General features: G+C 32.9%; 1 protein-coding gene across 1 annotated transcript; it reads right to left on the bottom strand.

Moving 5' to 3' along the window:
- Window positions 1-34750: 34750 nt before the first annotated feature.
- On the bottom strand, window positions 34751-36925 carry LOC145039308 (uncharacterized). Its single transcript, XM_078987375.1, has 4 exons — window positions 36910-36925; window positions 36267-36817; window positions 35115-36182; window positions 34751-35017 (listed from the first exon to the last, which is right to left on the bottom strand). The coding sequence occupies exons 1-4, from the start codon at window positions 36923-36925 to the stop codon at window positions 34751-34753; spliced, it is 1902 nt and encodes a 633-aa protein (XP_078843501.1).
- Between the last annotated feature and the right edge of the window lie 35164 nt (window positions 36926-72089).

Here is a 72089-nt window from a genome sequence, read left to right on the forward strand (position 1 = left end):
AGTATTTGCAAGTGGATTGCGGGATATGTTCCTTACATCTTAAGTCTTCCTTTGCTAATCTTGTGTAGTAGAAACATTTTTTTAATAAAATCCCACCAATCAGTATCAGTGTCATCTTGGAAGCTTGGTTATAATATTTGATTATTTAGATAACCTTGGTTGTTGGAAAATATGGATGCCTTTATTTTTGATAAAAATAAGGTCATACATATATTCCATGACAACTTTGTAATTTTTATTTTTGTGACAAGAGTTTACATGTATTTATTATCATTTAAAGTTGTCTTAGAAAAACAAAAAGGTTGTTTTGTAAGTTAGATGTATTTTAGAATGCATAAACAAACCATGAACCATTTGTGTTGTTATTTTGTGTTGACCTTTGAAATTTTTTGTAATATTCTTTTATTAATATGAGATGTAATAATTAATAACTTGTTTTTCATCTTTGTTATTTTGTAAGTAATAAATTATTTTAGAGTAGTTTACTTTTCATAAAATGTAACAATATGAAGAAGATATCCATTTCGGAGTAAGCAAAAGGACCCCACATTTTAATAATATTTCTATAAAATTTTATAAAAATATTGTAAAATTGCTACAAAGAAGATTGTCGAAGCAGGTGAGAGCATGAAGGAAACAAGAAGATTATTTGGTCTATTTGTCCCTTTAGGAAATGACTTGGCACTTTTGTGTTGGATTACAAAAGTGTCATTAGATCATGATTTGTTTTCAGTATCGGCCCAATACATGGGCGAGTGGGGAATAACAGAGATTGCTATAATTAGATTTCTGGAGGTATTTTTTGTAGTTCTGATTGCTATATGTTTGGTGTTCTTATTTTCAATCGAAGTATGTTTTTTGGAGGTATAATGCTTAATTAGATTTGTTATTTGCAGCCATTCAAGATGTATAATTTCCAGCCATTCAACCATTTATGAGGTATAATTTATATCCATTATGTCATTTGGGAGGTTATATTGTTCAATCTAAGTTCTTATTTCCAACTTGATGTTTGTTCTGGTTCATCTAGAAGCTAAATATTCAACAATTCAATAAGGAGGTAAAACATAAACAACATTGATTATAGTGATATGTAAACAACATTGAATATAGTGTAGCATCAATGTATGAACCATTTAATGTTTTTTGTTAGAAATTTCAATGCTGAAACTGTAATGTTGTTTCAAAAAGAGTATATATAGAAATGACTCTTGGTTTTGCAAGATGGCTATTAATTTTCTTTGAGAAAAATGTTACCTTTTTAACATGAGGGTATGTTTCAGTTGATTCAGGGATAATTTGATTTTACTTTCTCTTCAATAAAAGATGATACCAAATTTGACTAGGACTTGAAGTTAAAGATAATTAGATTTCAACTCAAAATAAATGTGTCTTTGGGCTTTCCAATTTCATCATAATCTTTAATTTCATCTATTTGTAACTTAATGTTTACTATTTATCTTCGTCATTATGTTACAGCAAGGATTTCATCAAAAAGAGAGATTTCAAGGTTGAAGAGGAGATGGCTTTAAAAGAACATATATTTATTTATCATGAGTTGTGTAGAATATGAGATGGTTTTATATTATGTAATTGTATTTTTTCTTAATATAGATTGTCATATTAGATGTGGCTTGTAGAATGCTAGTAAATGCTACTTGTTATTGTTTATTTTTTTTGTATTTACATATGTATTTTGAATAAAATTATGGATGCTTTACTTTAGCAGTTAGTATCATTACATGGTATATATTTGTATTTTCCATGGTTGTAATGTACATATATGATTTCATTGAGGTTTTATAGTACTATAATATGGCATCCATATAAACTTTCTCCTGAGGCATCAAATACCTTTGGACCCACCCTGGTTGTTTTATTTCTTGATGCACTCGTATGTTGTTTATTCAAACTATTGATTATTTTGTGTAGTTGATAATTAGTTTTTACATGCTCAAATAATATTTTGGACAAAATAAACGTCACAAGGAGTTTGAGTATTAATGTAAAACTTGGAAACATAAGATGTATATGTTGAGTTTTTATTCAAAATTGTTTCAAAAGCATAAACATAGCAACGAAAGACTTACGATTTGAACTAAATAAAACAAGTTTTATTCCCACTAAAAGATCATTTTGCAAGACTTAGAAGGATTAAAACAACCATAGAAGGAAAGTATTACAACCTTTTGAGACTTTGATCTTTGTGGGAGGTTGGAAGTTGATGAAATGTGACAATAAGCTCTAAATTAAGCTCTCTAGAAGTATCGACAATTGCAAGAAAGAAACCACCAAAACACAACAGTATTTCACTTATAATTTGTTATTCATAAGCCATAGAAATATATACCAAATATATGTTCAAAGGTGAACCAACAAATGAAATTTTATCTAGCACCAAATACAAGAGAAAGGGGGAGAGGGAGAGACATTATTTTTGAGATTTTGGCAGCCCTTTAAGTGCACACTTGCTCTTGGTTTCGAGGCTCAAAATAAAGAAGAAAATGCTTAAATGAACTAGCACCAAATGCTTGCAAGTCCCTTCCTTTTTTATATCATAAAATGTAAAAAAGGTGTAACCATAAAGCAAAAGAAAAAAAATGTCTCTAACATGCATGGAACATATAATAAACAAAGGTAAAGCATGTCTCTTACAAGCATGGTGTAACATATTAAATAATTTAAAAGCAACCCATTCTTTATCCCAACTTCTGGTTTATATAACTAGTTAAGTGTGTGTGTGTGTGTATATATATATATATATGATTGATTGATTTCTAAAATATATGTATAACACATATAACTAGTTACGTATGTATAATTATCTCTTTTATGTATGTATAATTATCTCTTTTATGTAATTCACATTTATATACAAATAAAATCTAACTAGTTTAACAAGATGATATATCTTATAAATAATCATATTTTATGGTGTATTTCATAAGTTTTTATTTCTCCAATAAATATTATTTCCCTAAATAATAAATTCTCAATTAGTAAAAATATCATTTTCATTAAATAATAATATTCTAATCAAATACAAGTGTTGTATATATATTAATAATCAAATTATACTAATAAATTATCAATTGATGGTAACTTGCTATAAGGTGTGACCCTATATGATCATATGTTATAGTAATATCATTCTATAATGACTCTTGGGCATACAAGATCTTTCAATCTCCCACTTGCTATAGAATCATCATAGATTGATATCGACAGTGGTGAACGTCTAGAAACATCCCCCAGTGACACATGAAGAAGAATGCCCTTTATCAACATCCAATTACTGAAAGACCAAAGCTTTCGTTGATGTTTACGGTAAGTTTATCAGTTATCCCTTTATTATAGAATTCTTGTTGAACGTGAGACTTTGATCGCAATCAATTTCATTGGTGTTTAACTTTGGGTGATGTGTGTTAGATGTCTAACTCTCAACACAGAAGAGGAACAAATCCCATGTTGACTACATAAGCCTCTTGTATAGCTCACACCATACCTAAAAATGGATTTTATAACTGTCCGATTAAGGATCGATCACACATAACTGCGATCTATGAGTTGATCTTAATGCAGCTCCGTTCAATACTAGTTCCCTAATAAGTACCTATGAAACTTTGTTACAACCACTTGCCTACTTTCATCTAGTGAGACTCAACCAATCCAAATCATATTAGTCATACTTCATAATTGCTCCCACAATTATAACCGACTATGATCCTTTATAATAATAAGATTATTCATGGATTAAACATGTTAATATAGAACATACCAAGTATTGATGTGATGATCATATCCCGATATATCAAACCAATATATAATAGTTGTTGTCTTAATTTTCCAATATCTAAATACTAAATTCAAATCAAAATTCCATTTCTAGAATAATAAAGTCTTACAACTGAAGTGTGAACATTCATACTTAGCTCAAAAGAAGGACTTGATTAATGGGTCTGACTAAATTTAATTTGTGTGAATTCTACGAATACTTTCATCTCAATAATAAACTTTACTCTAAGTATAATTAAATATCTCAGATAATATGATTGGTGCTCTTTAGTGACATAGATTCTCTTAGCTTGATTAAGTATACTCTCGAAGTCACAAAGATTTTTATGTGATTCTTGAATGACATAAATCAACATAGTTTTTCAATGAACTCATTTATCCAATCAAATTTTATTTCAACTTTTGAATTAGTAGTGTATTCTTATTTAGAAGATTATGCAATTATGTTTTCCTTGAACCTCATCCCTACAAAAAAAGTACTCTTCATTCCATAATGAAGTCATAATCCATTTGTAATTCATAATTATATATATTCATTTTGAAGTTAGCATCTTATGTAGCTCTTTGCATAATGAATTCTTCTAAACTGATTATCTCATCAACATTCTATTAGTTCTTTGAATGTACTCTTAGAATGTTCAAATAGTCATCTAATTACTTAACCATCTATTTAATTTGTAAAGTATTCTCAAGAACGAGTCCAAGAGGCTTATGAGAACTAATTGAATGAATCCATGAATGGAAGTACCTCTTATCAAGATTTAGTGACAAAAGTGTCAAAATGGAAAGTAGTTAAAACTACGAAAGTTATGTGAGAACAAGAAACGATCTGTGTGGACAAGGTTTGAAAACTCAAACCTTGAATTAACTTAAGATCAATGTCTGCAGCTATTAACAATCCAGTCAAGCCTGGTAAACCAGTGTTGTCTCGAAATAGAGATAATCGACAAAGTGTTCAAGAGAGAATGATTTGAATGAATGATTCTTGGTATTGATATGAAAGAGAATGTTGCACTCATGCATGTAAAAACATTCAACCTTACATCTCCTTAAATAGGAAAGAAGTTAGATAAATAAGACAAATCACATAAAGTGCATGGACTAGAAGACAAATGAAGATCAACAAACTGTCAAAGCCGCATCTGTTGATCTTGTCCTATGTACTATACAATAAAACAACTACTAAATGACAAGATGGTACTAGGAACAATTAATGCACTATACAGACTCAGATAGGAAGTAATAAAAGGAGGTGTCTCAGATAGATCTTCTTTTCAGAATAGGCATCATCTTGGTATTCTTCTACCTTAGAAAAGGCTTCACTTCAGATTGCTAAGGAACACTTTATGAACAATCTCCCCCTAAGTTACCTAAGAAATCATATGACTCAGTCACTTAATTTCATAAAACACAAATAGATAAGGCTTTTAAAGCCAACTTCGGACCTCGATGTACCATCTGAGATGCTCAATAAATTTCTTGTTCACATGCTCGGAAAAATCACTCTTGGCCACATTAGTGACGAACTTTTGGAGAATATTGGTGGGAACAAGATGTTTGTCTAGCACTCAGAAAAATTCCTTTTGATTGGTATTCTTCTTGAGATAGATGTAAGCATGTTTAGGTTCTTTGATTGGTCCTTCATCTAAAATCTGAGTTTCATGAAGTCTGATAGTGATTTTTGCCAAGAATTTTTCTGTTCCAAAAAAATGAGCAAAATCTACATTTGATCAATAACAGTGTAGTCCTTAAGGAATCTGTTAGCTGAGTTGTAGGCTCCAATGCTTGAATCATTTGACTGATGATCTTAGAGGTGAGCAGCAATGCCAAGAATGTCATTGGTATTTAACGAAGGAATATCAGCATCCGGGATTGTGATGGTTGATTCTTTGTTCTGAGAAATGAAATATTTGTAGAAGAGACAATCAAGATCAAACTTGCTCCGGACTTTTATACCATGACCAACTATCTTGGTGATACTTTTTTTGGGACCACACTTCCTTTTGGGGTTGTGCATTGGTAGTATAAAAGGTGCCTAATCTCTCAGAATTAGTTTGGATGATAGTTTGAGGATCATCATTTGGATGAAGAGGTGCGAACTTGATGTAGAAGCGTCCATATGGAGAGATTGGCAAGTCTGGTTAATCAGCATATTGAGTTGGATGATCAAAATACCTAAAGGGCATGAAATGTATGTGATGAATGGTTCCTTATTAGAAAAGAGGAAAATTTCTCAGCATCGGATTTGGGTTTTCTTTGAGCACTTGAATCCGAATGCTTTCTTCCAATGCTTGATTAATTTGTTCATGAGACCAGCCCTCAGACTTTCTAAATGTCTTCACTAGGCTGTCCAAATCTATAGCAATATTTTTGCCTTTATCTTGGGGATTGTCACATTTTCCAGAAATGCAGATGATGATTTGGCGACTAGATTAATGATGAATATTTTGGATGGAGAAGGAATCAGTGGCTCTTCAGGGATATCATCATGTTTTCGAGTGGGAGAACCTTCATCAATTTGAATGATCCTTGGAGTAGGAATAGGAGGAAGCATGGACTGAGTGGCTCGAAATGCATCAATTGTCAGTTTGGTTTTGAGCTTGGCCATGTCTTGACTCCTTTTGAACACTTCTGATAATGATGATGGCCACGAAATCGAGTACCATTTCATTTTTTTTGCTTCCAAAAGAGCTTTCACTGGTTGTTTCCTGATGGCTTGAAGTCCTAAGATCACGTTTTCAACTAATTCTTCATCTTCTTCATCGTCTGTTTCAAGAGGTTCAACCTCTAAAATTTCATCACCGGTTAATTCATTTTTTAGCACAAAATTCGAGATAGGTTTCCATTAAATTGTTCTTCTTTCTCTTTCCCCCCCTCTTGCACGGGATGGCCCTGCCTCCAATGCAAGTACATACTCTGACTTGAGTTCCTCTAATCATTCAAAAACTCATTGCAAACTTGTATTGAGCTGCTTGGTGAGAGAGTCGTATGCCTCGACTGTAGGAGCTTGGGCTTTGAGGCGGGCAAATGTTTCATCAAGAATGACAAGCATCTCATCGAATTTGTTGTTCAGAACATACACAATATTCCAAGTTGATCGAATGAGTTTGATGATCACCTCTTGCATGACCATGTTCATGGCATCTTTTTGATGAATCTTTTCTCAAGGCATTGAATTTGTTTCTCATGACGAACATCAGTCTGCTTGATGAACTCATTGGTAGCATTAATCGTATCATCATAGATTTTAAGCATGATGGTGGTGGTGGAGATGTGATGATCGAGACTGTCATTTTACTTTTGCTCAAATTCTTCGATAGTGCACTTGAGACAAAGGAAAATGAGCCGGTCGACCTAATTTCCTCGGTCAAGTTCCAAGGGAGCAACAACTTGTATCTTGAAAATAGATTTGGGATGAGATCGATCTAAGAATCAAGGTGTGTAACATTTTGATCAAGTTTTGAATCAAGGAATGCGACCTTCTAATCAAGTGAATCGACTTTAGAGTTAGGTAAGGAAATATTATCTCGAGTTTCCAACAGGGAAAAAGGATATGCAATGTTCTCATCTAAGGATTTTGTTTCCAAGGTGGAACTTTTAGTTTTCTTATCATCTTCATTTTCATCACTATTTGGTTCGCAAGGCTTGGAATCGTCAACAGGAGTATCTTGAGCTTCCTTATCTTGAATATGATTCATGGTGCCTTCATGGGGAGGAGACGAAAGCTTGTTCCCATCAAGATTTTCTTCTTTAGATTCTTCAGATGAGGAGAGGCCAAATTCAAAATGGTGTTTCGAGGAAAAAGTTTTTTTGTAGAAGCTTGAGGGCAGCGGGAATAAGAACAGCACAAACGGAAGAGTTAATATCTTCAAATATGATCTCCTCAGAAAGATCTTCTTCAACATTTGGCTCAGGACCTGATGCACTAGAAAATGTTGGTGGAGCATATTCAATGTTGTGAGGAATGGGAGCCTCGACACTTAGAGGCTTCTCCAAGGCATTGATGAATAGTTGAAGCTCCTGATCTGTTTCTTCATTTGATGGGAAAGTGAAAGGAAGACGAATTCGGAGAGTACGTTGATGCATAGAAATGAGGGTGTATTCAACTTGTTCTCTAGTAAGCTTTGTATGCCGCGAATGAGCCCTGTCTACAAAATCGGACCAACTATCGTCGAAAACACCCAATCGTCCTATACCTGAACAAGGTATCACACCGATTGTGGCTTTCGAAGTAGGAGGGACCGCTCCTACTTTGGAAAGCTTAGAATCATAGGTAGGGGCCCCTAATTGTGCTTGTGAAGAAAAAAGAGGGATTTCCGAAATGACTCATGAGTGTGTCCAGGAGATTCAAGGGACCTTGTTCAGTAAAAACACCATCTTTTTTAGGAGATGGCGGTAGATTATGAGTAGACTTCCCGTGAGTGTGTGTAAGTGATTTTGAAGCTTCGAATGGTACTTCGAAAGAGTGACCAGGTTGGGTAGACGGATATCCAGAGACATATAGAATGCCAATTTTTGAATCCTTTTGAGAGGATTCACTGGCTTTGGTTCTCTTTTTGGCTCGAACTTAAGAAGGAGATGCATTTAGCTTGGCAAGATGTTTCATGCATCCTCCGTAGGTTGTGGATTTGTTATCATCCGTGGGGGTTTCATCCGAGATCAAGGTAGGTTATGTTGGGATAAACACAACCGATATCTAAAGATGATGTTTGAGATGTGATGAGTCGAATGGAACCATGGACAAAATATGCTCGAGTAGACTTCTAATAGGTCCAAAGGCAGATTAACTCAGTAACCTATAAATCTCAATAGTTTTGAAAGTATATTATACCTCTTCGATGTCTGAATTGAGAGGGATGACTTCATGTCTCTCGTCAGCGCCCAAAATCTCAGACTCTAAATCTCGTTAGGCTTCCTCTTGACTGCGAACATCCAAAAATCTTGCCATAGCACCTCAGGTAGGCCGATTATGTTAGTTCTTTTGGTGAACATGTTGTAGAAAACGTAGAGTCAGTCTTTGCTCATGGTGTCTGTATCACCATGTTTTCCTAATAAACTTCGAAGAATCAAGTGCATTAAGATGGTCCAAAGACCAAGAACAACTGATTTCTTAAATTCCTTTACCTTGAACTCCCTATTTTAACCGATTTGGCTAAAAAATGACTAAAATTCTTCAGACGTTGGTTCTCGCACTCAAAAACCTTTGGGGTTTTCTGCAATTCCAATGGCCTTAAGGAAGGTAGCTTTGTGAACCGTTACAATTATGTCGTCTTTGATTTTTGTTTCAAGAGCATATTTGTCGATCTTCACTCGTTCAAAATCTTTGTGCAGAAAGTCACGAAGGAAAACTTGGGTTAGGGATTTTGGTGAGAGTAAAAACAATATGATAGTGGGAGATGAACTCGGTCATGATGTATATAAATTCATCATAATCTATGGAATGTAAAGAAAACAATCGGGTTGTTTCTCTGAGTATGAACTCTATGGATGAGGATGAAGCGGTTCCCTTGGATGATTTCTTCTTAGTTACACGTTGGAAGCTTTGGATGCCATTTGAGTGGATTAAAAATCCTTATATAGGTTGGATATTTCGGGTCTAGTCGAAGAATGAAATGATGACACTTGGAAAACCAAAATGGGTTACATTTATTGCATAGCCCAGAAGGGCTTCCTAAGTGAGAATTACAAACAAAAGATGGGACGTTTGTTTGTTCAAAAGGGGTAACCATCGATTCAGTTCAGAAAAATACTCAGTACTTTGTTGGAACGTGTGCCAAAGCATGTTTATTGAGAATTAAGAGGACAATCATAAAGAAAATTACTGTTCATAAATCTATGAAAATAATTCGGAATATAACTTTAATGATAACCTTAAAATTTATTTATTGTAGAGAATCTTAGAATAATCTAATTCCGATATGGGATGTCATAAGATACTTCTGAAATAATTTGAACACATCATTAGTACCTAAAATAGAATTCGAGATACCAAAATATCAAATTGAATATTAGAGGTAAAAATGCATGAAGATCTTAGAGGACAAGTTTTGAAACAGAGTGGAAATTCCAATAAATGAAGGAACAGAGCTCGGAGGGAGGTAGGTGACAAAATTACATTACCATCTCAGATTTGAATTCTGAGGTGTACTTTAGAGATATCATTCTAAGGTGAGATATTCAAGGATTTTCTATGTAACTATATCAGACCAAACTTCAAATGATTAGGATGGCTGAAAAGCATAAGACTAGAGGAAATGTTAGACAAAAAAGACATATAACGATTCTTTATTTTTCGAGAAGAAACAATTATGGGGTGAAAATGTTTTAGTTTGGAATTATTGAACTTTCTAATGTTTCCGTTAGAGAGCGCATATTTGCTTGATTCCTTTGCAATATCGAAAGATTTGCTTGATGTCTAGAAGATGAGACATCTTTAGATTAACCTGGAATCTAGCACACATACATATAGAGAACATAATGTCCAGATGACTTGCAGTGAGGTAAAATAGCGATCCAATGATTACCTTATATTTCATCTGATCAATAGCAACACCTGATGTGTCCGAGAAGATCTTGTGTCCGAAACACATTGGAACCTTTGCAGATGCACATGCTTCCATTAAATATTTCTTCATAAGTTCATAAATATATTTCTCTTGATGAATGAAGATTCCTCTGTTGGTATATTTAGTTGGCAGTCCGAGGAAGATGCTTAATTCACGATTCATACTCATATGGAATCGACTAACTATTACGTTTACAAAATTACCAACTATCGTTAGATCTGTTGATCTAAAAATGATGTCGTCGACATATATTTGAAGTAACATGAGATGGTTTCCATTCGATCCTTGGAATAATGTATGATCAAGAATTCTTCTTTGAAAACTGGAACACTTCATAATATTAGTGTGTGTCTCGTACCAGGCACGTGGAGCTTGATTGAGGCCATAAACAACTTTTTGAAGTTAGTAACAGCAGTATGGATACGAAAGATTTACAAACCCATGAGGTTGTTGAAGATACACTTCAGAGTCAAGTTCACCATTAAGAAATGCAATCTAACCATCCATTTGGTAAACTTTGAATCCTTTGTGAGCGGCGTAAGCAAGAAAGATTATAATAGCTTTAAGATGAGCTACAGGGGAAAAATGTTTCATCATACTCGATTCATTCAATTTAAGTAAATCTTTCGGCTACCAATATCACTTTGTTTCTGATGATTACTTCAGCATCGTCGAGTTTGTTTCAGAATATATATCTTGTACCAACAATAGGGTGATCCTGAGGAGGAGGAGGAGGAGGGATAAGAGTACACACTTGATTTATGTCAAATTCTGCTAGCTCTTCTTGCATAAATGTAATGTAGTCGGAATGTTCAAAGGATTATGGATTTTAGTTCAACCATTGATATGAATGCTGAGAAGTGACACTCATTTTGAATGTTGGCAGCAGAAAGAGTTTAAACTCTAGCGTTAATATTTTCAATAACTTGATTCATAGGATGATCCTTTGTCCAGATATGCAGTCGTGGAAGTTCTTGTGTAGTGGATGATCTGATATCAAAATGGGGTTATGTTGCTCCCCCTGAATAATTTGCATTTTAGGATGATGCTCCCCTTGAACTTTATGAACTAGATACGTCAACGTCATCATCGTATGAAAAGTCAAAAAAAGTTGGCATCGTCTTCATTATTGTTCAGAATTGGATCAAATTCAGTGAATTGATCGGCTGCATCATGAAATCCATCGACATTTGATTTAGGGGTTGGATCACTATTCACCCTCTGAACCTGAGAAGGTTGAAATGGATCAGAATCAAATGGAGGAAAGGTTGGGGTCGGACCATATACATTTTGAGAAACCCCAGTGTCAACAGAGGAAGGTCTTACTTGAGATTATAAATCAAGAGCAGTCTATATTTCTTTGAACATAATTTCAAAATCAACTTCATAGATAATTTAAGGACTCGGAGACCCAAGAGTTGGTGCATTGGACTCCATGATGTGTGTTGTAACATGAGTAGGATTTGATTTCCGAATAAAATTATTATCAAAAGTGATATGAAAACATTCTTCAATTTCACAAGTTCTAAGATTTAGAACTCTATAAGCTTTAGACTTAGCTGAGTATCCCATAAAAACGGCTTCATTAGATTTTTGTTGAAACTTGGTGAGTTGTTCACGGTTGTGTTTTATAAGGTATCTACATACAAAAATGTGTAAGGACAAGATAATAAGCTTTCATCCATTCATTACTTCATATGGGGTTATGTTGAGATGAAGATTGATGATGCTTCGCTTTTAAGTGAAGTGGGCAGTAAAGACGGCTTCGACCCAAAGATAGAGATGAAGGTTTACGAAGTTCAACATCGATCGAGTGGATTCAACGTGTGTTTTATTTCTTCTTTTAACCACACCGTTTTTCTAAGTAATATAGGGAAAAAAGAAATTGTGATCAATGCCTTTGTCGAGAAGAAACTTCTCAATGTTGGCATTTGTGAATTCTGATCCATTTTTACTTCAGATTCTTCGAATGGGAAGTTTGACAAGCACTTTAATTCCTTTGATGAAATTTATGAGCTTAGAGGTTGTTTTACACTTTAGCCTAAGAAAAACCAAGTAAACCTTGTTTAGGCATCAACAATCACAAGAATATACTTTTTGTTATGTAGACTTTCTACTATAGATGGTCCATATAGATCGATATGAAGAAGTTCCACTGGTTCCGAAATGGACTTTTCAATGATCACATGATGACCTTTCTTTGATTGCTTCCTATATTCACACACATTGCAAATATGATCATTATCTAATTTGAGGAGTGGCAGACCTCGAACCATCTCACCAGAAACCAGATCATTCAGGTAGTGAAAATTGAGATAAGCGAGCCTTCGATGCTATAGCCAACTTACGTCAGGAACAAACTTTGAAAGAAGACAAAGTTTTGACTTTTTGATGATCATATTGATTTTTAAATGATACATATTTTTGATGCGATGTGATTTGATAATTCATTGTTTATAGTCTTCTGTCATAACGTAGATATCCTTCTTGCAGAATTCAACTCTTTGGTTAGCATTAGTGAGTTGAGACACTAATCAGATTGTACTTGAGATTAGCAACATACGCCACATTAGAGACAAAAGAATTTCCATTGGTCAAGATGTCGTAACCTCAAATTTGAGAATTCGAATTGTTGCCATAAGTAACATAACCAACATTAGGAGCTAGCTTTAGATCATGCAAAAAGTCTTTCTACCCAGTCATGTGCATGGAACAAGCACTATCACTATACCATGTCATATCTTGTTCTGAAGCACAAAATCCTAGCAAAATCAGTGAGTTTTGGAGTTTTAGGCTCTAGGTCAGATTTAGGGACTTTAACATGGGCATTGGACTTAGTTTGTGATTTTTATGCAGCTAGTACCTCAGAAGGCTTTTTCTGATAATCTTTTGGAAAGATGTAGAATGTCAAGGCCTTTTCATTTATCTAAACGTCATATTCAACTAATTGTTGTTTAGACACTTCTTTCCACTGAAGGATAGTTTTCTAAGATGTTGCTGGAGGAATCATTTTCACAGGTGTTTTAGATGCATTTTTAGACTTTTTCACTTTTTATTCAAACTTTTAGAAGGTTTCCGAGCAACATTATTCTGAGAATCTTTTCCTTTGTTTGTTTCATTTGAAGGAACATTAGGTTTTGAAAGTTGTTTAGGTTTAAAAATCATGCCATCTGAGGTAGCAATAAACACAGAAGAAGAAACTGTCCGAGGAGAGCTGGTTTTCTTTGATGGGGTCTCAACTATTACATTTTTAACATAAGTGACAGATGTGTTCTGACCATCCGAGCTAACAGGATCAGACGGACTGTTAAGGATCCTAACAGGCATGAAAATATTGTGATTCCTTGTAGTTGAACTAACTGTTTGAGACACTTTCTTTTTGGATATCTCAAGAAACTTAGAACATTTCCTAGACCTAGTTACTTTTCCAAGAGCATTTCTAGCTTTGGTGTTTGGATGACCAAGGTTTTTCTTGTTTAGCCAAGGTTTCTTCAAATAGTTAGATGATGACTTGGAGGTTTTTCCAATCGATGGATTGTTGAAACGAGGCTTAATTGGCACTAGAGTCAATTTTCAGACCACCTTGTAATTAGAGACATAGGTGTCAAATGAGATGTCATCATCACTCTTAAGTTCTACATCACTATCAAGAGACACCCAAAATGAATTGGATTGGACTGAGTCATGTCCATTTGTCTCGTGAATGATTTTCTCAATAACACAATTTTTAGGAGGACCAAAGTTTGGAAAATAAACTCCACTACAACCTGTGATAGGTAAGGATTCCGAAGACTGGTTCAAGTTTAGGGATATCAAAGGCGGAAGAGGCATGGAATCAGTACATTTAACAATGATAGATTTGAAATCAAGAATAAGATATTGATATTTGTTAGAAGTCTCAGGAAGTGACGACAATGGTGAGATAGGGGTATCCGAATAAGTATGGTCCAGAATGTCTCCCATAAACGTTAGGTTTTAAAGTTCCTTCAATGGACAAACAACGGGTTTCGGAAACTCGCTTTAGATACCCAGTGCTTTGGAGCAAGGGTGACGAAAATTATGTGTCATATGTTCGTTAGTTTCAAGGACACCAACAGAGTAATGTAAAACATCAATTTTGGCATTAAGACGTTGATTATCAGTAACTAAGATGTTTGTTTCACTAAAAGTAGTTTCATACTTGTCTTTCAAAGTAATAAATTCATCTTTCACCATTACAAGTTCTCTTTCTAATTATTCAATCTTAAGTTTGTGGTCTTCAAAACGTGGTCTTCAAAAATAATAAATTCATCTTTCAAAACTTCTTACTAGCTTCAAGGGCAGACTCAAATGCTCTATGAATAACTGTCATATATGAGTGAATTTGAGTTAGATAAGGTTCACAAATAGTCAAATCAAAATTATTATTAGTGATCATGGATTTTACTTGATGGATGATGCTTCAGCCAAGTGGATCATTTGTTGCCATATAGCAGTAGTTTGACTCAATATCATCATCGTTATCTTCAGAACTAGAAGACCAATAATCTTCATCACATTCAAACGATTGTCTAGCCATTAGACACACATTCCTTGCATATTTTTCTTCACCCTCATCTCCAGACAACCAATACTCATCAACATTCCTTGTAGAATAGTAACAAAAGATTTTTCACTTTCAACAAGTTCTTGATTTTTGAGGAATATCAGCCAAATAGTATTTTGCAAAGTAGTTTCTGAGACCATATTTGTCACACGAAATCTTGGGTTTGACTGATGTCAGAACTTCCTGAGGTTCTGGGAAGTGAGTTGGAATGTTAGGTTGATAAGCAAGTGGATTTTCATCGGGTTTGGGGTAAGGTTGTGGATTGATGTGATGAGGAGCTTGAAATCGATTATGAGTATGTTTTTTATTGGGATTCCACAAACGTTTTTAATTCATAGACAGAAGTGAAAATTCTTGCTAGAAACGAAGTTCGGAATCACCAGCTTCTGGATCAAGTACTACGTCATACAGATAGTTCGGAATCGGAGGAATAGGTGAAATTAGTTGAGTAGGTCGAATAGGTTGAATAGGTGGAACATGTGGAATGACTACAAAAGGATCCGAAATACATGGGTTCGGAATCAGTGGATTGATAGAACTTACTAAAGCGAGAGGACCTCCTGATAGTTCTCTCAACGTTTGAGCAATGTTGGATTCATGTCCTTCCAGTTCGTCAAAAAATTGATAGAGCTTCAGTTTGTTAAGAGATCCATTACTCTGAAGACAAAACTTAATGGTTCCCCATACTTTTCCAAGGCTATTGATGAACTTGAAAATGTATTCAACTGGATTTCGGACTACTCCATGTGTTGTCATTATCTTCACAATAATCTTGTACCAATTTGATGCAGAGGATAAAGATTCACCAACAGTTGTTGTGAAGGTGTCAAAGTCATTTACAACTTATGTCAAACACCTATCTTTCATGTTCTCAGATCCTTTGAACAAGTCTTAAAGTGTATCCAAAATATCTTTGGCAGATTTTCACAATTTTATGTGCTCAAAGAGAGAAGGAGGAACACCAAACACTATTTCTGAGAAAGCAATTTGATCTGCATGAATCTTCTCAAGGTCTATTGTAGTTAGAGGTGTTGGATGCAGCTATAAAACTTTGGTGATGATACTTATGTTTTAAATCCCATTTAGCATGCGTAAAACATACTATCACCATATTGCGTAATGTTTAAAATATCAATATCATATATTAAGTGTCGACCCAAAAAATAATCACTAGTTTTATTATTTGCTGTTATAACGCTATAACCGATTTTATTCTATTTAATAAAAACTCCTTATTTATTATAAAGACATGGAGTTTATATAACGTTTAAACATATTTAAAACCATTTCAAATATTTTAAAGTTGGGTATTATTTATTAATAATCACATTAATAATAATACAAAATTGCAAGAATGGTCCATGTGGTATGTCCAAAAATGCTACTTTGGGCAAACAGGTTTTGACTAGCGCAAATAGTCCAAAAGTTTTCATTTTGCTGCGTTTTTAGTCCAAAACCGTTCAAAATTTATAAAAATGATGAATTTCCCTTTTCCATTTGTTTTTTCTTTTCTTTTTGTTATTTAATCATTTTCGAACTAAAAAAATATAAAAAAAATAAAAGAAAATCTCTCTCTCTCTCTCTCTCTCTCTCTCTCTCTCTCTCTCTCTCTTTTCTCCTAATCACTGAAAAAACCCAGCAACCATCGAATTTGTTGCCTTCTTCAGCCCAACCTATCGTCTTCCTTCCATTTTAATGGCAGACCGACCCAATAACCACCAAACCGCCGCCATGGCCAGCTGAAGCAAGCTTCCTTTCAATCGCAAACAGGACCGTCGACACTACTCAGCGGAGAAGAAGAACCGGCGACAACCACAATTTTCCCTTTTGTATTCATCTCTTTTCGACCCTCAAGCAGCTTCCATTCATTCTTCCTTATTCCTCCATCGATCTCAGTAACCGTTTTTCTTTTCTGTTCAAAACATACCATTTTCTTCTTCTTTGAATGTGATCCCGAGTTCCTTTTCAGTGTGTATATTTAACCCAGATCTCAAATTTTGATTATGGAGCAGGTTCTGTAGGTGCCACCTCTGATACAAGTGATGGTTATGAATCAGTTGTAGCGGCAAGATTAGTTTCAACTTAGGTTCTTCCAAGATCAGTTTGCAACCCAATTTAACTCCTAATCGAACATATCTATCCTCGTTTACCCCCAATTTCCTTTAATTCATGCTCAAGCAAAGTCGATTCCTCAACAATACAAGGTATCTCATCAGATTCAAGCCTTAATCCTTATGTTCAAGTTTCGATTTTGGTTGGTGCTAGGGCTTTCTTTAACAAGAAGCTCCAGCAAGGGTTAGATCGAAAAAACCGAACCTTGAAACACCAACAAGGTTAGATCGACGAAAAGGATTTCACACCAGAAATCGGAACCCCCCTTCACTTCTCAAAATCCAATCGACAAACACAGTCACCCAAAGTTGCACCCTCCTTCTCCTTCTTTTAAACTCGATTATAGTTCTCCTTTTTCTCCTTTCTGAATCGATCGTAGCTCCTTCTTTTATCTCTTTTTTTTTTACATTTGCAACTGTTAGGAATGGTGATAATTGAGGAATAAGGGAGGTCTTGGGTGATTGAAGGTGGCGTTGGGCGGTGGTGTTTGTGTGGGTGGTATAGGGTGATGAACATGAGAGAGAGAGGGGGGGAGGGAGAGAGAGATAGATGGAGGGAGGGAAGGAGTGAGAGAGAGAGAAAGAGAGAGAGAGAGAGAGAGAGAGAGAGATTTTCTTTTATTTTTTATATTTTTTAATTAGAAAATAATTAAATAATAAAAAGAAAATAAAAAAAATGGAAAAGGGAAACTTTGTCATTTTTAGAAATTTTAAACGGTTTTGGACCAAAAACGCAACAAAATGAAAACCTTTGGACTATTTGTGCTAGTCCAAACTTGTTTGGCCAAAGTGGCATTTTTGGACATACCAAAGGGACCATTCTTGCAATTTTGTGTAATAATAAATATAAACAATGTACCAACTTGATAAAGGTGCGACCTTATACGATCATATATTATTAACAATATCGCTGCATAACAATTCTTGGGCACATAGATTCAACACTTAAATCTCTCTAACTGATCGCATGTAGTATGTGACCAGAAATATGTAAAAAGAAACTAATATATTGATAATGGTTGCTCGCTTCAGATGACTGGAAGGAAGGGGAATATTAGAGTCTTTCGCAAGTTAGAGAATGTTGATGTAGTAAAGTTTGGGAACTACCAAAAGTGCAAGGTCAAGGGATATGGTAAATTTACAAATGGAAAGCTCACAATTAAAAGAGTAGCTTATGTCGGAGGGTTAAAGCACAACCTGATATGTGTTTCTCAACTTGTAGTCAGAACTGGGAACCGAGTGATTTTTGATGAGGAAGGAAGCATAATTTAGAAACAAAGACACAAATGAATTTTTGTTGAAGTTGAAGAGGAAGGGTAATATGTTCACTTTGGACATAAAACCTATAGTGGGCATTATTTCAGTTTTCTTACTATCGAAAGCCTCATCTGACCTTAGCTGGATTTGGCATCGAAGACTTTCTCATCTAAACTTCAAAAATCTAAATAAACTTGTTCTAAATGATCTTGTTTGTAGTTTGACTGTTTTCAAATTTGACAATGATTCATTATGTGCAGCTGGTAAACAAAATAAACAACATCGTCAAGGTCATCTAATCACAATTGATTCAAAGATCGTTGAATCATTGGAACTTCTTCACGTTGACTTGTGTGGTCCTTCGAATCTTGAGTCTCTCAATAAGAAGAAGTGCATACTGTTTATTGTTGATGATTTTTCATGATTTACTTGGGTTTTCTTTCTCATAAAAAAGTCTAAAATAGCTCAAGTGATGATCGATTTTATAAAAACCATTGAACTATGTTTGAAGAAGAATGTTTGCAAGATCAAGAGTGATAATAGTTCTGAGTTCAAGAATCAAATTCTAGATTCGTTTTTTACTGATCTTGGAATTTCTCATAACTTTTTGTCTCCTTACACACCACACCAAAATAGTTTTGTCGATAAGAAGAATCGTTCTTTATGCAAAGCGATTAGGACGATGCTCACATATGCGAATTTGCCTCAATATTTTTGGGCAGAAGCAGTTTCGACCTCCTTCTTTTCAAAAAATTATTCATTTATTTATCGTCATTTCAACGTCACTCCTGAAATCACTAACAAAAGCAAACCTAATGTGAAAATGTTCCATGTTTTTGGTTGCAGATGCTTCATAATGAATCTCAAAGATAATATTTCCAAATTTCAAACGAAAGCTGACGAGGGAATCTTATTGGGATAATCACACAACTCTGTTGCATATATGGTTTTGAACAAGAGAACACAAAAAAGTTGAAGAAACATTCAATCTCACATTTGATGATTACTATGTAAAGAGAGTTGAACAAATTTTTTTTTAAGTAACCTATAATTTACGAAACAAATGAAGTATCTGAGAAAATGCTTACTCTCTTTTGGGTCTAAATATTGGTTTATACTTCGCTTTCTTTTTTGAAAGGGCTGGTTTATACTTTGCTTTTCTAAGAATTTATTGTTTTAGTCTTGGACCAAAAATATTATTGGTTTATTTGTAGTTTGGACCAAAAACGCATGTGTTTTCGGTCTAGCCTTTGTTTTTTGTGCTTAGGTGTAGTCCATAGGTATATATAGATGTAAGGATGAGGAGTTAATAAGAGCATTAGACAAGGGAGGGGTTTTGGCCAAGGGAGTGGAGCATGGAAGCCATTGTTGTGTGAAGCAAGTGCTAGAGAGAGAAAATTAGAGAGAGAACTGGTGTGTGTGAATCTTGTATAAGGATTATCATTCATATGATCAATACATCATAGACTCATCCAGTTCTTTTTCTTCTTCTACTCCATTCTATCTTGTATCATCCACTTGATTGGGATTCCGCACCATCAAGTGGATCAGATTGATACATCAAGCGAATTTTTGGGACTTACACTTGGTATCAGAGCTTGGATTATCTCAATCTCTTTGGCAATATTTGGAGTGTTTTTGCACTTTTTCTTGAAGGATTTTATGTTTTTGGATAGTTTTTGACAAAATATTGGGGGGTTGTTCTTCATGTTTTTCATAAAAATGGCCTTTTGATCGAGTTTTGGAGCTAAAAAGTGAGAAAAACACTACTTTTGGTCGTAATCTGTGAGGGGTGGCGGCGGTGCTTTACGGTCAGCAGCTAGGGCATCTGGAGCATTTTCAGTCGAAATCACATTTGCTGTTCAGTAGTTCACAGCCGAAAATGAGGGTTCGTAGTCGGTTTGCGTTCCGAAGCATTTACAGTCGAAAAGAGTTTGCGGTCCGAAGTCGCAGACGTGTTCGACCTTGGAAGGTTTTCGGTCCATAGGTTTTCGTCTCGCACGTGTTCGGTTGTCCTCGTTTGTGGTCCTCGCATGTGGTCTAGTTCTCGGTCAGCAACATATTTATAAAAATTCTAGGGTAGAGCAAGGATCGAACCCGAGTCTCTTACACATACAACCCACGCCCTTACCAATCCGTCTAGCATGCCGCATGTTATATGTCATCCCTGATTTAGTTCAAATAGCTTCGCTTTTTTGGTTCTATTTTTAGATTTTTGACAATTTTAGCCCAAAAATTAATTTTCAAATTTTAAAGTTTCATTTTCAACCCAAAGCTTTGACTTTTAAATTTTCACTTCCTAATTAACTTTTGACCCTAAAAATTGACTTTGACTTTCAAGTTTGACCTTTGACTTTCTCGTTTAACCTTCAAATTTTCACTTTTAACTATTCGATTTGACTTTTTAGTTTGACTTTTTAAACTTGACTTTTAAGGTTGACTTTTGAGGTTTATAGTCAAAAGGCATTTTGGTAAACAATGAGTTCCGCAAACATCCTAGCCATTGAAGTTTCATGCTCTCAATCTTGTGAAACTACGATTAAGTTTCTTCGTGATCAAATCCATATATTAAAAAGAGAAAATAAGGACCTTAAATATAAAGGATATACACTTAGGAAGGCCCAAAAACCTTTAAAATCACAACTAGAGGCCAAAACCAAGGACTTTAGGAAGCTTCAGGAAGAATACAATAATAAATGTGTGAATTATGATTATGTTAAGGAAGGTCAACTACGACAAAAACGTAGTTATTCCCCCTTTAATTTAAGAGATAGGGCAATCATCCTAAGAAATCTGTGGTTATGCTTTTCCCATGGCCAGGAGAGCAATGACTTGAGTTTCGTTCTGGAGTTCGAGCATTGAAAGTTAGTTTGAGCGGGGGTCTAACAACTTGCTAACATGACTATCGAACTTGATGCATTAAAAGCTAAATATAAAGACGTTGAATTCAACTTTAAGAAAATTGTCCTGTCAAGTGAGGTAGTTGCATTCATGATGGAAAAATAATGAACATTTAAAGATAACCAAACTAAGGGTCTAAGGTATCACAGTGTGCCACCTCCTTTCAATGACAACTATAACCCACCCCTTGAGACCAACGATGAAGAGACACCTACTTAGTTTGACCAAACCCTTGTACCAGCTTCAGTTAAGACTGAACAATCTGGGCCAAATGAGAATGTTGAGGTGAACGTTTTTTATGATTCTACTTCGTGTGCTGGTAAAATGGTAGAAGATGAGAAAAAGGAGAACGCTATTGAACAAACCAATGACTCCTTAAACTCTGAATCTGTTGCTTCAAACTCAGTTACTTCTAATCAACCAGCTGTTGGTAAATACAGGCCTCCAAATCAAGCAAAACAGACGTCTTGTTGTATGTGTGCATGTGGCAAGCAGAAACAATTCCTACATGAAAATGACATGTTTTCACTATGGAACACCTGGACACATTGCCAGAAATTGTCAAAATCGCGCATATGTTCCCTACTATGCACAAGGAAGGCAGAATGCATCAACAAGAAGATTCTCCAAAGGAAATCATTCAAGGCCATGTTCAAACAATGGCGACTGGAATGCAAAAATGGGCAAGAATCAAACTCCTAAGGTCAAGAAAGAAATGTCTCCCAAGGTCAGTGAAACCAAGACCGGTTAGGTCAAAGTTATCTCGGCGATCGACTTCAAGTTCAAAACCATGTGATAAGGCACCCAATCGCTCGAACGAGAAATGGGTTAAACCCGACTACAGATGGGTACCAAAGGTTCAATCTCCCAAATCTTCTAATGATTCTAATTTTTCTTCATCTTCTGTTTGTGATAAGCAGGATATGTCTTGGAAGAGAGTACCTTGCATAGATGATAAAGGTCAACCCAATTTCAAAATGGATTGGGTTCCAAAGACCAATTAATCCCACACTCTGTGCTGGAGCAGCTATGGAGGCATATCATCAGACTTCGGTTTGTTGGCAGTGGCAGTTTCAGGCACATGATAAGGGACATCTCTCAACTGTACAACGTTTAGAATTTTGTTTGAGAGTATCTGTCCTTTGCGGGAAAGGAAGGCAGAAGAGGATCACACATGGGATTTGTGCTTAACGATGTGAAGAATTTTCGTATCTATTCTGAGATTGAAATATGTGTGCTATTCTCAGACGATCTGGATGAAAATTCAATGGTGATTTACGATTTGAGTTTTCTTCTCGATATTCCTGAGTTTTCTCTTACAATGATTTGAAGATAATCTTTTATTTTCTTATAGTTTTTCGTTAGTAGGTATTATTAGGAAGTGATATGAAGTATAGTGCTAAAGGAAAATTTATGATGCGTGTAATGCACTAAAGCCGAATTGTCTAGACTCTGTGTTCAATGTGCTGGTAGGCACAAAGGATAAAAAAGGACTAGACATTGATTGACAAATGAAAGGACTTGACAATATAAACTTAGATAGTTTTATTTGGATTAACAATACGACGCTCGGGTAGATTGAGCAGTGAGATAAACATGAGAACCTGCAGCATACACTAAAGTCATCTATATCTAGAATTGTGGTTTAACATTTCATCGATGTATGGACTCATGTCCTTTATTCCGGTACTGATTGGGCAAATGGGGGTTCTAATAAAGTAGGTCTGTAGGAAATTATTTTCTTGCTTTCTATCCGTTAGTCATATGTTGCCTCTTCTGCGTGATTGGAACATATCCGACCTGTAATGCAACATATGCAACTCTATCTCTATGCATCTTCTTATCTATGCAATTCTTTATATCTGTTAGCCATATGTTGTTCCCTTTGCATGATCGGAAGATCCGACCTGGGACACAACATATGCACCTTACTATTTCTCTAATCCTATATCTATGTTAGACATATGTTTTTCCCTCTATGTGGTTGGAAGAAATCCGACCTGGGATAAAACATATGCATTTATATACCTCACTTCACTCTTAATGATTGAATACTCACCTAAATTAAGGATTTCTTTAGAAGTTCTTGATTACCGAGGTATGTAAGGAAGTGAGGAACATATTCTAGTACATATAAAATTGAATCTTGTACACCCAGAAAATACGAGCCAAAAATTTCATTTTTGAAAACATATATTTAGCAAAACATTCGAATTAAAACGTTTACTGATCATAACATTTTATAAAGATATCGCATGTCTGGAAAAACATTTCATAAAACATAATAATTTCAGAGTACAAATCCCCAGGAAGATCTCATGATGCGGAATATGGAGCATGTGTGTGATGGGCCGCTACCACACCAGCTCTTGACCCTTCGAAGAAGAGGTACCTGAAACCAAAACTGAAAACTGTAAGCACGAAGCTTAGTGAGTTCCCCCATCATACCGCATACCATACAATCACATATCATACATATTGCCAGGCATTTTTGGGGTGCCCGACCTACCCGGTACGGCCATTCTGGGGTGCTGACCTACCCGTGTCAAGCCATTCTGGGGTGCTGACTACCCATGTCAAGCCATTCTAGGGTGCTGACTACCCTTCGGTCCTGACGACCGAACCTCGGGGACTGTTTCACCCCTTACTTCTACTATCACATATATCACAACATAACATATTATCAGACATATCTGGGGTACCTGAACTACCCTTCGGTCCTAGCAACCGAACTCGGGGACTAGTCCCCTCCTACTACCTCTATCGCATATAACGTAACAAGCCAGCATGCAAACATATCATCATATACTGTCAGACGTATCTGGGGTGTCTGACTACCCTTCGGTCCTAACAACCGAACTCTACTACTATCACATACAACATATCATGCTAGCATATAACATATCAGGTAGTACCAAACCTAGATGATATCACAAAGACAAATCATCTATCATACATCTCCTACTGGTGGGCTGACATTGTGGCCTTAGACCCACCGCTACTGGAAGGTAACTCACCTCGTAGTAGCTGCTGATCTGTGTGGGAATGGTCTGTCTGCTGCTGTTGCTCCAGAAATCCTCCGGCTGCAATTCCCACTAAACACTTACTCAACTACTGCCAACTGCCTTCAGGGTAAATTGTCCATTTACCCTTAACAAATCATGAGTCAAGTCACAGTTAACTGCCAGTTGACCAGACTCACCGAGTTGGCTTGCCAACTCGCCGAGTTCCTTTCTGTATATCCAAGGCCAATAGTCCTTCATCCTACTCGCCGAGTTGTATGAACAACTCGCCGAGTTCACCTTCATCCGAAGAACACTCTAAGCTGTGACTCGCCGAGTTGTATGAACAACTCGCCGAGTTGTTCTTGAGACAATAAGATTGCCATGAACTCGCCGAGTCATGGCATTGACTCACCGAGTGACCTTATAAGTGAGTCTAGCTTTCGACCCACTGAGTCACACCCAATGACTCATTACTCCCAACCTGCCAATGCGAAAAAGGGGAAACTCGGGGACTCGCGACTCGACTCGCCGAGTCCGAGGGACGACTCGCCGAGTCGGCCACATGCAATTACTATACACTCGATTTTTCTTAAATCCAGCTCATGCCATTCACAGATCTGGGTTTCTAGGGCATGGATTACACGTAAAGTTTCCAACTTTACGTGTAGATAATCACCAATGAAGGTTTTAAGGGTCAAAGTGCACCAAAAGGGGTAGATCTAGGGCTTTCATGCAATATGACCCCATAAAGGCAGTAGATCCAAGCTCCAAGGACTAAATCATGCCTAGATCTAGAGGCTAACAACTTATTACAACCCACAATGCACAAACAAGCTTAGGGAATGGCTCAAGAAGGACTTTCATGAAGCTAAAAGAGACCACAAGCTTGAAAACAGAGGGGAAACGAGCTATACCTCAAGGAAAACGTTGAGATGACACAAAGATGCCTGGCCTCCTTCTCCTCTTCTTGATCTACTCTTCTTTCTCTTCAAAATCTTCAAGAACACACCAAAACACTTCAATCTCACAAGTAATAAGGGTATAAATGATGTTGGGAGCTCTGAGGGTGAATGGGGGCGAGCTTAGGGCGGAAATGAGGGTTTAAATAGGGTGCAAACCCTTGAAATTTAGGGTTTCATCAAACAGCGGGGACTCGCCGAGTCCAAAATATGGACTCGTCGAGTCGCCAACTTAAACGTTCCCCCGGACCCCATCCCTACTTGGCGAGCCGGACCTACAACTCGCCGAGTCCAAGGCTAAAAATGACCAATACTTAGATAAATTTTACGTACCAGGAACCAGGTGCTACAAATCTTTTAATAGGTTGTTGGTAGATCTTGCTGCTTAATTTAAATGGACAACAATATCATTGGTCGTCGTTAGCTAAATGGTCCATTTAGGAATATATATCACAATGACTTGTCACTTATAATCTATCAAATTTGTCAAATATCCTTCGTGTTTAAGTGAACCACAATACCGGTGATTGACCATATCTAAACATGCAAGCGTGTGTTGATAAACGATATTGAATTGCCTGACAACTTTGATCCCAAAGAGTTTTAAATTTAGATATTATTTTTGCTTTTGTTAAATTTGTTCATAGTTTTCCTCTATGCACAAATTTAAGGGGGAGAATTAAAAAATTTTAAAAATAAAAAAAAATCAGAAAATTTAAAATATATATATATATATATATATATATATATATATATATATTATTTCTATTTTATTTTTTTCAGAAAAATTAAAAATCCAAAAATATTTTTATTTCTGTTTCAGAAAAAATCAAAAAAGTCCAAAAATATTTTTGTTTCTGTTTGATTTTTTCAGAAAATATGAAAATCCAAAAATATTGTGTACTAAGTTTTCTTTTATCTTAAATTTTATTTGTCTTGAAAAGTGAATTCAGATTTAGATGAGACTCATGGAGACTTTGTCGAGATTTTCTGAGCCAAGGCTTCATCCGTGATTGTCGAAGAACTTTCATTCGAATGAACAAGAAATGAAGATTATTCTTTCAACATACAATCTTTCAACCTCAAAAGCAAGGTAAATCTATTCTTGAAGATTATGTGATATATTGCATTGAAGCATCCTCAATCAATTTGCTACAATCTATAAACCTGCTGAAGTGATCAGAAGATTCGTTCTATGTTATTCTCTCTGAAGATTCTCAAGTTGAAACTGCTGATTTTCAAGAATCTTTTCAAGAAGCCTCCACAACCAACGTGCGTTCAAAGTCAAATTTTGAATAAATGCCCAACTATTTAACATGAAGTCACTTATTTAGAAGATTAATGTTGAATCCAAGCTCATATTGAAGATTGACAAGAAAAACAAGCTACAATTTTAGGGGGAGTTTGTTGGGTCAAATGAAAAGAAAGCTATAAACCAAGGGGGAGATTGTTGGGTCTAAATAATGGTTTATACTTTGCTTTTCTAAGCATTTATTGTTTTTAGTCTTGGGCCAAAAATATTATTGGTTTATTTCTAGCTTGGACCGAAAACACATGTGTTTTCGGTATAGCCTTTGTGTTTTGGGATTAGGTGTAGCCCATAGGTATATATAGATGTAAGGTTGAGGAGTTAATAAGAGCATTAGACAAGGGAGGGTTTTTCGGTCAAGGGAGTGGAGGAGGGAAGCCATTTTTGTGTGAAGCATGTGCTAGAGAGAGAGAGAGAGAGAGAGAGAGTTAGAGAGAGAACTAGTGTGTCTGAATCTTGTGTAAGAATTATCATTCATATCATCAATACATCATAGATTCATCAAGTTCTTCTTCTTCTTCTACTCCATTCTATCTTGCATCATCCACTGGATTGGGATTCTGCACCATCAAGTGGATTGGTTTGATACATCAAGCGAATTTTTGGGACTTACACTTTCGATGTTGATATTGATTTAATCTTTAGTATACATGATAGGGAAATTGATGTTGAGATCAATATGGAAGACAACCAAGTTCCAGAGGAATCAAAGCACTTAGATTATTTGTCAATCACTAATGAAGAAAATGAAGCTCATTCATCATCAACCTCAATATTCAATATCAAAATAACACAAAATTCAACTAATGGTCAAGTGAAGGGGGGCACTTGATTTCTTCACCTCACATCGAAAGAAGAAATTCAACTTCTCAATCGATCGTTGATGGGAAGTTGTTGAATTTACATGCTGATATTAAGAGGGATTTGTTGACTTCTCAAGTTGGTGTTGAGGAGGAGCACCAGACATTAAATCTATTGGTGGAGGGGGAACCAAGTGAAATGAATCATGATGATAGTGATGCTCAAGGTAAAAAAATTTATGCTCTTAATGATAATATTTCAATTTCAGATGAATTATCAGAAGCAGAAGATACATTTGGGGATGCACATTTAGTGTTTGATCCTACATTTCCTCTTATGGAGAAATGGATGAGGAATCATCCTAAAGAGCAAATTCTTGGTGATCCAAGTTTCGGTGTTTTAACACCAGGATAGGTTCGAGCCATGAATAAGGTTCTAAATGTTCATCAGGAATTCTGTATGTTTAATGTGTTTATTTCAAAAATCAAACCGAAAACAATCAAGAACGCATTAGAACATCCTGATTGGGTTGTTGCGATGCAGTATGAGTTGGCTAAGTTTGAACGAAACAAATTTTGGAGGTTAATTCCCAAACCTGATGATGCTTCAATTGTTGGTATTAAATGGATTTTTAAAAATAAAATAGACAAAGAATGTAATATTGTACGAAACAAAGCAAGAGTAGTCGTAAAAGGTCATTGTTAACAAGAGGAATTGATTATGAAGAAACCTTTGCCCCCATCATAAGACTGAATGTTGTATAAATTTTTATGGTTTCTACAACTCATAAGAATTTCGACGTCTACCAGATGGATTTAAGTGTGCGTTTCTTAACGGTATTCTTGAAGAGATGGTCTATATCGAACAATCACCTGGATTCGTAATGATAAGTATTTTGATCATTGCTATATCCTTGACAAAGTAGTTTATGGGTTAAAACAAGCACCTCGTGCTTGGTATGCAACTTTTACCAATTTTTTGAAAATCACCAAATTTCAGCACAAATCAGTTGATCCCACTTTATTTCGTAAGAATGTAGTGGATCACCTAATGCTTGTTCAAATTTATGTCGATAACATTATATTTGGTTCTACTAACCCTAAGTTGTCAAAGTAATTTAAGGAGCTTATGAAGAGTCAACTTGAAATGAGCATGATGGGGAAAATCAATCATTTCTTGGGTTTAAACATTTATCATAGCACGGATGGAATTTTCATCACTGAAGAAAACTACACTCAAACCTACTTGAAAATTTGGAATGATGAATTGCTCGAAAGCTAAAGTCCCCATGTTAGTCAGCACTCACTTAGGTCCTTCGTTGGATAAGCTTTTTGTTGATCTCAAGACATATAGTAGCGTTCGCTATTGTACTTAAATGCAAGTCGACCTGATATTTTGTGTTCTGTGTGTAATTGTGCCAAATATCAAGCGAATCCCAGAGAACCCCATCTTACAGCATTGAAGAATATATTTTGTTATCTTCATGTCACTTTGACTCTTGGATTATGGTGTCCATCGAATACAGGATTCTTTATCCAATCCTACTCAGATGCTAATTTAGGATGTTGTCAGTTGGATCAAAAATCACTACAGGTGGATGTCAATTCTTAGATGGGAACCTTGTGAGTTGGCAGTCGAAAAAGCAAACGTGTGTATCGATGTCGACAGTTAAGGCTGAATACATTCCTGCTGATGCTTGTACCTCTTAAGTGATCTGGATCCAAAGTCAACTACGTGACTTACTATGCAATTAACATACAGTGCAATTCGCATATGTCATAATCCAGTTCAACATTCTGAAACTAAGCATCTCATACTACTTAATTCATTAAACTATAAACTTTATTACATCAATTCATCTCTCTCACTAGTTAGGGTTTGCAACCTTAACTATCCTTAATGGATTTCTCATTGGAAATCCCATACAAAATTTATTCAAAAAATTTCTAAACACTCTCAATAACATATAAATTGAGCTATAGGTCGATTAATTCAAGCAATGGAATCAAACTAACAATTTCACCATTGAAGCTCAAAGCGCTATCAATCACTCATAACCTCTTGACCGTGTCGTGGTGAGCAGTGTTAAAGACCAATGTCAACTTTCTTACCGCAATGTGGTGTTGCATCTCTGAAATTCCATTTCAACTTTGGTTAATTTCTATTCCAACCTCCAACACTCATGACTTCTTCATTTCAAACCCGTTTTCAGTTTTCTTTATATCTTCGCGGAGGTGGGAATGAGTTCTACAACTCCATTAAGTCACTTTGGATTGAATACTTATAGGTCTAAATCTATTAAGTTGCAAATTTGCCACTAAAGGCATAAAATTCCTATTGTAACCTTTATGGCGTAAATGCACAATCTCTTGCATTTATTCACTTGAAACCACATATCTTATCTTATAAAGGTCACTTAGACTTATCTCGACTCATTCCATGAAGTTTCATCTTCTCATTTCATGAAATTCCTCTAAATGGTCAAATTGCCCTTTTGGTAAAAACCCTCTAAAAGTCAATTCTTTCTAACACATTGGGTTCTTACAGTAGATGTTGACTTGTTAAAAAGTCATAGATACGCGTCAGAAGTTCCTTGTCGAGTTTTTACATTTGTGGACCCTTGTTTGTTTTTTAGTGTTGTTCATTAGGAATTTGGGCTACCATTGATGGGGTATTAGTTCTGGAGACTTCGAATTGTAGTGTTTGTTGTAGATCTCTTGGATGATTTATCAGGTTGTTGCGTACCTAAGTTGGGATAGGAGCAGTAGGTTAATGATGACTTGTCAGGAAGTTAAATGTGCATCTGAGGCCCTGTTGGCATGAAGTTCTAGACTTGAGATCGTTTGAGTTGTTTTAGTCAGCATGTTTCGAGTACTCGTTTTGATATATGATAGTAGTGTTCCTATTCAAGTAGGACTAGGGGATGGATATGTCATGAGGATGATTGGCAACCTGGAATATAATTCATGAGGATTCCAAACCGAGAAATTTCCATTCTTACAAGTTTAATGTTTGGTTTATATAGAGGCTGCAACCATCAGTAGCAAGTTTTTGTGTGTTGCTGTAATATATTTTTCTACGTCGAGTTGATTATGACCCAGATTTAAGAAAATCAAGCTCGTACATGTCTCAATAAAGTATAAACTTGACCAAACCTATACATTTTTCGCAAAAACCAAAACTACACCTATATACTTTCAGAAACATAGCCTCCAAATTTCGTTAGAATTAGCTTTAACACGAAAAATAGAACTAAAAAATGGGTATTATAATATATTAACAATAAACAACGTAAGTTTATTCTATTGATAATACAAATTTCAAAATATATTTTCTAATGCGAGGTTGTACAAGTAAATTCATCGTGAATATATTAATTTAGAATTCCGATTTCAAGAACATTTTGTAATTAAAAAGCTGAGAACTAAATAATTAAATATTGTCTGCAATTATTTTGTAAGAAAATAAATAAATTAAAAGGTACATTATTAATAGAATATTAGACAACTTGTTTACTGAAAATGACGCAAATTCTCTCTCATTAAACCTCGTCACAACAATAATTGATGCCTTTTTTTTTTTTTTATGTCTTTATTTTCTAAAAACCAGTAGTTATATACTTTGTGATTAATAAAATATTTTATGAATATTTTAAGTAATTCTTAATCAAACTTTAATCATTTACGTAGGTTCAGTGTACTTTTTCTGGTGTACATAACATTGTGATTGATGTTTGATGAAAAATTCGGAATGTATGTGACGTTGTTATTTTTTTATTATTATTATTTTTTTTTAACTCAAGCTGAAAATATATAGCGATTGCATGTTAATAGGTTTGAAACTTGAAACTGATTGCAAATACACAATGAAAATTTAAATATATTGTTATTATTTTTTATTCGGTCTTCATGGCGGATTTACTAAATTGAACGGGGTAGTATAGGTTATCCTTCAAAATTCCCATCAAATATAAATTTAGTGAAAATTCGTCAAAATCTTTTACAAATCCATTGGCAATCAATCACAAAGTCTAATAATTGTGAAGTTAATATAAACTTGTCATTTTATTGATGATTTCGTGACAAAAAAATGAATTTAGAAATGAGTTTTTTCTATTAGTACAACCCCTACAAATTTAATGTAACCCCTTGACTTTTTTTTGGATCAGCCAATATATATATATATATATATATATATATATATATATATATATATATATATATATATATATATATATATATAAACATCTAAAAGGTTGAAACGCGAGAACAGTTTTGGATCAAGCAATATATAGGAAAATTTTCATATATATCCTTCCAAACATTAAGAATTACGTGTATATCCTCCCAAAGTTTAGAATTACGTATATATCCTTCTTAACATATTAAACTCTCATATATATCCAATCCTATAATTTAACGAAATATTAATCAATTTAATATCAAAAAATCTATTTTAAAATCATAAATACAAATAAATTTACCAAAATACCCTTTACATATTATATCCAAATTAAATCTTATTTTTTTTATAAATCGTACATCAGTCAAAACGATTCCCTCGATCATCCATCCCAGATCCACCTTTCTCCTACCCCCAAAATCGAGTTCATCTCTCCCTCCTTCCATCTTCCGGTCTCCCTCACAGCCTCATCTCCTCCGTCGCCGTCCCTGCCATGAAAAGGGTTATACCCACCTCCGACGTCTCTACTTCCTATCTCTTTTCTCATTAATCCTGTATTTCTCTCTTTCTCTCCTCCTCCCTGTCATCACCTCCTTACCTCCTCCGTCGCCGTCCCTGCCATGAAAAGGTTTATACCCACCTCCGACATCTCTACTTCCTATCTCTTATCTAATTAATATTGTCCTTCTCTCTTTCTCTCCCTCTCCCTGTCCTCGCCGACATAGATCAAGAGCAGGTTGAAGACATTAGCGACACCTTGCCACTCTCACTTCCAACAATGCTTCTTCTACTACGGATAGAGACAAGACATTTGCTGGTATAATCGATCGTGCTATGGAGAAAGAGTTCACTGAGAATGATCAGAACGAAGGTTGGCTTATTTGATCTGATGCTTTTATTTAGGGTTTTACAATGTATGCTTTCAATTGCTTACTAGGATTCTAATTACTGCATTTTTTTTTATTTCTTTCTTCCATGATAAAAAGGGAATTCAATAGATCATCCATTATCATTGGTTACTTCAGGAATTGAATCTTTTCTTTTTAATTGAAAATGTTAGGGCTTCCATTTTATATGATTCTTTTGTAGCTATATTGTTACCTAACTTTAGAGAACTTTCATCTGGAAGCTCAAGTTTGACTTGTGATTAGAAAGAAAGAACAATATTCAAATTTTATATGGATTTGTTAATTAGCATGGTTATCAAACTTAAGCTTTTATGACATAATCATCTTAAAGGTAGAATTGATATAATACAAAAGTACCAATAAATAATCTTCCTAAATCCTAACTGAATTTGCAGAAGAGGATGCAGGCAGCTTCAATAACAGTGTTGTTGGGCAACATGTTGTTCTTTAAATTTTAATTCTTCTGGTTCACTGAACCCATATTACACACCAATGTTGTTGTTCTTTCAATTTTAATTCTTCTAGTTCACTGAACCATATTACACACTAATGTTCAATTTTTTATTCTGAGTACAATAATTGTGTATATAATACTCAATTTGAAAATTATCTTCTACAATGGTTGTTTGTGTAGACACTAATATATTATTTTTCTTATGTTTAGTGAGACTAAACGAATCATTATACAGTGTTAAGAGTTTTGGATAAATTTATTTGTCGAAGAAAGAATGGTGGACACCTTTTATTGTTTTGGGTCTTGAGAACATCATCAAATATCTGAATGCAAATTGGAAATCAAGGAGCTCTGGTAACAAGGTGACAAATGAGGCTGAGTTATCACTAACATCACATCTACATGAAATTCTGGTAGAAAGAGAGCTAATGAGACCGAACCCGATTTAAAAGCAAAAAAAATTAGTAGGGTGTTATTTCTTTAGGAATTTAGAAGCCGTCTCATAAGTAGAGTGTTATTTTAATGTTGTTACTATTGTTTTGTCAAAGTTGAGTGTTATTGTTTTAGAATTTTATTTTCTTTGTATTGTAACTTTCCCAGCATCATGTTGGTTTTAATTTTAGCAATTCATAAAAAAAAATAAACAAAAAAGTTTGATGTTATTTCATTGTTTACCATGAAGTGATGATAATTTTGTAACATGTTGGATATGTTCATGTTGCATAAATACATTACATAAATAGTCCTTGTAGCCGAAAATACATTATAGAAATAGTCCCTATAGCAGAAATACATTAGAGAAATAGTCCCTATCGCAGAAATACATTACAAAAATAGTCCATGTGCATAAAAACATTACAAATATGGTCCATGTTTCAGAAAGATATTACATATATAGTCTATGTGTCAGAAAAACATTTAAAAATTGTCCATGTGCACAAAAATATTACAGATTTGGTCCATGTTTCAGAAAAAACATTACAAATATGGTTCTTATTTTAGAAAATATTACAGATATAGTCTATGTGTTAGAAAAACATTTAAAAATTGTCCATGTTTACAAAAATATTACAGATTTGGTCCATGTTTCAGAAGAAACATTACAAATATGGTCCCTTTATCAGAAAAATATTACAGATGTAGTCTATGTGTCAGAAAAAACATTTAAAAACGGTCCATGTGCACAAAAATATTACAGATTTGGTCCATGTTTAAGAAAAACATTGCACATATTGTCCCTATTTCAGAAAAACAAAAAAAAAATAACATTACAGATATAGTCCCTGTTTCAGAAAAATTATAAAAATGGTCATTGTGCCCAATAACAATTACAGATATGGTTCATGTGGCAGAAACTCATTACAGAATTAGTCCATATGGCAAAAAAACATTACAAAAATGGTCCATATGCAGACCCTATAGCAGAAAATGTTTATATAAATGGTCCTTGTTAGAGAAATACATTACATAAACAATCCCTATGGCATAAATTCATTAAAAAATGGTCCCAAAATAGATATATATATATATATATATATATATATATATATATATATATATATATATATATATAATCAAATTTTAAATGGTTTTTCTCATGCAAATTCTTCCGAACAACAAAATTAAAAAAATTAAACAATCCATGCTGAAAGCATTAAAGTACTAAAATGTAATGAAACTCATAACAAAAACTCATGATGTTTTATGTTCTTTCCTCTTGCTAGAGGATGCTTCCTCAAAACCTTGAGACGCAGGATTTTTGCAAGTCCTTTGATGATGTCCATATAAACCACAACGGGGACATCTGTGTCTTTTCTTGGGCTCATCATGTGGTATAATTCTATTCTTTTTAGGTCGTTCGGGCGGTCGTTTTATAATAGGTGGGTATATTTTATCGAATGTCTCTATATTCACCCATTAATCTTTTCCGGGCATTGGACCAATTTCTAAAGCATATGCTTCTTTAAACTTGTCGACTGTGAAATATGTATCAACATATTTTTCCCAGCTAGGCTCCCTTGTGAAAGCAATAAAAGCAGCTGCATGCACACATGGAAGGCCTGTAACTTGCCATTTTCGACAAATACATTTTTTCTCATCCAATACAACATCCCAACGATATCCTTTGAACTTCACTTCTGCTTTATTATCACTACTTCTACAAATTTGATATTCACCCAAGTTCTACATGAGAAAATAAAACAAGAACAAACTAATATCAGGTAAAATACATATGTTTAATGCAAAAACAATTATGTATGTATATAGTTCATTAACTTGCCTTAGTGATTGTTTTGAGATACTTCTTTGCTTTTGGAACTAATGGTCCTTTCCATTTTTTCACCTTACTCCTTTTATTGTCAAATCTTTCCATAAGCTTTTCTCTAATTGCATCTAGGAGATCAAGCACCGTTTTATAACGTATGTCACCTACCCAAGAGTTAAAAGTTTCTGAAATATTGTTGGTAATGTAATCACACTTAACAGGTGTGCCAAACTTACTTCTACTCCATATCTTTTTATGGTTCTCGTTCAAATATGAAATTGCATCTGCACATTTAGTACCAATTTCATTTAACAATTTATCATGCTTACTAACAGAGTAGGTATTTGCAGCCTCCCATAACTTGGTCATGAAAAAGTCACCTCGAAAATGTTTTTTGAAGTTGCTACATAAATGTCTTATGCATTCTCGATGCTCAATATTAGGATAAACCTGTGTAATAGCTAATTCCAACCCCTTTTGCATGTCAGAGGAGATAACAAGACCATTTGGTGTACCAATGGCTTTTTGTAGTGACGTGAGAAACCAAGTCCATGATTTTGTATTCTCTGCCTCAAGCACACCATAGGCTACTGGAAACATACCATTGTTACCGTCGATACTTGTGGCAGCAGCTAACACACCATTAAATTTCCCTTTCAAATGACAAGCATCAAGCCCAATGTATGGAAGACAACCAGCAAGAAATCCCTTAGAGCATGTTTTTAATGATATAAAAAAGCATAAGAAATGTTTCTTTTCACCCACTATCTGCAAATCAATCTCCACCACACTTCCTGGGTTTCTCTTTTCAAGTTCTTGTTTGAAATAAAATATATTTACATAAGAGTCATCCCACTTGCCATACATATCGGTGTAAGCTTGCTCTCTTCCTCTAAAAACTCTCATATATGGTACTTCAACATTGTAGGTATGCATAAGCCACTTTTTTAGGTCGGCAGAAGAGACATCGCCTTCAGATTTCAACTTGTCGGTGACAACATCAGCAATCCATCCTTGAGTGGCATGTTTGTTACCGCTCTTGTTGCTTCGAGTACAAGAATGAGTTTCTAAAAATTTCTTGACCTACAAAATTGCAAAAGAACATATAATTATGTTAACATAATAACAATGTCAACGAATTTAATATTTCTCAAATTTTATACTTACTTCAAAAGTAACCCCATCTTGTGTAAGACAAGCATGAATTCTCCACTTGCACTTTTTATCTCCACAACATGCTGTAAGTCTTGTCAAATCACTTTTCTCAATGACATACTCAAATTCATTTGTTAGTGCATAATGATTTAATGATCTTCTAAAAGCAATTACACTTAGGAATTTAGAATTCACTTTCATAAATGGATTCATCTTACTATATGCATAAGTTTCACCATAATTTAGAAGCTCATATTCATTCTCGGAACTATGAAGACTATGATAGCTTTCTTGACTTGGACAAACTGAGTCTGACTCATTTTCATCATCAGACTCGTCAATAACTTTATCTTGACAACTTAACGGTTTAGGGTTATACCTTAATTTTTCGGTTGTCGCATAAATTGTTACTTCTTTATCCTCATTATACATGTTTAGCATCACCATGAAGCTCTTATCATTATCAAGTTCAATAAAGCATTGCTCTTTTGCATATTTATCAACAAATACTATTGACAAAACAATATCACTTTGTGACAGATAATGTGTTTTCACCTCTTCAACTGGATGATTTAAGTCGTATGAAAATGTGTCTATATAGAGACATTTTGTAGATCCAAAGCAATACACTTGCCTACATTAGTTCCTAGCTAACCGAAAGAAGCCTCCATATTTCAATTTAAACTTGAATTCCGATATTACTTGTCTGATAACCACAATGAAAAAAAACAGTTAATAAATCTGAAGGACACATAAAGTATCATCAAATGTTGATAAAAACTTACTCAATTATCAGTGAGTGAGCACTTATGTCCCATCTTGGTGCATCAACTTCATTATCCATCAAATAGGAGGATAATAAACTATCTATTACAAACCACGAATGCAGAACCAAAAATTAATCGAATGCAAAAAGTTAATCAAAACCAAAATTAATCGAAGGAATGGGTTTAGAATGTGAAAATAACCTGATTTACTACTATGATTGTAGCAACGATATTGGAAGAAACGAAGATAGACAAGTGGAGATTTCACGTAATCGAAGAAACGATTGTAACAGCTTGAAGAAGAAAAAAACGTGATTAGAGATTTTGCGTTTTTGGGTTTATGGGTTTAGAATTCACGTGTTTGAGGTTTTGGCATATTAATTAGGTTAGGTTTAATGCTAATTAATTCTATTTAGTTCTATTTATTAATTATTAGGAAAGGGTAATTTAGTACAATCACCTTTTATTTTGATTTTTTAATATATATTTTTGGTTTTAAATTGATTAATACCTCATTAAATTATAAGATTGGATATAAATGTAATTTTAATAGGTTAAGAAGGATATATACGTAATTATAAACTTTGGAAGGATATAGACGTAATTCTTAATGTTTGGAAGGATATATATGAAATTTTCCCATATATAAATGCATATTAGTAACTGTATATTTTAATTAAATTAAAAAAAAAAATCAATCAAATCCCCTTAAATTTAGGATCAGTTACTAAAAAACAAAGAAATATTTTTTATTAATGGTTGTATAAAAACGTTTTTAGTCAAATTTATTTAAAATCTGAAAAAAAAAAATCTTAAAAAAATTATTATTTTCTCTTATTTCACGTTTTTGTTTTTCAAAAAAATGAATAGAAATCCACTCTCAAATCAATAAACTTTTATTCACAAAAGAATGTTTCTTCAAAAAACGTAACACTACTCCAATCAGAAATGAATGCAAATTAAATTACAAATAATTCATTAACATGAATAAACACACTCATTCACATGAATACACTACTATTCATAAATAAATAAAATCATTTACACATGAATACACTGTTATTCACGAATGAATACATTGTTATTCATAAATTAAAACACATTCTATCATAAAATGAATACCTCTAATCATAAAGAAATACACCAATTCACATAAATACACTATAGTTCATAAATACATACAACAATTCACTCATGAATACACTGCTATTCATAAATAATTACACATTCTATCATAAAGAAGTACAATACCCTTAATTAAAAGAACATGCAAAAACCTTCATAAATCTAAATTTGAAACCTTTCATCTAGCAATCCTTGCACATCTTCAAAAAACATTTCTCTATTTCTTCCTTATGAACATCACCATCTTTTGAAATTAAAGGAAGCTTCAGTCTCAGAGCAGCTTGAAAAGTATTCTGATCGAAGGCAGAACAATTTCATCTTCCTGTGTCATTTAAGATGGATGTCCGATTGCAATCTTAAAAGAAAGGCGGAAAAGAAAGGCGAAATGATTTCATCTTTAGAAATGATGAATCTGAGTTCTGGAAACAATAATCTGCGTGTGAGATTATAACTTAAGAACTTTAGATTATTTTACAATAAAATAAGGGAACAAAAGGTTAATAGAATCTTTATTTAATTTTCTTGCAGAAGTATAGGATGTCCAAATTCATCCTTGAATCATTCAAAGACAAGTTTAATTGGTTAAACCACTCCAGCCATCAAACTAAACCAAATGACCAACAATTAATGCTACAATTGAAATGAAATAAGTGAACAAAAGAAGGAAGGATTTCAACTACCTTCGACAATGATGAATCTGAGTCCCAAATCTGGAAACAATAGCTAGTTCGAAAGAGAAAGGCGAAATGATTTCATCTTCTTGTATCTCTCAAGACGGATATCCGATTGCGATATGAACCAGGTACACACCTCCCTCTCGGTTTTCCATGACTCGATTGCAATCTGAACCAGGTATACACCTCCCTCTCGGTTTTCCATGAATCGGGTTATAGGAGATCGATTGAGATCGAGTTGCATGAGGCTGACTGGAAATCTACTTGCAGGTCCGGTTAGGGCTATGAAGATCGAATGTGCAATGGAGGTAGGCTATGAGATGAATATATCGTGGTGTGCAAATGATGGAGGTGGTCAACTATTCAACCCTAGGTAGAGAGTGAGAAATGAGGGGGGGGTAGAGAGAGAGAGAGAGATATGACAATGGAAATAAGAGTGGGAATGAGAAATTATAGGATTAACCTAAATTTTCAATTACTATTATACCCTTATGCCATTTTTAAAGTTACACTTTACTACCAATAGTTTTAGAATTAACATAAATGACATGTTTGATATTAGCCTTAGATTTGAATATTTAGATGGGCTAGATGTATTCTCGCGTTCTCAACCTTTTATGTGACATCCCCAATTTCACGGCCAGAAAAGACCGATTTGTTTATGCTTTGTTTTTATAAAATCAGAGTAATCCTTTGATTAAAAGAAATGCGGAATTTGTTCCCAAAATAAAATATGATAAAATAAAATTTATCAAAGCATTTCTTAAAGAAATGTATTTTCATTAAATAACAAAATCTCGGGATGTCATGTTCCGATACAAACCATAAGCATAAACAATATAAAATAGACCTTACAACAATTATTTATAACTACTGATCTATAATCCAAAATCTCTCGTCAAGTCCACCAACTTATACCCTTGTGTCATTACCTGTAATACAAAGAAAACTGAGTGGGTCAGGTTTGGGAGCCTCGTGAGCATATAGGGTTTTCAACCCACAATAATACATTTATTATATTCAATCATCAAACAATAAACCCAAATACCCATCCCCATATTTCCTTTATTTTCTCAAGGGTTTACCCTAAGAACCCACTATCATTCATTCATTTATTCCTAAGGATTTACCTAAGAAATTGGCACAAAGTCCATTTCCTACCACGGTTTATACAACAGGCACTACGTCACATAGTCACCAGGGTTCATATAATAGGCACTATGTCTCATAGTCACCAGGGTTTACACAACGGGCATGAAGTCACATCGTCACAAAGGTTTATCAAATAGGCACGAAATCGCATCGTCACCAAGGCTTACTCAATAGGCACGAAGTCACATCGTCACCTACTATTCCATCTACCCATGTTCTACCCAACATTTTTTGTAGATATAAATACAAACACAATTTAAATCATTTAACACACGTATAAAAACATCAATTCAAAGCCCATCTCAAATAGACAAATAATATATAACACATAGCAGATATTTCATAGCTAATACTTTATGTTTATGTGTTAGCATAAAGTAACCATACACTCACTTGATTAGATGATGGTCGGATAGCACTACGGCTTGTAGAAGTAGTATTCATCGGTGAAAACGGGAAATCTTCACAAAAATCGAGCTTCTTGCGGGTAGAGCTGTTGCTCGGGAATTTCACTTCTCGGGATCTTTGGGCCTTCGGGACTTGCTTTGGGTCTCGGGAATGATACCGGGGCTTCGAGGTATTTCTTGCACGCAAAACGAGGTAAAAACAAGAGAGAAATGGAATAATAGAGCACCAAAACTCGGCTGCACTCGACATATGTTTATAGGGGTTGAAACCCCAAATTATGTTGGGCGTAATATTTAGTTAAGCTGGGCGTAACCTGGATAAGGTCGCTGACACCCCCCTGGATAATATCAAAATTTATAATTAAATTTAATATTTTATTTATTTACTAAACTTTAAAAATTCATATCTTCCTCATATGAACTCCGGTTTCGACGTTCTTTATATCCACGCGAGTAGGTGAGACTATGCTCTACAACTTTCGTTCAGACTTTGTCGGCTAACTTTGAATTTATTTTTATTATTTATTTTTAGTAGGCCGAGATAAGAAAACTCCGTTATAAATTCATAATTTCTTCCTCCGACGTCTGTTTTCGTCTGTCTTTTTACCGTTGCACTACTGTCAACAAGATCTTCGATTCTTGTTTAGATTGTTTTGGCTAAAAACCGATCGATCTCAAATCGAGTATTCAGGCTGTATATCGCTAAGTCGAAACTTAGAAAAATCATAACTTACTCATACGAAGTCGGATTTCAACGTTCTTTTTATGCACAGTCAGGGTTTAACGAACTCTACGACTTTCGTTTAGATCGTTAAGGCTAAATATTGCTCTAGCGTAAATTCACTTTTTACGTCATTCAGCGTCGTGTCAGTTCTATCGCGAAATTTCGACAGATAATAACTTCTTCGTTATAACTCGGATTTCAACGCTATTTATATGTACGGAATCCTTGTAACGTATACTACAACTTAGTTAAGATTATTCCTTCAAAATAATCTTCCATCAAAAAGTCATTTTTGACGCTTATTGTCCTTAAATTGACTATCCCTAATCTATGGACGTTACATTTTAGGTGTTCTCATTTGATCCTACTCACACGCGCGCACGCACGCACACACACACACACACACACACACACACACATATATATATATATATATATATATATATATAAGGTTAGGATTAAAGGTGAATGATATATATTATGTGAGTGTATGACAAGTTTTGGACCATTAGACTTAGATGTATATATGGCTAAGATTATATGGTATACCATAATTACAATGGAACACAATACACATAAACATTTCTTTTTAATAAGAAATTAAAAATAATTATTATAAAGACATAATTTATATTTTGATTAATTCTCAATAAGGAATGTATTGAAAGAATTTATGTAACCGATTGCAACCACATTTAATTTTTGTAAAAAGAGAAGTTTAATATTATCTGTGCGTTCTTTAAAAATACGATATAATATATTCTGCATATTTAAATTCTTTAAGAATAACTTCATCATTTAGCATGATTAAATTTTTTAATAACATCAATTAGAGTATATTCTTTCAGAATTAGTGCTACCTTCGTTATTGTATTTCAATTTTGTTTATTATTGTTTGTGTATTCTTTAAGAATATGGTATATTACAGCATATATTATCGAAAATAATAGTTTGAATAAAAAAGTCTGTAACATGATTAATTTGTTATAATTGAAGAATTCTTTGAGAATTCAATAATTCTTCAAGAATATAAGGTCTAAAATTCTTTATGCTTCAACTTTTTTGGATCAATATCCATTAACATGACCACAACTAATATTCTTTAAGAATAATATTAACATTCTAGAAAAAAAAATTAACTGCAAATGGTTTGAAGAATAATTTAACATGGTCTGTACAATAAAAAACAGTAGTTAATAAATAACAAAAAAGTAATTAGTATTCTTGCATGCTTGTAACCGAAACCATGATTTAAGGAAAATATACGACTTCATTTTTTGGTTAGTAAATAATTATATTTAAACTTCCAAAATTACCTTTTACTTATTTAATTAATCATTTATTGTTTTTCTAAATTCTCATTGGTTCACACATTCACACAATAATTAAGGTTTATATATGAACCTAACTCTCTTTCTCTCTCTCTCTCTCTCTCTCTCTCTCTCTATATATATATATATATATATATATATATATATATATATATATATATATATATTCAGGTTCATTTGAGAACATACTAATTTTGTGAAACCGTAAGACGTAATCTAAAAATAATTTTAAAATACAAAATAAAATGAAAAAAAATTCTTTTTTAAATTATTATTTTCGTTACTTTTTTTGCCTGAAAAATAAATAAATAAATTACCGTTCTTTTTATATATGTGAAATGTTCTAATAGCACATTAACTTTAAATATTCTAATGTGATTTTTAGAATCTTAGAATATTCAACTAAATTTGTCAGATATGTAAAATATTTTAATATTCTACTAAAATGTGAAAAAAAATGTATTTTTTATTATTTTTGCTATTGTTTAAGTTTTTTTGAAATTATAAATGATGAAATAATGTTAAAAAAATTCAAAAATGTTCAATTATTTTCCATTTTAAAAATGATTTTTTTATCTAAAAAATGAGTGATTAGGATTGCGTCTCACAGTCTCACAAAATTAGACAGTCTATATATGTAACGTCCGCGTTTCTTGCTTGACATCATTATAAAATTTGTATTTGTGTCGGTCGATGATTGTAACCTTTTAAGAATAAATGAAAAGTAATTATTTGAGTATATGTTATATGCGTGGACATTTGACAAATATTGTGTGTATATAATAACGAAAGTTGTAACGAACCTAAAATTACAAATTATATATTATAAGATGTATTTGATCAAAATACATTAAAGGGTGAACTCAAGTAATGAAACGATAATTGTTAGTTATATTGTACGACGTTAGTTATCATTTATTAAAGTTTGTAGAATAATACATATTATATATTTTATAAATTATGATTTTTATTTGTTATGATCAATTATCACTTTATTATAAAAATAGACGTCTAAATTCGTATACATCTAGTTTTTATGGTTTTAAAAGCAAGGTATATATTTAGATATATTAAACTATTTATGAAAGATTGGGTTTTAATTTACTATCTATTAGTCCATACGTATACCTGCATGATTTCATGCTGCTCAATCTTACAACCCCAGTCATAACATACGTGTTGTTATAAGAAGCAATTCTTACTTTTTGCTAATTGGTGTCAAAATTATGGATGAGGTGTTGAAATTATGGATGAGGTGTCGAATTTTAAAGGTGCCATATAAATAAGTAAGCAATAAAAATGTATGGACGTGTATATGGCGGTTAAAAGAAATTAGTATAAATAGATTTCAAATTTTGTTCGTTTTATTCACAAATTCTATTAGTTTCTTTTCCAAACTATCTCGCAACCTTGATGCCCGACTTTAGGATCTTTTATTATTTTTCTTTAAGTGACGCTATGGTGCATTAGAGAGCCCAACGAAATAGAGCTTTCGGTTTCGAACTCTATTTGCCGCGCAGTTTTCGGTTTTTCGCTAAAGAACTTTTATTTAAAAACGATAGTTGAAGTATTAGCCGCTGAGCTAGCTTTCTCGTCAGGTGAGTGTATAGTCACTTTCATCTTACACATAGATATGAAGTATTTTCTATAAAATACGTGTTATGTGTAATCATATTGATTGTTTATTTGAGATGATTGTTGAATACAATGTTTTATACAAGTTATAAACTGTATATGTATTTTATCTACAAATATGTTGGGTAGAATATGGGTAGACAAAATAATTGATGTGTGTTAAAATGATGAGAGGCCTCGATGTTGTTGTTGTTCCAGTCATCTAGCGGAGTATGGATTACGACCACAGACTCTTCTAGACAGTCCAATGGAACGCTAGCAGGCTCGCAACCTGTAGGTGTTGTGAACGATGTGTTCACCGGTGTACTCCATCCGCCTCATGGTTGCCTTTAGGACATTTATTGTTGAGGAACCCCCTTAGCAGTAGTATCCATCCCGATGATAAAATCCTTAGACTATGTCCCTTGTATAGGTGTTTAGGGACGTAAAGTGAGGATAACGGGAATGGGTAATCAGGGTTATTGTTGGTTGATGAAATTAATAAATTTATTGTTGATCGGTGAAATTAATAAATTTATTATTATTTGTGGGTTGAAAACCCTATATGCTCACCAGGCTCCCAAGCCTGACCCACTCAGCTTTCTGTTTACAGGTAGTGGATTCAGAGCATAATTATGATGATGATGAGGGACTTTTGGATTATAGGTCATTAGTTGTAAATAACTGTTGTAAGGCTTATAATGTACTGTTTATATTTATGTACTGTATCGAACATGACATCCCAAGTCTTTTAATGAAATACATTTCTAAGGAAATGCTTTTGATAAATTTTTATCATATTATTGTTTTGGGACAAATTCCGCAATTCGTTTATTAAAAGGTTACTCTGATTTTGAAATAAAGTATAAACAAAACCGGTCTTTTCTGGCCGTGAAATTGGGGATGTCACAATATATAAATATATATATACATATATATATATATATATATATATATATATATATATATATATATATGGAGTGGTTCAAATTGCTGGATAATGTGTCTAAGTCCATAACTATTTCTAATATGTACTTGATCCGATTTAGCATGGCCCATTTGGGTTACATGGCATCATGCATTTCGATAGACTAAAATGAGAGAAATAACATTGATGGTTTATTAATATATTATAAGTTCTAATATATTAATAATATTATTTAATTAGTATTGATCAAGAATTAATTTAGTTTTAATTAAGTGATAAAAAAGGTGACTAATTAAATATATGTGTTGGTTGTGTAAATCATCCATGCTTGTATAGTGTGCTAATGCTTCATGGATTATCAAGTTGGGCTAAAACCCATAGGATGCTCAATTGATGCTCCATGGTGATTATAGAACCCATGGGTCATCGAAATGAAAGGTCATGACAATTAGGGTTTACATGGTGTAACCCTAATTGTAACACACTATATAAGTAACACATTGCTCACCAAAATCGGCCACTAGAGCATATAGAGATGGCAAGCCAATTTTTAGAAGTGTGACATTACTCTCAAGTTTATTCCAAGTGCATTTGGTGTTGTGTGAGACATTTGAGGCATCGCACTTGGGGTGCTAGGCTCACAAGGTTTTCAAGGAATCCAAATCACTACAAGGTATGTATTTCTAGATATCTTTTATGTTTAAAGTTCCCCATGTATGCTAGATAGGATTAAGAACCTTGGAAATCACATTTTGCATGTATTTTAGACAAACATAGATCCAAGGTTTCTAGGGTTGCATATACACCTTAGGAGTGTTAGAATGCTCAAAACCCTACAGTGGTATTAGAACCTAGGCTTGTTTGTTTGATACTTGATGCAATATAGTGAAAAAGTTGAAATTCTTGATGTATGTATAGGGGACTCACCGAGTCCATGGGGGGACTTGACGAGTCCAAGCGAATCTTCAACCAACTCGGCGAGTTGGTCAGACAGAGTGCAGATTTCCGAAATTTTGCTGCTGGAAATGGACTAGAAACATTACCCTAAACTGTTTTGGTGTTTTAAAACTTATTTTAGATGGTGTAATTGTTGTTCTAAGCCATTTACAATGCCCAATATCAAAATTCCATATTTATATGTGTTCATATGTTCTTGAAATTTTGATATGAATCTTCATGTTCTTATGAGTTCTTGCAAGATCATTGGAACTATGTGCTATTGATTGGTAGTTAATTCATGATCATGCTGTGTTTTAATGGAGTCCTTAACTTATCCTCAAGTTATGGATAACCAAAAGTTACTTTATAATAAATCCATTAAAAGAACACATAAGTTACAAAAAATGAAGAGTCTTCATTTATAATAAACAATAACTCATAAGTTGTGAATTGGGAAGTTTTGTAAAGTTACAAAACTTGCCCTCTGGTTTTGGAACATGTAAAGTCATCTAGTAAACTTTAGTTCCAACCCCTAGAATTTTAAAAGTTAAAATCCAACCCTTATACTTTATAATATTATAAGTTAATAATATATTTATGTATAAGATCAAGTCGTTTTACCGTTAGTAGGCCTCATTCACGAAGACGGTCTATAAGGGGGGTATAAGGTTTTTGCCTATAAAATGACAGCTTAATGGGTGTCCACTCTCACCCATCGCTTCCTTGACTGGTGGATGGTCGTTAGCCGAACGAGTAGGACAATGACTTAAAAATTCTCATTAAAAGTATAATGATTATTATAAAGTAACTAACATCTTTTATAAATTCTCAATCTTAGTTACTTTAGGAAAATGTGAATAAGGTGCTAACCATGAAATTACACTTTTCACATTGATTAAGTCGATAGTGGAGCATGTATGGTTAACCGGCACACTAACTTGGACTTAAAAAGGTAGGAAAAGGGTGACTTAAGGTTTTTCATAGGTCGGTGGAGTGTGTGTGGCTAACCGGCACATCGATTGAGTGAAAAACATTAAGGGTATCAAGTACTTTGCATGGTTACTTCACACCTTGTTTTGTGATCCTTGGCATCCCAGTCACAAAACTTGAAGGCAAACTCGAGATTGAAACATGTCGTTGAAAAGTTCAATGAATCTCAAAAGAATCTAGGAGTTTCTAAAAACGATTAAAACCTAATAATTTATATTTCGTTTTCATGGTAGAAATTGCTGAATCATCATTCACCTACCTTTCAAATATGTTATAGCTTAGATTACGTCATCCCTCTTCTAAGTTATAATATATTGTGATTGTTCCTATCCTTAATATTACATTTGGGTTTTTTATTAAGGACTATTGTTATATCTAATCTAAACTTGTTTTTCTTCTTTTACCAGATGTCTACCAACAATGCTGCTTCTGGCTTAAACCCTACCGACTCCTTCTCTCTCATGAACCTTTGTGGGAGAGACATCTTTGATGGTTCCAACTTTATGGATTGGATCCGGAACATCAGGATGGTCACTCGCTATGAGGACAAGGAATATGTCCTTGATAAGGAGCTGAAAAATATTGATGAGTCCACTGCTACCCCTCAGGAGATCGCTCACTTTCGGGATCATGAAAGATATGCCACCAAAGTGGCATGTATCATGATGGCTACTATGACAGTTGAACTCAAAAAGTGCTATGAGGACTATTACCCTTTTGAGATGCACCAAGACTTGATGGACCGCTACCATTAAAGTGCTCAACAAGAGAGGTATGACATCACTTTCTCCCTGATAACAACCCGAATGAAGGATGGTGAACCCATCACCGGCCACTTGCACAAAATGCAAAGGTATGTGAACCGATTGCTGAAACTTAATGTCAACTTCCCCAAGGAGTTGGCAATAGATATCATTTTGCACTCCTTGCCCTCGTGTTATGATCAATTCCTTATGACATACCACATGAACAAGGAGGAAGTTACCCTCAGCAAGCATCAAGGACTCCTTAAGACCACTGAAACGAGTCTTAAAGGTAAGTCGATTGTTGCCACTCCTACTCCTACTCCAAACTCCTCCCTTGTCTTGGCAATCGGGAAAAATAGAAGGAAAAAGAGGAAGAACCCTTCGAAGGGTACCAAGGGTAAGACCCTTGAAGTCTCCTCTTCAAGTGGAACCAAGAAAGGTTTTGTCACTCCTTCTGACCTAAAAGAGGTTGAATGCTTCTATTGCCATGAAAAGTCGCATTGGAAGCAGAACTGCCCAAAGTACCAGCAATACATAAAGGATGGGAAAGTAAAACCCACGCATGAAGGTATTTACACAATATTGTCTAATAGCTCACCCCTATTTTGCTAAGTAGTGGGTTTACATTAGATATGAATAAATGTTGTTGGGTTTACATTAGATATGAATAAATGTGGAGCATGGAAAGATAAACTTGATTACGGGGAATAGGAAAGCTTCACCTGTCACCAAGATTGGAGTTTATTCTTTTTTGCTAAGTAGTGGGTTTACATTAGATATGAATAAATGTTGTTGCTCGCCTGAAATGGCAAGAAGTATTATTTCCTTTCATGCTTTGTACAAACAAGGTTTTACCTTTTCTTTTGATAATGAAGTTGGTGGAATAAATGCTTTCTTTGATAATGTTCTTTATGTTAAAGCACTACCTTGTAATAGTGTGTATGAAGATGTGTCTATTGTGGATAACCTAGGAAATAATGTGTCGTGTATTGATTCTTCTAATAATAATAACTTGGATAAAGCATCATTATGGCATTGTCGTCTTGGACATGTAAGCAAGAAACGCATAGGCCAACTCCAAAAGGATGGAGTCTTGGAGTCATTTGACCTAAAGTCAGATGATAGTTGTGAATCATGCTTACTTGGTAAAATAACAAAGTCACCCTTTACTGGTTCTTGTGCAAGGGGTGAAGGTTTGTTGGATCTAGTGCACACAGATGTGTGTGGACCCTTCAAAACTGCCACAAGGGATGCTAATCGTTATTATGTGACTTTTATAGATGATTATAGTAGATATGGATATGTCTACTTAATCAAGCATAAGTCGGAGATTTTTGAAATGTTTGAAGATTTTAAACAATAAGTTGAGAATCAATTGGGCAGGAACATTAAGATGCTTCGATCCGATCGTGGTGGTGAGTATCTTAGTATAGAGTTCCTCTACTATCTTAAGAAATGTGGGATTGTCTCATAATTGACACCTCCCAGGACACCACAGCTGAATGGTGTAGTTGAGAGGCGTAATCGAACCTTTTTGGATATGGTTTGTTCCATGATGAGTCGAGCTTCGCTACCAATCTCAATCTGGGGGTATGCCTTAGAGACTGCCGTGCATATCCTTAATCTAGTCCCAACAAAGAAGGTTTCCAAAACACCTCATGAGATGTGGACTGGAAAAGTTCCTAGTCTAGCCCACATCAAGATTTGGGGTTGTGAGGCTTTCGTAAGACGCGAAACTCACGATAAACTCGAACCTCGAAGTGAGAGGTGTATTTTCATTGACTACCCACAGAAATCTTTTGGTTATCTTTTCTACAGACCCAGTGAAAATGTGGTCTTTGTAGCAAGAAGGGGTGTCTTTCGAGAAAGAGAGTTCATAAGCTAAGGAAACAGTGGGAGGCAAATTGACCTTGAAGGAATTCTAGAGTCAAGTGGTGAAGAAACCTCAAACCCTAGGAGTCAACCTGAAGAGGAAACTCTTGTTGATCCAATTGACGAGTCTGTACCTCTGAGGCATTCCACAAGGGTTAGGAATGCACTTGAGCACTACTATGGTTTTCATATTAATACGGAAGGTGAGTATCAGTGATGAGAAACTGGTATGTCTGGATGAACCTAACAACTATGCGGAAGCCATAGCAAGCCCTGATTCATCTAAATGAGATACAGTCCATGCATGACAATCAAGTTTGGGACTTGGTTGACAATGTGCCAGGTCGTAAGACAGTTGGGTGCAAATGGATCTTCAAGAAGAAGACCGACATGAATGGTAGTGTGCACACGTATAAGGCGCGACTAGTTGCAAAGGTCTTTTCTCAAACTTCGGGAGTTGATTATGATGAGACCTTTTCACCAGTAGCAAAGATTAAGTCTATTAGGGTCCTGTTAGCCATTGCTGCATTTCATGATTATGAAATATGGCAAATGGATGTCAAAACCGCCTTCCTTAATGGAAGTTTGGTTGAAGATGTTTACATATATCAGCCAGAGGGTTGTGTCAGTACAGAATACCCTAATTGAGTGTGTAAGCTTGAGAAATCCATCAATGGATTGAAACAATCACCTCGTAGATGGAATATTTGTTTCAATGAGAAAGTCAAAGAGTTTGTCTTTTTGAGGAGTGAAGATGAATCTTGTGTATATGTCAAGGTTAGTGGGAGTATAGATAGCCCTTTGGTATTGTATGTGGATGACATACTTCTCATAGGAAATGACATCCCAACCTTGCAGAAAGTGAAGTCCTGGCTTGGGAAGTGTTTTACTATGAAAGACCTAGGAGAAGATGCCTATATTCTAGGGATAAGGATTTTGAGAGACCGGAGTAAAAGACTAATTGGACTTAGTCAGAGTACCTACTTGGATAAGGTGCTGAAGAGGTTCAACATGCAGGATTCCAAGAAAGGAGAGTTACCTATCCAGAGTAACGCCAGATTGAGTAAGACTCAGAGCCCGAGTACCGAGGTTGAGATAGCAGAAATGATTCGAGTACCTGATGCTTCCGTTGTTGGCTTGATCATGTATGCTATGACTTGTACTCGTCCTGATGTGGCCTTTGACTTGAGCATGGTCAAGAAATATCAGGGGAACCCTAGCAAGGCTCACTGGACTGCGGTAAAGAACATTCTCAAGTACCTTCGGAGGACTAAGGACTGGGTCCTTACCCTCGGTGGGAGTGATGACTTGAGAGTTGTAGGGTATAGTGATGCTAGCTTCCAGACTGATAGGGATAATTTCCGCTCACATTCAGGCTGGGTCTTTACCTTAAATAGAGGAGCAATTACTTGGAAAAGTGCAAAGCAGGAGACAGTGGCTGATTCAACTTGCGAATCATAGTATATAGTAGCAAGCGAGGCAGAAAAGGAGGTGATATGGCTGAAGAACTTTATTGGAGACCTCGACGTAGTACCAGCTATAAAGGATCCTATGAAATTTTTTGTGATAGTGAAAGTGCATTTGCCTTAGCGAAAGAACCAAGGGATCATGGAAGATCCAGACACATCGACATAATATACCATTTCTCAGACATCGTATAGAAAAAGGACTCCTCGTGGCAAAGAGGGTATCATCGGATGAGAACCCAGCCGATCCCCTGACGAAGGGACTGGGTAGGGTTAAGCATCTTCAACATGCGATGCGCATAGGGCTAAAGGATGATATTAGTTTTAGAAGTTAGATAGCTCTGAAATTTGTAAAGTGTAATTAACATCTGATGATGAATAAAAGGTGTGTTTATTTATGAGTAAAGTGTTGCTATCTTTTGTCAATCGTTTACTATTATTTCTTTTGCAAGTTTTGACTTCTAGAATATTTATGTTGTGTATTACATATTATTCAAATTCTCCACAGTCGGTCATATGTCGGAAGTAGATATGAATCAAGACTGTCATGAGGTTGGCTTGTAGCAAAGTGGTGCTACAACACTTCATGAGTACTCATAAGTTCTGAGTATTGGGCTCAACCCACGCTCACTGGTATCACTTCATGGAATTTATCTCGAGTGATCGTGAGACGGTAATATCATATAAGTCTTCAAACCTAGATATATGACTTGTTGCCTATGAGTTGGTAGTACATTGATCGTACGAAACCGCATTGGTAACTCGATGTTATAAAACGTACTTTTGTGTGTGGTTCAAAAAATAGTAGAACGAGCATATAATTCAAAGTTTATCTGTTCCTTCTTGGATTAGAAGTGATATATGGGCCCCTCGATGATTTTGTTTTGACCTATGTATCGGGTCCGGGCAGAACTAAATTGATGTGTTCGATTAAGTTCTTTGTCAAACAAATCAAAAATCGGGAAACAAACTGTTGGATAATAAGTAATACATTGTTCCATGTATTTGTCCATCTGATATCTAAAACAGAGGATTATATGATCACTTATCTTAAATTCCGTATCATTATCATCTCTGTTCCGAGAGACCTTGAAAGAGCTACGATTGCTGATCGGGTCCTGAAGTCATACTTGTAGTTATAGTTATTAGACTTATCCAAGTGGGAGACTTTTGGATAAGGTGTCTAAGTCCATAAGTATTTCTGGTATGTACTTGACCCGATTTAGCATGGTCCATTTGGGTTACATGGCATCATGCATTTAGATTAGGCCTGTCAAATCGGGCCGTCGTGTCGTGTTTTTGTCTGACACGACACGACACGATAATATTTTTTGTAACACGAACACGACACGACACGATGTCGTGTTTTTTTTCACTAACACGAAAACAAACCAATTAAAAAACGACAACACGACACGAGACGACAATGATAATATTACATAACTATTACTTTATTTAATTCATATTTAATCATATATAACACGATAAAAACGACAAACACGAAAAACACGACAAACATATGCTCAATCGTGTCAATTTCGTGTGGATTTGTAAACACGAACATGACACGACACGACATCGTGTTTTTTATACTTGACACGAACACGACACGAAAACGAATTCGAATTTTGATTTCGTCTCAATTTCGTTTCGTGTTGTGTATTTTTATCGTGTCGTGTCATAAATTGACACCCCTAATTTAGATACACTAAAATGAGAGAAATAACACTTATGGTTTATTAATATATTATAAGTTCTAATAATAATAATATTATTTAATTAGTATTGATTAAGAATTAATTTAGAATTAATTAAGTGATCAAAAAGGTAACTAATTAAATATATGGGTTGATTGTGTAAATCATCCATACTTGTATAGTGGGCTAATGCTTCATGGATTATTAAGTTGGGTTAAAAACCATAGGATGCTCCATCGTGATTATAGAACCCATGGTCATGGAAATCAAAGGTCATGACAATTACGATTTACATGGTGTAACCCAAATTGTAACACACTATATAAGTAACACATTGCTCACCAAAATCGGCCACTGGAGCATATAGAGAGGGCAAGATGATTTTTAGAAGTGTGACATTACTCTCAAGTTTATTCCAAGTGCATTTGGTGTTGTGTGAGACATTTGAGGCATTACACTTGGGGTGCTAGGCTCACAAGGTTTTCAAGGAATCCAAATCACTACAATGTATGTATTTCTAGCTATCTTTTATGTTTAAAGTTCCCCATGTATGCTAAAGAGGATTAAGAACCTTGGAAATAAAAAAAAATTCATGTATTTTAGACAAACATAGATCCAATGTTTCTAGGGTTGCATGTACACCTTAGGAGTGTTAGAATGCTCAAAACCTTACACAAATGAGAACCCAAAAATATTAAGAACTCTAAGAACCCCATTTTATAGTTATTAAACATGTGAATGCTTAATAAACATATAAAAATCCTAACTTTTTAGTGCTTTTTCTTAAAAAAAATGGAAAATTCAGAAGTTTTACAATTTAGTATTTTCATTCATAATTTATAACTATATAACTATATATATATATATATATATATATATATATATATATATATATATATATATATATAACATAAATTATATAATTTAATACAGTATATTTACAGTTGAATTCACAAAATTCACAATTTAATACAATCCATTTCACAATGATTCAAAATTTCAAATGAGTTAAATAAAGTTTAACATCATCACCCACAACAATATGCTGCCACCAATCCCATGTGTTGTAACGCCCGTAAATCCGGGCTAGTCAATTTAGTGGCAATAAGTATCGAAAATGACTTTTCGGAAAAATATTATTTAGAATAAATAATTTTAACCAAGTTGTAGTATATTTTACAAGGTTTCCGTACATATAAAGACCGCCGAAATCCGAGTTATAACGAAGAAGTTATGACTCGTCGAAGTTTCGCGACGGAACCGGCACGATATTAGGAAATGTAAATAGTGAATTTACGATAGAGCGAGATTTAGCCTTAGCGATCTAAACGAAAGTCGTAGAATACGTTAAACCAAAAATGTCCATAAAAAGAACGCCCAAATCTGACTTCGTATGAGGGAGTTATGATTTTTCGATGTTTCGGATTAGTAGTGTACAACCCGAAATTCGATATTAGATCGAGCGGTTTTTAGCCGACACAACCTAAACAAGAATCGAAGATCTCGTTATTAGTAGCGTAACGATAAAAAGAAAGACGAAAATGGACATCAAATGAAGAAGTTATGAGATTTTAACGGACCAATCATGTTCCGACCTGTTAAAAATATAACTTAAAAAATAAAGTCAAAACTAGCCAACGGAGTCTAAACGAAAGTTGTAAGTACATCTTCACCTACGCGTGGATATAAATAACATCAAAAACGGAGTTCGTATGAACGAGTTACAAATTATAATAGCATATTTACATATTAAAATAAAATATACATCATATATACGTACACACACACACACACACACATATATATATATATATATATATATATATATATACATATGTATATATCATTAGAAAGGTATCGACGATGCGGTCATTATAAGACTAATGTTGAGTTCTTTCGAAATTAGTTTAGTAAAAATATCGTTAAATCTATTTAAAATTGTATTATAACGGGGTGTTTAGTTGTTTATATAACTAAAAGGTCATTAAGTAATTATGGAGAGTAGTTTTTGAAAATTTAATTAGTATAAATAAGAGTCTTGGGCTCTCATATTTCTTGCACCATTCTCTTGATGCAAGAGTCTTTCTCTCCTTATCCCCCGAGCATTTTGGTCCCTTGTGATTCGACTTCTCTTTCTGTAGTTTTAGTATAGTAAGGTGAGCGCTGAAGCGCTGCACGAATCTTTCTTAGAAAGATTCAGCGACGAAGTTCTGCCCCTGCAGCCCGACTCCTAGCTAAAATCCCATTGTAAGTAAGTTATGCTTACCCTATTTTAAATATAGTTTATATTTAAAATTAGTATTGTTATTATAAATTTATAGTAAATATTTGAGCTATTATTATGACTTATAGAAGTGTCGTTATAATATCTTTTTAACTATTCGCGGTACGGGGAATCTGGTTTAAAGGGTTGCATAGGGTTGTTGGATTTCAAAAGTGCTATACGCCAAAATGCTCCTGCCCTCCGGTGTTTTATTTCTAGCCCCTGTCTATACATAGTGGTTGGAAAGTATTGTTTAAACGCTTATATAATAACAATAAGACTAATAATTAGTCGCGATAAATATTAGACTAAAATCTAGTGGTAATAATACTAGGTTTCGTCGAAGGAAATTATTTTAAAGTAAACGAAGCGTTGTCCGAGTACCGAGTCACCACCTTCTCAGGTGAGTGCATAGTTACTTTCATCTTACACATATATATGAAGTATTTTATATAAACTACATGCTATGTGTGCATATTATCTGAACACTTGCTATCTATGCTGGATGAACGCTTTTTTATACATGTTTTAAATGATTTGAATTGTATACGTATTTTAAATATACAAGTATGTTGGGTATGAGATGGGTAGATGAATGATGAGAGATAAAAGATGATACGAGTAAACATTGGCAGCTATAGACTTAGTGCCTAACAAATAACATCAGCAGCTATGGACTTAGTGCTTATTGGACAAACATTGGTAGCTATGGACTTAGTACCTGTTAGGAATTTGTAGCTATGAACTTAGTACCTATTAGATAAACACTGGTAGCTATGGATTTAGTACCCAACAGCTATGGAATTAGTGCTTTACGAACGAGCATTGGCAGTTATGGATTTAGTGTCAGTCCTATAACTCTGGAAGCAAATGACTTCAGAATGAACGAATGCGGGATAGATGAATCTTAGGATAGATCGTTAAGAGTAAAGAAGATAATGGGGATGGGTAATTGGGTCGATTGTTTGATTGTTTAAACATAATAATTATATTATTGTGGGTTGAAAAACCCTATGTACTCACCAGGTTTCCCAACCTGACTCACTCGGTTTATTTATATTACAGGTGTTCAGATGAAGTCACATTACACTGAGAGATTAAAGAGATGTAGATCACTAGTGTAAATAAATGTAAGTTCTGTTTATACTTATGTTCCTGTATTGACGATGACATCTCAAATGTTTTAAAACGAATTAAAAATACTTTTCTTCGGAAATTCTTTGGTAACGTATTTATCATGTTTTACTGTGAACAAATTCCGCAACATTTTTATTAAAAGAGGTACTCTGATTTTTATAAAGCATAAACAAAATCGGTTTTTTCTGTCCGTAAAAATGGGGATGTCACATGTGTCACTATTGCAACCATCATTCCTTCAAAAGCATATATGTATGTATATAAAATCATATATTCACCGATTATATACTTTATTCACGGTTTAATAAAATATTAATTCATTTATTTAGAGTTAATATAAAACAATTATAAAACTACTATATTCTTACATATTTATACAATACAAAAAATTAATATATTCACAAGAAATTAATAAAAAATTCAAACATAAATAATTCATATTTTAACACAAAATTTATAAAAAAATAATCCACAGCTTAATATAATTCACAGTTTCACACAATTAGTTTAAAACTTAATACAGTTAGTTTCCAACTTAATACAGTGAACTCACAATTTAATACTGTCGATTCACAACTTAATACAGTGAATTCAAAAATTAATATACAAAATTCACCGTTTAGTATAATAATTTCACAATTTGAATGTGTATTATACACAAATTAATGTAGTAAATTCACAGTTTAATTTTGTCTATTCACAATTTAATTTAGTCTATTTATAAATTTTTTACGACCAACAACATCATAGAGGATAGAAGTAAAAACCTACAATATTATTTGAACATTTAATTCATTCATACGCAATTTAACATAAAAATGATATAAAAACCACAATCTAATATATCAAATTCACAGTTTAATTCAGTCTATTTATAGTTTAATTTACAAAATTCACAACTTAGTGTAGTATATTCACATCTAATTCAATATATTCACAATATAATACATATTTCATCAAATATGAAGCTCTTACCATGCTACAATAATCATATATGGATTTAAAAAAAAATCATATTTTAGTATACTATTTTGTTTATATTTCACAATTTAAAAAATTAGTTCACACTCAATCATAACTTAAAAGATTATTTCAGACATGCATTCACTACTTAATAGACTGGTTCAAATACTCATTCATAGTATTCACAGCTTAAGACATAGATCTTTTCATTGAGACATTTCATCAAACACATTGTGTGCATGTTATTTTTAGAAATAAAAAAGAAAGAGAGCAAAGGAAGGAGGTGACCACAGAAGATGAGTTCTTATTAAAAAAAAAACCAAATCTTACCATAAAACATCATAAGACGGTGGAACCACCACCAGCCACCAAAGAAGGCAAGTTTTTGTTATTTCTTGATAAATCTGACCACAAAAAAACTTTTTTGGCTTCAGCTTTGCTCTGGTGTAGTCGGTTGATAGATATGAGCTTGTAATAGTATAGATCATCATGAAAACAGATCTAAAGCAATGTGAAGGCGGTGTTTAGAGGAGTAAATGATGGCTGTGGTGACGCATAAGCGGAAGGATGAGGAGTTGATAGCTGGTGGAACAAATCTGATACCTAGAGGTGTTTCTGGTGGTGTTTGTGGCGGAGCAGATGCGAGAGGAGTAAAATGAGGTCGCGAAAATCACAGATCTAGAAGATCTAATGCAACGATGGTCGGAAAATCACAGATCTGGAATATCTAATGCAATGAAGATCATAGATATGTACCAGAGCCCTCAGATCTGAATGTTGGTGGTAGCAGAAATCATAGATTTGAACCGAATATTGTAGATCTGGAGAACGGAATGTCAAATCTGGACGGCGAAATGTTGGATCTGGTGGTTAACGATGAGTAGCGCCGATTATGTAAGGTTCTGGAGGCGACGATCGAAGGTTGTTTGTAGTGGCGCTACTGTTTAGTCAGAAAAGTCATCAGAAAGAGAAGACTACGACGGTGGTAGGTAGCGGATGACTTCAAGCTTCAGATCTGTGAGCTTGGTGATGGTGCTGGTGAGTTTGGTCAACAATCTGAGGTGGTGGTAGAGCTGCAACATTTAAGGGAGGCGATGATTCTAGATGGTTTTGGTGGTGTGTGCCAGAGGTAGGTGGTGGTAGTCGGTGGTAGAGGTGGTGTTGAAGTTTATATATATATATATATATATATATATATATATATATATATATATATATATATATATATATATATATATATATATATATATATATATATATATATATATATCAGTGTTGCAGAAATCACCTTTGGCGACTGATTAATCGCTTGGCGGACTTAAACCGATAACGATTAGGATGCTTGGCGGAAATTGGTCAAAGTACGCCTTGGCGGCCCTTGGCGGTCTCGACGGTCATAGGTGAGAATTTTTAAAAAATTCAAAAAAATTTACTTTTCAATATTACATCAAAACTTTAAATTTTCAAAATTTTAAGCTTTCAAATTTTAAAATATTAAACTAAAGTTTTCAAAATTTTAAATTTTTAAATACTTAGTTTTTTGGGGAATATTAATTTTTTAAATAATTTTATTAATATCTAAGGGTCTCCGATTAATCTTTGATTAATCTCCGTCTTGTCCGATTAATCGATTATCGCCAGTCGACCGTCGAGCTACCGGCGAGCGATTTTTATAACCTTGATATATATATATATATATATATATATATATATATATATATATATATATATATATATATATATATATATATATATATGTGTGTGTGTGTGTGTGTGTGTGTGTGTTCAGGTTCATTTGAGACCATTCTAATTTTGTGAGACCGTGAGACCAAATCTAAAAATAATTTTAAAATGCAAAATAAATGGAAAAATCCAAAAATTCTTTTTTAAATATTATATATATATATATATATATATATATATATATATATATATATATATATATATATATATATATATATATATTATAATAAATGTTATAAAATATCATTAATTTTGTTAAATATGATACTTATCATTATTTAAATTGATTGATACGAGAATGAACAGAAAGAAAAAAAATATTTCATGTCTTAAAACAATATATTTTTTGTTTATAAATTAATTTTGTAACAAATGATTTTACACGCAACACTAAGTATGATAGGTTTTGACATTTCCCTGCTTTTTTTTTTTTTTTTTTTAAATCCACGTGCTTCTATTTTTGTTACAAAATAACAATCGATTTTGTGAGGATGTAAAGGGGATAATTATTTTAAGTATAACAATACAAATTGGATAAGAAATTTATTACTTGAAAACATATGATTTATATAATTTTATAAATCGCAGGCATCCTGATATGGTTTATGAAATACAGTAAAAAAACTTATTTGTGATATAAATCAAAGGGATAATGACTAACAGTAGAGGATCACCAATTTTTAATTTTTTTTTCATATTTAGTTACTATTTTTTTTTTTTATCATTTTGATTTATCCATGAAATATTTAAAATTAATCACATTGTATCCTCAAAACCGGTCATAATTTATCATAAGGATAAAAGATGAACGATTTCAAATATCATTCCATTTTTGTGAAAATGTAAAGGAGATAATTTTATAATTTTATAAGTAGTAGGCATCTTGACATGGTTTAAGAAATAAAGTATAAAAACTTTTTTGTGATATAGATTAAAGGGATAATGACTTGAAACTAAAGGATCATGAATTTATAATTTTATTTATATTTAGTATCAGAACTTTTTTTCATGATTGATTTATTCCTGATTTATTAGAAATTATTCATATTTTACCTTTAAAACCGGTTACAACTGATGAAAAGGATAAAATATAAACCATTTCTTATAAATAAGGGATAAATCAAACATGAAAAAAAAAATTAAATGACTAAATATGAACAAAAGTGAAAGTTCATTACCCTTTCAAATCATTATCATATAAATATATTCTTTTACCTTTGTAAATCACATTGTAATGTTCTTTATTTTTCGAAATTCTTAATAAATTTAATTATATTATTTTATATGGGTATAAGGTCTAATTTTTAAGATTTAAATAGTATATTTGTTTGCACAACAAGTTTAAAGGTATAACGAACGATATATGTTGTCGTCAAATGTATCAAAAGTTATCGCAATTACCTTTAAAAGTGACATGATGTAGCTAATATAATATTAATAATATTTCGTTGAAACTCTCTCGTCCTAAAATCTTTTGATATAGTTTGAAACGGATGTTTTATATATAATGTACATAAGTAGAGTTGTGTTCGTAACATTTGTTTTATATATAATGTGCATAAGTAGTGTTATATGGACCATTTATGTAAACATAATTTTAAAGAAGGGATTTCTTATGTAAATATTAAGAGGTAGCAATCCAAGGACCAAAACTGTCAACCTCCCAAACTTATTGTGGCCAAAACTACAAAACAAAGCAATCCAAGGATTAAAATTGTTAATTTCCCAAACTTGTTGTGGCCAAAACCTAAAGCATGTAATGTTTTGTGGTCAAAACCAAAAGCATGGGAAGTAGCTCCTTGAGATTATATATATATATATATATATATATATATATATATATATATATATATATATATATATATATATAAAGTTAACAATGAACCAATGAACCATTACTTTTTCACGTTTTCAAACTAATTTATTATCGAAAAACAAAAAGTAAAAATATCTAAATTCTTAATTTTACATTGTGAATGCTAAAAAATAAATTATATATTGCTCGGATTCGCAATGTCAATTCAGATTCCAATGTGAAGTTGCATAAATTCACACTATGAATTTGTCGAGATAAAAAATAGTTGTCTTTATTGAATTTTATATCATTTGAAAGAGGATAAAAAGTTATAAAATTCTATATTTTTAGTTTTTTTTTGAAAAAAAAAATATGCTCTAAAAATTGAAAAGAAAAATCAATTCCTTGGTTCCATGGTTTAAAATGATTCCATGTTGAACCCTACAATATATATATATATATATATATATATATATATATATATATATATATATATATATATATATATATATATATATATATATATATATATATATATATATATATATATATATATATATATATCATTGCAATATGTTATTGAGTAAAGGATGTCTCATTTTAACCTACAAAATTATAATTATAAATAGAAATATAAAATATAGAATGAATAAAAAAACTCTAGTTAAAAGTTTATGGGAATATGACTTATCAAGGTAATTAGTTTTTCGGTATGTTCACATCTGGGTAATTATCTTTTTTTTTGTACATATCTAGATAACAAACTTTTTGCAAGTGTTCACATATGACAATTATGACCTGCTATAGCAGGTTAAATCCTATATGTTAACGTTTTTAACAAGTTTGTTACCTAGATGTGTACAAAAAAATAGTTACCCAAATATGAACAAAACGAAAAGTAAAAATTAAATTACATGAATGGTCCCTATGGTTTGGGGGAATTTGTGGTTTTGGTCGTAACTTATTTTTTTTAACTTAAATGGTCCCTACTGTTTATTTTTGTTGCGCGTTTGGTCCCCGTCTTACCTAAAAATACTATTGTACCCTTATTAATTTATTTTTTAATTAATTTTCTTATCTATGTATTTATTTTTTTCATATTTAAAAAAATTAATAAACCACACATATTTGTATCTCCTCGGATGATCCCTACTATTTATTTTTTAATAAATTAAAAATTTAATTCAGTTGGTCTCTACTATTTAATTTTGTTACGAACTTGGTCTTTGTCTTATTTAAAAAGACTATTGTGCCCTTCTTAATTTTTTTAATTAATTTTCTTGTTTATGTACTTATGCTTTATATGTTTAAGAAAAATTAGTAGACCCCACCTATCTGTATTTTCTCACCATCCCATCTTTCATCATTCTCAACTTCTATTTATTTTTCATCTTTTGTGATATCGACGTCTTCATCATCACTTCTTTTTTCGGTCCTTCAACTCCGTTGAATCAACACCACAGCTCACTAAAGATGAAGAGACAGTAGGTTATGGTGTTGGTTCGCTAGAGTTGAAGTACCAAAAAAAAAGGACGGTGAAAACGTCGATGTTACTAAAGATGGAAAAGAAATAGAAGATGAGGAGGATCAGAGATGAGATGATGAATGGTAAGACTCAAATTAAATTTCTCAAATGTGGTTTCAAGTTTACGGTGATGAGATACATATATGTGGAGTATATTAATTTTTTTATAAAAAATAAATACATAAATAAGAAAATTAATTAAAAAAATTAATAAGGGAAAAATAGTATTTTTAGATAAGACAGAGACCAAACGCGTAACAAAAATAAACAGTAGCGATCATCCGAGTTAAAAAAATAAATTAATTAAAAATAAACAGTAGGGATCATCCGAGGAGATACAAATATGTGTAGTCTATTAATTTTTTTAAATATGTAAAAAATAAATACATAGATAAGAAAATTAGTTAAAAAAGTAAATTAATAAGGGTACAATATTATTTTTAGGTAAGACGGGGACCAAACGTTCAACAAAAATAAACAGTAGGGACCATTTAAGTTAAAAAAGTAAGTTAGCGACCAAAACCACAAATTCCCCCAAACCACAGGGACCATTCATGTAATTTAATTTTTAATTTTCGTTTTGTTCATATTTGGGTAACTATTTTTTTTGTACACATCTAGGTAACAAACTTGTTAAAAGCGTTCATATCTAGGATTTAACCTGATATAGCAGGTCATAATGATCATATGTGAACACTTCCAAAAAGTTTGTTACCTAGATATGTACAAAAAAAAAGATAGTTGCTCAGATGTGAACATACCGAAAAATTAATTACCTTGATAAGTCATATTCCCAAAGTTTATCCTATGGAGTAGGAATAAAATCATGAACCACAACATGATTATGTGGTACGTATTTTATTATGTATTACTTCTTACAAACACAACACAAAACAAACGTCGCGACGAAAATCAAAAGTATAATCTATATATTTGTTGCCAATAAGAAAAATAAACTAATGGATGTTTATACAGAGGGATAATGACTTACAAGGATAACAGACTTTTAATTTTATTCACATTTAATCATTGGATTTTTTTTCGTGTTTTATTTGCCACTGAATTATTTGAATTTGTTCATATTTTACTCTTATGATCGGTTGTAGACGGTTCGAAAGGTAAAATGTAAATAATTTCAAATAATTTAAAGATAAATCATACTAGTAAAAAAATATATTCAATGACAAAATTGAAATTTTCATACCCTTTGAAGTCCTTAAGCCTAAATTAAACTAATCACTACAACAAAAATATTTAAAAAAAATGTTTTATATGGATAACAATTTTGTACTAAATAGATTACAATAGGGTTTTTTTATTATATATATATATATATATATATATATATATATATATATATATATATATATATATATATATATATATATATATATATATATATATATTATGAACAGACAAAAAATATGTAAAGAGTGGTTTTTCTTCCTTTGTAATTTTTTTTTATTTATGTTCGAAATGTCAATTTCAAATGTTTAATATAACTATTTTTCAATCAAATGTTTTATTCGATGTACTTTCCATTAGCTATGTTTTTTTTTTTTTTAAACTTTTTGATAGATTTTAGTAAGACATAAATATTTTTTTTGAAATTTCATAATTGTTCATCGTGTAGACCATGATTTTACCATGAGAAGGCGACCTTATACTAATCATCGATCCAGGAAGCTCAATATCGTCTACAAGAATCAAGTAGTATTTAACATCAAGAGTATTAAAAACATTTTGAGAAAGAATACAAAACTCGTACTTAAGTGGAATATTCCAAGACATTGTTAAACAAATAACACATGAAGAAGGCAAATTAGAGAGAAAACCAAAAAAGAAAAGATAAAATAATAATAATAATGAAGAAGAAGATGAGAAAAAGAGGGGTATTACTATTCATAACCCGGGTAACTATACTAACAGTTACGTGTGTCGACAAGACATGGCGGTAAAAAGGGAAGTAATTACAAACCCAATCTGAAAAGAGGGTGCATGTAACTTACGATAACATAATTCTAAATTCCAATAAAAATTTGTTCTATTGTGATCTATATTGGGAATTCAAGATATAATGATTTAAGTATAAAAGGATTCAAGATATAATGATTTAAGTATAAAAGGAAGTTGCATCTAGATTATTGGAAGTGTCCAATGTCATTACTAAATCGGTAAAACTATCCATTTATAGCAGGATTTTTTTGGTTTCCCTCAATGATCTGAACACTATCAGAATGTTATACGTGTGTATATATATATATTGTGACGACCCGATATTTCGAGACAATGTAATGTAACACCAGTCAAATTTAGGTCAAAATATAACTTTTCTAAAAACTTATTTGGGTTAAATAAAGTGGTAGGAATCGTAACAAGGTTTTCATACATATAAATAACACTAAAATCCAATTTATAACGAAAAAGTTATAACCATTCTAAGATTCTCAACAAAACCGGCAACACCGATTAAACGAAAAACACGAAGTTTCAATACAAGAGTTTTTAACCTTAAGTATCTAAATGAAAGTTGTAGATAACATTAAACCGTAAACGTACATAAAAAGAACGTCCAAATCTGACTTCGTATGAGAAAGTTATGATTTTTCCAAGATCCGGATATAGCAGTGGACAGCTAAAAACTCGAAATGGAGATCGAGAGACTTTTGACCGAAACAAACTAAATAAAAATCGAAGGTCTCAACCAAAGTAGCGCAACGGTAAAAAGTCTGACGAATATGGTCATCGGATGAAGGAGTTATGGAATTTAAACGGACTTTTCCAGGTCTGGCCAGGTAAAAATAAATAATTAAAATTAAATTCAAAATTAGCCGATGAAGTCTAAACAAGAGTTATAGAGTATATTCTCACCTACGCGTGCATATAAAGAACGTCGAAAACGGAGCTCATACGTGAAAGTTACGGATTTTACAAGTTCGAGACCCGAAATCCGAGGCTGTCAGGCTTGCCACGACGTGGCACAGTTGGCCGCGACGTGGCAACATGACTGATGGCGTCTTATCAATGTAAGAGGATAGGATTGTGGAAGAGGATAAGATTTGCTCCCCACGACGTGGCCATCCTTTGCCATGACGTGGCACCCAAAATCTGCCCTTATAAATAGATCTCAAGGGCTCCGGGTTTCATTGCTCAATTCTCTTCTTTCTCCCGCCGAAACTCTGCGTTTAAGCCCCCGAAGCCCCGGTTTTCATCTTCAAGTTCCAAAGAAGGTTTTGTGTTCCCGATATTGCCGAGATTCTCGAGATTTCCGAGATTCCCGAGAAAATCAACTTTTCCAAGTCGAAGTTCTGCTCGATTATCATCTCGCTTTCTCTCAACCAATCAAGTGAGTTCCTACCCCTTAATTAACATTTTAAATGTTTTTAAATTTTTTTAAATGTTTATAAATTCTTTATGAGGGGGGGGGGGGGGGGGATAAAAGTTGAATCATGATTAGTTATTATATCAATCACATGTGATTAATAATTAGCATGCAAATGGATTTACTATACGTTAACTGTTTTACTAAACAGATTTCTTCAATGACCTTCTTAAACGTTTTTACATGTTTAAAACTCTTTATCAAACTGTCTTACACACTATAAGTTTCCTTTCAAACTCTGTTACAAAGGTGTTTTCAAACAAAGGTTTTCCTTATACTTAAACTGTCTTATCAAACAAAATATTTTCAATCGTTTTATAAACTGACATCAGGTCATCGTTTCTTAGTATTAAACTTTTCAAAGGTTTTACAAAACTTCTTTTATGCTTTTATATTGTCAAATGCATGCCTACATATGTATAGCTATACGAATAATGTTTAAAGGACTTAGGACGGTTAGCTCGCTTTATTTCCTTTTCCTCGTTGGGATGTGGCCTTAGGGCATCGGTTGCTCGTATGAATATCGTCTAAATATTTTTATATATCATGTATAGATATATAGGTATAAAGGTTCCATTAGTCAGTTCAGTACCTTTGGGTAGCAAAGGTATACTTCCGGTTATACTCGTACATTACAAATAACTATAATACGTATAGTTAGGAGATACTACTTACAATTCCAAGTACAAGGAATCACACAAGAGTCAGTTCATTCATGAGTCTATACTAATACATTATATGTTACATGAGTACATTTACATAGATATGCTTACATGAGTACATTTACATAGATACGCTTACAGAGATACATTTATGTTGATACGTTTACAGAGATACGCTTACATGAACACGTCTACATTAATACGTTTAATAGATACTATTACATAGGATCTGTTACAAACATTTCGGGACTTACCATTCCACACCCGAAGCTGTTAGCTACAGAAGGGAAAAGGAGCATCGATGAGTGTCCACGGTTGTAGTGTTCGGCGAGTTTCCACGTTATGAAATATCCTACTACAAAAGGATACATCTTTAGTTATTATATGATTCTCCTTCCTTTACTTTGTGACACATTCACATGAACGACGAGGTAGGATATATTTGATATAAATAAACTATTTTTCCTTACGGTTGTACTGTTCGACGAGTTTCCACACCGTTAATATCCTAATGCAAAAGGATACATCTTTAGTTATTATATTATTCTCCTTCCTTTATTTTGTGACACATTCACATGAACGACGAGGTAGGATTTTTTATATAGATAAACTATTTTCCTTATTACCTTTAGATTGTGAGTCATACACATAATCGATGAGGTAGACTATAATTTTTATAATAATAGTTAAACAGGGAAAAACCATCACATTTACAGTGATGCTTACTTTCAAAACAGTCGAGTCTTGGTAGAAGACTACTTTTATACTAGTAGGAAATATAGGATTTCCTAGGGTTTTCAAACGTTTACAATTTCTTACAAACATTTTCCAACTTTTTCCAAATGTTTACAAGTCTTTACTTTACAGTATTTACATATCAAAGACACATTAATACTGATGAATTCACCAGCTTTATTGCTGATAGTCGCTTTCAAAATACCTTGTATTCTCATGTCACAAATAGATAAGTACAACGATCAGGTTTTGTGAAGATGGAGAAATCAAGACTCCTCTTTTATTTTGATTATTTATTATGTTGTCTTATACTATGAAAGAACACACTTGTAATTGAAATTATAATATTGATGCAATGGATGACGTTATTGCTTGTTTACTACCTTACATTGTTATGATACATTACATGACGTCCTCCACCCCAGAACGTTTCCGCCGTTCTCGGTTTTGGGGTGTGACATATATATATATATATATATATATATATATATATATATATATATATATATATATATATATATATATATATATATATATATATATATATATAGAGAGAGAGAGAGAGAGAGAGAGAGTGTGAGAGAGACAAAGAGTGAGTGAGAGAGAAATAGATAGGGCTGTCAAATCGGGCAGTCATGTCGTGTTTTTGTCTGACACGACACGACACGACAAGGTTTTGTATAACACGAACACGACACGACACGATGTCGTGTTTTTTTCATTAACACGAAAACGAACCAATTAAAACACGACAACACGACACGACTCGACAAAGATAATATTACATAACTATTAGTGTATTTTGTTCATACTTACAGATATATAACACGACAAAAATGACAAACACGAAAACACGACAACCACATGCTTAATCGTGTCAATTCCGTGTTGATTTATGAACACGAACACGACACGACACGACATCGTGTTTTTTAATCTTGACACGAAAACGACACGAACACGAATTCGAATTTTGATTTCGTCCCTATTTCGTTTCGTTTCGTGTATTTTTGTCGTGTCGTGTCATAAATTGACACCCCTAGAAATAGAGATAGAGATACAAATAGTTTATTAATTATTCATACGATGATTAAATAATTAGAAACTAGTTTGAAATTAATAAGAATTAATTGGAATTAATTTGTACTGATTAAAAGGTGTAGTGACTGAATGTTAATTGTTCAATAGTTGAATAGTTGAAACATTCTAGATGCCCATGGAGGTGGACGAAAATTGAAAGGAATAACCCTTGACGAATTCCGAACAATTAGATAAATATGCCCTCCCATGTACTCCTAAATTTAGTCTCTCTACTGTTTTAGACTCTTTTTTCTTTCTTGATTAATTCCTTAATCAATCTTTATTGTTCTAAGGTTTAATTCCTTACATTCAATAATTTGATATTGGTAGGTATGAACCATTAGAGACAAACAACTTTGGTTGATATCTTCCTTGGCTTGTTGAATTTGATCTACATCAAATGTTCTTAAAGCAAACTGGTTTTGCTAAATGTTAGTAATTTATATCCCTCTTGTAGTTGTTCATATCATTTAGGTTAATATTTTTGTAGGTTTTAGTTGAATGTTTGCCTTAGATTATTTATTTATTTATTTATTTTTTGTTTCTGTTGCCATCTATTAATCTATGAAGTATGTAGAAAACCAATAAGTGGTATCAAAACATTCCTTAAATAATATTTGCGCCACATAAACCTTGAAATTATTATTTTTATCATGTTCTTGAGAAAAATAGAAAATAATGATATGATTAGGTGCAAATCGAAATTTTAGAGTGTTGTGAAATTTAAAATTAGTTTAAAATGCTTTTTTTAATTATATCCGAAATGATTTGATTTAACCTAAGACATTATCGAGGATTTAATAATATCACTATTATCTAGGAATTAGATTTTTCAATAATTCTAATGGTTCCTTGGATAACGTTGGCTAGGTAATTTGAAATCTTTCCTAATGGGTAAATTTGGAAATTTAAATGATCAAGGCTTTTAAAAGATTTATAAATTTAATAGTTTAAATTAATTTTGGTATTATATATATATATATATATATATATATATATATATATATATATATATATATATATATATATATATATATATATATATATATATATATATATATATATATCAAAATTAAAATAAATATTTGAATTAAGTTCATGATTATCATGATTTGACATTTAGTTAGTTAATTACTTAAACATGGATAATTATGATTAACTAGTTAATTCAAATTTGATTTATGCAAGTATAAATTTTGAATTATATATATATATATATATATATATATATATATATATATATATATATATATATATATATATATATATATATATATATATATATATATATATATATGGTTAGGTTCATGTGAGACGACCTAATTTTGTGAGACCGTGAGACGCATTTTTTTTTTTTATTTTTAATATTTTTTAGTTAATTGAAGTTCCGAAAATAATATTTAAAAAAAGAATTTTTTTTATTTTTCCATTTATTTTGCATTTTAAAATTATTTTTAGACTATGTACAGTCTAATATTCTATTTAGAATATTTCACGTATTTTTAAAAAAATAGATTTTTTAAAATTTTTTTTTTTAATTGATTCAAGTTCCGAAAATAATATTTAAAAACAGAATTTTTAGATTTTTCCATTTATTTTGCATTTTAAAATTATTTTTTAGAATATGTCAGTGTAATATTCTATTTAGAATATTTCACGTATTTTTTAAAAAAAAAAAGAGATTTTTTTTAATTTTTTTTAGTTAATTCAAGTTCCGAAAATAATATTTAAAAAAAGAATTTTTGGATTTTTCCATTTATTTTGCATTTTAAAATTATTTTTAGATTTGGTCTCACGGTCTCACAAAATTAGAATGGTCTCAAATGAACCTGAATATATATATATATATATATATATATATATATATATATATATATATATATATATATATATATATATATATATATATATATATATATATATATATAGGTTCATTTGAGACCACCTATATTTTGTGAGACCGTGAAACGCATTTTTTTTATTTTCTTTTATTTTTTTTAGTTAATTTATGTTTCGAAAATAATATTTAACAAAAGAATCTTTGATTTTTCCATTTATTTTGCATTTTAAAATTATTTTTAGAATATGTACAGTGTAATATTCTATTTAGAATATTTCACGTATTTTTAAAAAAAAAATAGAATTTTTTTATTTTTTTTAGTTAATTTAAGTTCCGAAAATAATATTTAAAAAAAAAAGAATTTTTAGATTTTTCCATTTATTTTGCATTTTAAAATTATTTTTTAGAATATATCAGTGTAATATTCTATTTAGAATATTTCAGTATTTTTCAAAAAAAAACGGAATTTTTTTTATTTTTTTTAGTTTGTTTTATATTTTTTTATATATATTTTTTAGTTAATTCAAGTTCCGGAAATAATATTTAAAAAAAGAATTTTTGGATTTTTCCATTTATTTTGCATTTTAAAATTATTTTTAGATTTGGTCTCACGGTCTCACAAAATTAGAATGATCTCAAATGAACCTGAACCTATATATATATATATATATATTAGTTATTACCATGTGTCCACGAATGATTAGAAATTTAATATTATCATTTGAATACACATGGTCAATTCGAATTAATATGATTAAGCAAATTGAAGTTTTAAAATGGTTAAAATATACCATATACTTAGATAAAAGTTTGTATAGTATGTAAAACTAAAATACATGTGCCCTCATATTCTAAATACACCGGTACTTGAATTGAGAGTAAGCATCATCTATTCTAAGCACTATAAGATGGTATAAGGAAATAGTTTATAAAATGACTATTGAAAGTGTGTCTTTTTCACCATCTACTATTTGTATCGACCTATGGAATTAGTTGAAAGGGTTCGAAAGGTTGATGTCAAGTTAAAAGTATTAGCTTAAAAGTATCCAAACAAAATTCTCATTTATATATTAGCAAAAATGTGAATAGTATGTTAATCCATGAAAACACACATCCTTTCTTTATAAGTTTGTTAATGGAGCGTGTGCGGTTAACCGTTGTGTTAATTTGAGACTATAAGAGGTAACTCGGGTTTGTCGTTTGTTGATGGAGCGTGTGTGGTTTACTGTCATATCCCAAAATTTCTATATTTTTTGAGATTCATCGATCTTATTAATGGAATGTTATATCGGATTATGCTCTTACTTTTGTAACTGAAATATCAGGTGAAAGACCCACACTTTTATAATTGACAATTGTTACTCCAAAACATGCTACATGCATATTCATAAAAACAATATTTTACATTGATAAAGTGATTACAAACGATTGTATACAAACCGACTATTACAAAGTGTTATATATTACACAACTACCCAGGGTACTATAGTTTTATACATACGGAAATACAAAATACAATAGTTTCAAACTATTCAAAATCTTTTATCAGTATATAACTATATTGGATGCTTATCTTCTGCAATTGTTAAACATTGAAAGGGTAAGCGGTGATGCTTAGTAAGTTCAATAATAGATACAATATAACATTATATATATATATATATATATATATATATATATATATATATATATATATATATATACACACCTCAATATGGCAGAAACAAAGAGGAACAAGGAACAACAAAGGCATATGTGAATCATGTGACAAACTTTCCCTACCAATCAATGATTTGATTCAATGATATACAATCAATAAGACGTAATAATTTCCATAGTTGATATTCACCAATAAAGCTTCGACCAAAATGGCACAAAAGATATACAATTTCAGATTATCATTTTGATAGATTTCAAGCTTATAGCCCTATCTAACCATCTGCCAATGCCATAGAATAGAAGTCATTCTCTTACGGAGACATGCTCTACATGGCCAGTGACTACGTACCATTACCAATGTGAATCTAAGTCCATTCACTGATCACATGGTCAAAGGTATAACTTTGCTATCATAAATTGCAGAAATAATAACAACGGAAAAGCACATAGCACATATAACACATAACATACAATGTTCATATATATTGAACTTACTGTGAAATAATCAGGGGTTAAAATTGTAATTTGTGCAGCACTTCGTTATAATAATAATGTTTCTTCTATAAAACCGGGAGCTTTCTTGAAAACCGGGTCTTAAGAAGGTTGAGTTTCAAACCGA

Source organism: Lactuca saligna, chromosome 4 (assembly GCF_052625555.1).
Source record: "Lactuca saligna cultivar CGN05327 chromosome 4, ASM5262555v1, whole genome shotgun sequence".
In the NCBI taxonomy this organism is placed as follows: domain Eukaryota; kingdom Viridiplantae; phylum Streptophyta; class Magnoliopsida; order Asterales; family Asteraceae; genus Lactuca; species Lactuca saligna.

What these genes read in the sequence shown, in the direction of transcription:
- LOC145039308 (XM_078987375.1), bottom strand. An exon ending in AAGATGGGGTTACTTTTGAA is followed by an intron (nt 36,183 to 36,266) that starts GTAAGTATAAAA and finishes GCAATTTTGTAG; the next exon opens with GTCAAGAAATTTTTAGAAAC. An exon ending in ATCTCAAAACAATCACTAAG is followed by an intron (nt 35,018 to 35,114) that starts GCAAGTTAATGA and finishes TTTCTCATGTAG; the next exon opens with AACTTGGGTGAATATCAAAT.